Raw genomic sequence first — 72089 nt, forward strand, 5'->3', positions numbered from 1 at the left:
TAAATCTACTTAATATCACGTTTTACTTTTCTGCAGGGTCATTGCTCATATAATATATAACACAATTTCACACTCACAACACAAGGTACTGAGGTTGCTTTTCTTCTTAATACAATGTGGCACCACAAGGACTTGTTATAAATCTTTTGCTGTGGTTTTGCATCCAACATAGCTTTACATTCTGAACTGTTGTTTCAGACATTCAGAATTATTTGTCAGTGAAATTAAATCAGAGTGGATGATGTCTGTCTTTTGTAGTATTAAGTAATATGTACTGTTTTAATATGGCATAGATACCAATCAAATCCAAGCTGTGTCCACTTCAGAGGACTGGTCCTGAATCTGAAGGTCTTCTAATCAGAAATATCTCCATTACCATTGGCTTGAATGCAAATGACTCTTGCTGGTAGAAGAATATATTTTTACCTCCATCCAATATAAATATAAATAAATTAATTTCCCCTGTAACCTTCGATACGAATTGGGTAGTTGTGACCTGTAGCTTTCTTCTGCCATCTTCTTTATTATTTAAATTTATGTCTCACCTTACTACCAAAAGGCACTCAAAGGAGTAGAAAAGACCCATATATTTGGTTCAATGAAGGAGAAGGCCATTAAATTACAGACAACCTGAATACCATGTCCTGCTCGTCTTAATGCTTGGTTGGCTTCATCTCAATGTTGCCCATTCTTCTTGCTGGTCAAGTTCATTGGCTGAAACTCAGTGTCCCTTTGCAACAACCCAGCTGTACTATTGTATTATCCAAATTATGGATTTCATCAGGTTACTTCAGGAAGAGTTTTGGAATAGCAAGGCAGCTGTTCAGTGATCCATGCAGTAGTGACTGCTCCTCATAGGCTGAGGTGATCATCCATCCTACCTATCCAGAGAAATGGCATCAGTACAGTAATTTTAGGTTTACTTTGTAGGCATTTATATTTGTATAGCAGCTGAAATTTGGAAAACGAATTGCATGAAATAAATAAGCTGCATCTTTATTCAGAAGAAGTGGAAGTGGAGTTAGACTAAAAGGGGCTAGTCTGCTATGCCCCATTATTGCTTTATTCCTTCTGTTCTACCTTGCAAGTAAACTCCCCCCAACAAACACAACTTTATCTATGGTGTTTTGCTGGGGGCAGTTGCTTGAATATGGACACTATCTTTAGGATTAGGAGGCCAATGGAGAAAGATGGAGAGTGCAAAACAAAAAGTTTCCGGCCTGGGAGACTATTCATCTGCCAGGCCAACAAAGCAGCTAAGAACTGATAGTCTGTTAATCAAAGAACTATATCCAAGGAACCAGTAACTGTTCCTTGGATATAGCTGTCTATGTCTGATAAATTTGCTGCTTTGGCACAGCCCTGGGAAAATTTAGTCTCCTTGACAGAAGTCGAGGATAGTGATGAAGTTATTTGACAAGATGATGAAATATTAAATGGCACCTCCCTCACAGTTAAATTTCAGGGGATGAGCCAAGAAAGTAGTAATCTTATTGCAAAGTTTCTATCTAGGTGATTTTGGGGAAGCTAAACAGAGTCTCTTCAAAGTACAGAATCTATTTGCCTTCTTTCACCAACTAAATACTGTCAGGGATAGGGCTGATGAACTCAAAAATCTTTTCAATTTATTTACTCCCTGCCAAAAAACCCCAAATGACCATACTCTGATACACTCTCAGTGAGGTGTTCTCAAGACAGAAGAAGGTGTTGTGGAAAAACTTAAAATATTAGAGAATGGAGATGGAAGTGAAGAGCAAGCTAACACCAAATACGTTTCCCCTTCTTGTTAGGACTCCTTCTAAAGGAACCTTCTGATGGCTTCCAACGGAGGTATGGCAAACTGTAGATGGCTCTGTAAAAGCAGAGCCAATGACTACGGCAAAGACCAAGGAATCAACGAGTAGACTAGTTCCTTGGAACTTTCCAGATAAGGAGAGGACAGGAAATCACCTACATGTGCTCCAGATGTCTGCTTCTTGCAAGGAGACTGCAGGACAGCAGTTTTCCATGGGTTTGATTGCTGGGAGACAATGGGATTACCTATCTTGCTCGCAACCATGGTGGAGACTTCTAAAGGACACTAAGTTCAGAAACCTCACTTTCTAATCACTTTCAGAAATTGCTCATTAACTACTTCTAAGCTATTAGAGACCTTTGGAATGACAAGTTTGAAAACGCCGGGTGGGTCTGCCTTCAATCCTGAACAAAAGAAAATTTTAATTATAAGCTTAAGAATTTAAAGAATTTGAAATAAACAGCAAGAAGCTAAATAAGATTTTGATCTTAGAAAGTTATAAATGGACTAAGGGTCTGGGTAAAATTAGAATATTGAAACTTTTATAATAAGATTTTGGAATTAATTATAAAGTACAAACAGCTTCTCGTGGGAAATGGATCCTGCTTTGGTTTTACAAGACACAACATAGATAATTTCATGATTTCAAAAACTGGACACTAGAGGGGACTAAAGTTTTTAGGTGGAGGAAAGATATATAGGTCTGCAAGATGATAATGACAATAAAAATACTGAAGGAGGCTTTTGAAGAATGGAATCAAAAAATAGTAGCCACAATATCAACAATGTCAGTAATGATGTCTGCCTCTATGGATAGACTATGTCCAAAAGATAACAGTGAAGAAATGTCAGGTGTAGAACAAATTTTAACTGAAAAGGTAGAGATGATATTGAACATGGATTTACAACTGACAGGCCAAGAGTATGATTTAGAAAAGGGTGTTTCACTGGATCTACAGAAGAAACTGGCTGAGGTTTTAAAATTTAAATGGGAAATACAAATGACAACCAAGACAGTGACCTGGATAATTTTTTCTTATTGGATTTACAAAAGAGGCTTGTTAAAGCCTTGAAGAACTGTGTGTGAAGGGACAAAGAAGAAATGAAGAGAAATCAAATCGTATGACAATATTTGAATGAACTAAAGATTAAGATAGAAATAAAGGGAAGGAATATAAAGTTGATTTATTTGATCAAGGTTAAAATAAGGTATGTTGTTACTTCTGGCTACCCTTTGTGGACTTTCTGCTGACACCAGGACTGAAAATATGATGCTTTATGGATTTGTTTATAGATAAGACATGGGATACATAGTGAAGAGATAAATGTTTGTAACTTTCGAGAGGGTAAAGAATTGTAACACTTCTGGAGGAAGAAATGGCAGACTGAAGATGGCTCTGTGGAAAGCAGAGCTGACGACTGTGGTGAAGAACAGAGAGCCAGTGAGTAGACCAGGTCTTTGAACCTCTTAGGATAAAGAGAGAATAGGACATCACCCATAAGTGCTCCAGACAGTTGCTCCTCATGAGGAAACCACAAGACAGTGGTCTCTAGTGGTTTTTGAGCACTGGGAGATGAGGGAATAGCCATCTTGCTCAAACTGTGGTTGATGCCTTTGAAAGGACACTAAGTTTGCATACTTCCTTTTCTAATCACATTTGGACATTGCTTATTAATTACTTTACAGCTTTTAGAAACTTTTGGATCAACAAGTTTGAAAACACTGGGTGACTCTGCCTTCAATCCTTAATGAAAGAAAATTTTAACTACAAGCTTAAGAACTTAAAACGTTTGAAATAAACAGCAAAAAGCTAACGAAGACTTTGAATTTAGAAAGTTATAAATAGGTTAAGGGTCCAGATAAATTTGAAATAAGATTTTGGAATTAATTATAATGAATCTTTCCTGTTGGAAAGTAGACTTCTTTTAATTTTTTTCTAAGACTTAAAGAGATAAATAATTGCAAAAATTGGACACTATAGAGGGAACAAAAGATTTTAGTTAAAGGAGAAGAATACATAAACCTGATTAACAACTACACAATGGCACAAAATATTACAATATTGGAAATACTGAAGGATACTTTGTAAAATGGAATCAGAAGTTAATATCAACGATGTCAGTAATGATGTCTGCTTCTATGGATAGACTGTGTCCAAAAGTTGTTTTAGAAGAAATGGCAGAAGAGGAACAAATTTTATCTGACAAGACAGAAAGAGTTAACATTGAAAGTGAATCTACAAATGACAGGCTACAAGAATGACATGTTAAAAGATGTTTCATTGGACATACAAAAGGAATTGGTTAGTACTTTAAAAATCAAAAGGGAATTACAAATAATAAATCAAGAGAGTGTCCTGCATAATTCTCTTACATTGGATTTGAAAAAGAGGTTTGTTAAAGCTTGGATGAATCTTGTGAGAAGGGGTAATAAAGAAATAAAAGACATCACATTCTATGACATTACTTGAATGGACTAAAGATTAAGATTGTTAGAAATAAAAGGAAGATTGTAATTATAATCTTTAATAAAATTATTTAAGAGAGAGAGAGGGTGAAGAGTTGCTAAATTTGTTAATGCTTATGATGAAGGTTGGAAGTCACTTCTTATATTTCTTTTCTTCATTATTTTCTTACATTTCTCTTTCTTCTCTTTTTCTCTTTTTCTTTCTTTTTCCTTACACTTTTTCTTCCTCTCTATTTCCTCTTCTTTCTTTCCAACTGTAATAGTTTGTATTATATTTTACTATTATAATCAAAATATATTAAAAAGAAAAGGATGGGGCTTCAGCTGGGAGGCTGTTTGGTCTGGCGCTTGGGATACTTCTGTTTTTAATTTTTGTTTTTATGGTTTGTTGTGAGTCACCCAGAATTATGATATAAGATAGGTGGCCATAGAAATCCTGTAAATAAATAAATAAATAAAGTGACCTGCTGACAAGCAGAATCCTGCATATTGCTCTAAATAACAATAACAGGAGGAAACAGTGCTCTCATAGATTTATGCTGAATGTCTTGTCTCAATTATTAGGTAGTCAAATCCAATATATTTATTTAAGGAATTTTGACTATCTTCTTTCCTGCCCTGGAAATATAAGAACACTCTTAGTCTTTAGAACACCTTCCATCTTTTTGATGGGGGAGTTCCTTTGGAAACTCCAAATACTACCAAATAATACCAATTTCAGTATTTCGGGGATAGCCCCCCCCCCCACTTTTATTGTCATGATACATTGAAGAAACAGCATCTAGGATAATAATGCTACAGCGAATAATTGTTCAGTCACAGCTTCCCCCAAGGAAAATCACCATTAAAAACTTTGCAGTGGAAAGCAACTTAAGAAAAAAGAGAATTTAGCAACTCGTACAAAGCCAGCTTTAAGTAAAGATCCTTTAGAGTGGGTGGAGGATGAGTGGCAAGCTGTGAAGGATGATGACAAACGCTTTATTAACTCCTCTGTGGCTCTTCCTCTGTTGGAACACACTGAGATTATTCACAAACTGGAAAAATTTAAAGGCTCATTAGCAGTGGTTTCTGTTTTCACAAAATCCCTTTTAGAATTGGTGCAGCTGACAGAACCTGTATTAGATGCAGCAGACAGAGATCTACCCCCCCCCCCCCATTTTAAATAAAGCTCCTGAGCACCTATATATGTGAAATTTCAATCCTCGTGCAGGAGATTACTCAAATTATAACAGACATGACAGCACAAAGTAACAAACAACCCTTAGTCCCTCCTGCAGCTGCTGAAGAGAAAAATCTCCCCAGGCTTCTGCCCTATGGCTCAGTGCCAGAAGCAGTTGACTATAATACTGAGGAGTTTCCTCCCAGCTCATTAACTCAGGAAGATATGTAAAGCAGTGATTTCTTCCCATAGTTTATGAGTATGAAGACATATATTATGACCTTCTGGAGAAGATTCATGGCCTTTTAAATGCTTGCCAAAAGGATGTCTGTATACAAGAGGAGGATCAGAGGATCAGTGGAGGACAGAATTCAAGCTAGTCTGATAGTTGCTTCTGTTCAGGAAAAGCTTCACAGTTATATTGTTATAACGGCATCAGAGAATGTGGTATGTTATGAGACAACTGTTCCTTTGCCCATGTTGGCCCTCTTTCTGGCACAGCAGTCACTGCCTGCTTGGCATATCATCCCAATAACTGGAGAGAGCAGCACACAAATTCGATAAGAAATATAAGATCCTTCTGTTAAAACAGCATGACATTCACTTAAGCACCTTTTATCTTGCCCTAATCTCCTCAGCCAGGCTGGAAGACAAAGCAGAAGAATGTTGATCTTACTAACTACTGATCAAAAATTGATCTAGTCTTGCTGTAGGAGTCTTGGATGACAGGGGAACTGATGCTAGAAGATTACCAATCTATCATGCTACACATAGCAGTTGTCAAGTCCCTTAGCAGTAGCTAAGAAAGCAAGTTTCTCGCGCAAAGTTTCATTGCCGGACTTAAGAATTAGAGGTTAGGTTACAGAAACAACATGTATGTATACTGAGGCACTGATAAATGAGCATGTTAAGGACAGTCCTTGCTGCTTTTGATCCTCTTTCTTGCTCTCTCTTGACTTGAGGAGTACCTGGCTACTACTTAGGAGATATAAGCAAAATGTCCACCTGTTCTGGTCCTGCATTGTTTTGCAAATGTTCCCTCTCATTCCTGGGCTCAGAGAATTCTATCAAATAGTAAAGTGCAGTAGAAGCAGATCAAATGTGTGTGCGTCTGTGTGTGTGTGTGTGTGTGTGTGACTTACAATGTGTTAATATTTATCACTTGAGGGCTACATTCATTTGCAATGCTCATTAAAATTGCAGCCTTTTAGTAATTCACTTATGATTTCTACTCATACATGTCCACTCTCAAATGAATCACCTGTGTAAGGATTTGTTAATCTACCATGGAAAAATCAGCAGCTTGCAACCCACAAGCTCCTGTGAAATGTGGAGATTCCAATGTGAAATTGGGCCCATATGATACTGCTCTGTCTCTAACATTCCAGAAATACATGCATGAATGCATGCATGCATGCATGCATACATACATACATACATACTTAACCTACAGATAATACTGAAATCAAAACTTGGCAATCCAATGATGAATACAGCTGTTTTCTGGACTTTACCTGTCATGGATGATCTATAAACTAGATCTTTTCATTTGCAAGAGTGCCATTAGTGAGGTGATTTGGGAAAATGTATATTTTAGACTCTACAGTACGAAACTATATAGTATTTTTCCAGAACCTTCTACATTTTATGCACTAATGGCCATCCAGACAGCAATTCCTTACTCCTAATTTTGAACTCATTGCCTTGCACTTATACATTGGTCAGTAAGAGTAAATACAGTACATATCTTCCTAGTTTCAACAATTTCCTTCACTCTTACGTATGAATCAGTTAAATGAAATGCTATCATGAGCTATGAGAATTTACTCTCCACGTGTGCCAGTAATTAATGGTCACCCATAGCAAAACCCTTCCCCACATCTGATCTAAACAACAATATGACTGGGGGTGCATGTACTATACATATGGTCTATACACTGACAATTTTTATTGGCAATCCCTAGTAGCAGGGGTGGGGAAAAAAAAGCAGAAATTCTGCCTGAGAAGCTTGGCAGCAACTTCAAAATAGCAACAGGTGCAAACAACTCAATGACTTTGCTGACTTCTGGACACTGGTGACAGCAGCTATTAACAATGAGCTGCTTTGTAGTGGATGCCATATCTCAGTGGGCTCTCAGGATCTTTTGTGGTGAAAATCTTTGTTTAGTTTGTGTGGTATTGCTGATCTTCTACCCTTTAGAATGATCTCTCCCCAATATATGGTTGGTCCCTTCTGTTTGCCTTTAGAAAGGCAAAACCTGTCTCTTTCTTCAGGTGTTGGGACCAGAATTATTGGAGTTCCTACCTTGAGGAGTTTAGTAGATACAGTGGGTCCCTGGCCACCTATTAACGGCTGTTCTTGTGAATGGTTAATTTTTGTTTATTTCTCTTGTTTTTGGTTTATTGTACACTGCCAGAGTCACACACTTTAAGTATCATGAATGAATGAATGAATACATCTGTCCATCTGTATACAGTAGTTTTCACAAGAAGCCAGGTTAATCAGTCAGCTGAAGCTGGGAAAACCCTAGGAGATCAAAAACCATTCTACCTGGTGGATTGTGGTGGTGGCTTCAATTTTGGTTTGATATTATTATTCCAGTCTTCAAGAAAGGTCTATCATCACACTCTTGTCCCATAAGCCTCTTAAACAAAACCAACAATATCTCACTTTAATTAAAAGTTGCAAGAGTGACTATGGCTGAGAATATTTTAATAAATAGCCTGGCTTGAGTTCATAGGATGCAGAGCCTGGTTTTACAGTACCTACTGGAAAAATATACCCCATCTCCAAAAATGTCATTATTTGCCATTATTTGCAGTTTCTGTAGACTAGGGGAGTTCTATGGCAGAAGTTAAAGCCTTCCTTAATTTATTAGCACCTGCTCATTCTCATTCATAATCTTTATGTAAATATTGCTCGGAGGGTATGATGTAGGCCAATAGGAATACTATCAGAAGTGACTCCCAGCAATAGGGGAGAACATCCTTGCTCTTCTCTTGTTTAACTTCAGTATGAATCATAAATAGATTATATAAATAATCATTTCATGAATTATGGAAATCAACCAGAATATTTAAACAAATATTTAATTATAATAAATTATTTAATTCAAGAATACAATCATGTTGCAATATGCTAATGAAGCATTGATTTTATCACAGACCCTAGCAGTATTAAAAAGAGAGCTGAAAGCAGTGACATTCTTTTGTAAAGCGCACATGCCGAAAATTATGTAAATCATGAATTTTGGAAAACAAAGTAAAAAATCTGAAGTTCTAAAGAGATAAGATCAAGCAGTTCACATGTTTTAAATACATATTTAGAGGTGATTTTTCAGGTTACTGGAAGGTACAAGAACCATATTCACCTATTTCTCTCATAATATCTAGTTGAGTTATGAATATTAGAGTTGTTGGATATATTCCAGCCTTGCTAAAATTATTTTAGGACAAGATGCTAATGCAAGTCTCTATAGGGCCCTATTACAAACCCATACCATCATTTTGCTCCTCTTGAAGCCATCCAATCTAGACTTGTAAGGGAGTTTTTTCCAGGTAGCCTGAAGTAGAATAAAGCTCAATGTAGAAACTAGGGCTTGGATTATTATCTTGAAGTACTGTCTTAAAATAAACTCTACTCACAACATTTGGCCACTCAGACTTTCTTGAACAATTATCTCTCTATGTATAGAGCATGGAAACCAATTCTGTTGCATTATAGCTTTGGGCTATAATAAAGGTAGGATGGAGGTTAGATCAAGGATTTCAAATGTGGACAATCAGATAGAACACAGTAAAATCTCAACCAGCTAATACATTTAACAAAGGCTTTAAAACCAGACAATACTTAGACCAAATAGTAATCTCTAAATATCATAGATCATTTACATTTTGATGTTCTTTCCATGGCTGTATTAGAAGGCAGAAGAAGGTCCCTTATGATTGAAGAAACTTCTCTGTGGAATTGGAGGAGTAGAATTGTTGATCCATGACCCTGCTTTTTTTTTTTTTTTAAAGAGACACCTTAGATAAGCTAATTGTGTCCCATATTCAAAGGTTTCCTGTCCGACCTGGTGAATTCTACATATGTTCAACATTTTTCACCTGAGTCACATTCACGAATAACTGTAAATATAGCCAAGTTTACTAAATATTACACCAGTCTGCAGAATACACCATTTAACAACAGACTAGCACTGGAATTGTTTACAATAAGGCTTCCCTTAACGTCCTTCCATTTACTGCCTGTGCCCTTATATCTCTGTTGTTTGAACAATGTTAATCTAATGTACTTGAACACTTTATTAATGTGTTCAAGTACTTTAGATAATAATGTATTATCTATAATGTATTATATTAATAATAATAATGTATTATTATTGAGGTCTGGGACTATGATAATAAAGAGTGCTTATTCAGAAGTCAGTTCTATCGAATTCTATAATGAAACTATGGAAATGTGCACAGGAGTGCAGTATCTCTCCATCTTGTTCCTTTTTTTAAAAAAAAAGTTTGCAATATATACAAATATTGCTGTCCTTCATTACTGTCGCAAACACTTTTCCTGTTTGACAGTAACTAGGTATCATCTGTTAATCTGTCATATTCATTGATTTTGTGGGGAACAGAAACCCATTCCTATAAATTTTCCGTCTGAGCTCTTCCTAACAATAACTGGCAAAAATCTACACAAAGCGTGGCTTTCATCCACCTGGCCCTAATAGCTAGAAATATTCCACAATCAATGCATTCTATTATATACATTTCTTGCTGATGTATTCCAAAATTGCAGTTACTCATGGACAATTTTATTAAATCTTTGAAAGGGCTAAAGTACACAGAAACCAATTCTTTGATAAAGAAAACTTTGCAGAGTGACCATGAAGGTTTACATGAGCATTTCATTTTCTCTCTCTCCCCCATCCTCAACATGAACACATGAAAAAAAGAATGAGTTTTGAGGTCTCAAATGCTCCAATATATAAAAGTAAATAATTGGCCTCTGCCCCAAGACACATTTGTGGAATGATTGAAAATCTGAATGGGATTTTCTACTACACTGTAAAAAAATTCTGTGTTTTACTTGCATTAATACTACACTGGATCTTTTTTTGGGGGGGGGGGGAGCTCAGCAGTAAATATATGTAGTTCATTCAGAAGGACCCTTTTCCAGTAAATGACATATCTACTAGCAGAGCTGGAAAGAGCTCTTGCTACTGAATCTGGACCATTGCAGTCAAGGTACGTTTTGGAAGGGGTGAGAAGATTGATAAAAGGATGCTATTAGAGCCCATCGCTATTGACACATAGACCCTTCCCCAAAATAAAACCCAGAGAGAAGAAAAGTCATTTGAATACTATGTATGCTTCATTACAAAGCCAAAATACTGTATGTGTGGTGTAGTGGAGGTGAAGAGCTGGAAGGACAATGAGAGATAGGCTGTGTGGCAATGGGTCAGCCCTCTAAGGTAGACCAAACTTGAAAGCCAAAGACACATAAGCTAACACTACTTTTATTATAAGATTATAGTAACAGAATCTTGCACATCTGAATGTGTTTACCTCCTCCCTCCCTTTTTCTTCAAGAGAACTAGGGAGAGTCATGTCTGCAATGCTTTCTCAAATTACATTTCTACCAGGACTCAGATTTCTTTTAGCTGACTGTTGTCTTGGTTGCGGCTGTTCTTCTGGCTATTCCTTATGCCTATTATACAAACCTCTAATTCAAGTTCAATTATTTTACTTTCTAGATAACCTCCCACCTCCCACCTCCCAGGCTGGCCAAATCAGGAAACAGACTACCCTGGAAGGATAGGACTTAAGAAAGACAGGATATAATAACAGAATCTTGCAAGCCTGATGGTGTGCTTTAACCCTCTTCCCTCTATACCCCACGGAACTAGGGAGAAGCCTGCCTGAGTTACTTCTGAATACTGTCTTGTCTCCCAGGACTTAAGGAATATTTTAGCCTCTTTGCTTATATAATGGTTCTTGCCTAATTCTCTCAAGGTCATCTCCCTGATTCTCTATACAAAGCCAAATTGCATTCCTCGAAGATCTCCCCCTCATCTTATACACACAGGTAGCTTAACACAGCAGATTTCTTCTTCATGGGGACTTAGCTCTCTTTGCCTCGTAGTTGGTACACCAAAGGCTCTTCTCTGCAAGGAATGGGAGGTTGTATGGGTGGCTGAGGTCATGTATTAGGATTTTTAGGAGCTCAAACTTAGAAAAGCAGTGAGGGTTTTTACTTTGCTGGGTGGGGAGGTTTTTTTGTTTTTTTAAACAAATCTATTCTCTTTTAACACATTTTCCATCTTAAAATGTTGGGAAATGGTGTCATTGACCTCCTACCAGTAGTAGTCATAGGGAAGTCCTGGAGTCACAAAGGGGGGGGGTGTCTCTGGAGGAACTCTTGAAATAGCATTCAGGACTCAAGGAACCTCTGCACAGAAATGGCAAAAAATATAGGAACTTCACAATGCAGTTTCCTTCTAACCTACACAATCCATGTTTTCCAACATTTACAATGTGTTTGCAAAGCGGCAGGCTGGCAGCTGAATCGTGGCACATAAAAATTCCCTGTATGGTGAGCACTAGCAATGCATGGCATGCAAAGTTCAAAAAACAATGTTTAATGTTTTTCAGTCATGCTATCTCAGTTGAGAAAGGCTGCTCTACTCTGTCTCCTTACTCCAGTGTTGTCCAAACTTGGCCACTTTAAGATGAGTGGACTTCAACTCCCAGAATTGCCCAGCCAGCCATGCTGGCTGGGGAATTCTGGGAGTTGAAGTCCACTCATCTTAAAGTGGCCAAGTTTGGACAACACTACCTTAGTCCTATCATCATGGGAATTTTCCAGTCCCAAAGCCAGATAATTTCCCACTACCTTCTAAAAATGAGCTCCTTATTCCCAAGTACTTTTTCCTTCTTTCAGCCTTTCTTTCTTTCAGCCTTTTAGGCTACTGCTCCATTTTATTAATTCTTCCTCCAAACCAACTCTTGGCTGATGGGTAGTCAGTTGTTCAATTAGTATTTTACTTGGCATTTTATTGACCTTGAACCCCACTAAAAGAACAGTGACTTGCTGTCAGATACATTTTCCCACCAGCTGAAAATGAAGCTCAGTAAAAACACAAACTGTTAGGCACATGCAGTCATAAGAAATCAAAAATAATACAGGGAGTCGTTGCTTACCGACCACCTGTTCAGTGACCATTCAAAGTTACAATGGTGCTGAATAATGACACTTATGACTGGTCCTTAAAGTTGTAACTGTCACATCATCCCCATGCTCATGTGAACACCATTTACGACCTTCACTTTCAGCTTCCAACAAGCAAAGTCAATGGGGAAGCCAGCAGGAAGTCACAAGTTGTGGACATGTGACGTTGCACTTAATGACCCACTGTGATTTGATTAATGACTGCAGCCAGAACTGACAAACTGCCTTCCTATGTAGGGTGAGGTCACATAATTTTATTTATGCCACTTAGCGATGGAGTTGCCGGTCCCAGTTGCAGTTGGTAAGTGAGGACTACCTGTACCATGATTATGATTGTGTATAGCTCAGCTACTTCATCTGTGAAAACTATGCTACTGTATTATATCACAAAGATTCAAGGTCTCTCTTAGCAGACCCAAGTTACTTTCTGATATCTTGCTAGAGGATACTTTGGGAGAACTGCTAAAATTTCTGGGATGCAAAATGGAATATTATCTCTTCTTTACATAACTCATAAGCAGTTGGCAACACATGGTATTAAAATCACTAATCTTTAATGAAATTTGATTGGGGGGCTGGTTTATAAGGAACACCAGCAGCAAAAAAAAAAAAAAAAAAAAAGTCCAGGCTTGACAAAATATATTGTAATTGAATTGGTAGGGAAATAGTTTCTAAAAGTTTCAATTTATTTAGGTATGGTCCCAGAGCAATAAGACACAAATACAGAATGTAAAAAACAGAAATACCCATAAAATATGCCCACAGATATAAAATTTAAAATTCAGGAGAAAAACACACCTGAAACAATGAATGAGAAGAGGATATCACCCAGGTTCTGCAACCCATAGCTATTGCTGGAAACCTGGCAACCTTTGCAGTGGCTGTACAAGTTAGGCCTTGCAGAAGGAAGATTGCAATTTCTTGATCAGAAGGACAACTAAGATTTCTGATAACTGAGTTTATGAGTGCCAAACACCATGGGTGGTACAATAGAAAGTATAACAATAGCTGGATTACTGACCCTACGTCTGTATCTGAGCAGAAACATATATGATGATGTACGGGAGACCAATATACGGTATAGTCCAAAGAGTGTACAATCTTCAAAATAGGTATTATTATCTGAAGAAGAGAGGCAGGCACCAGAAGATTGTAGTAATTAAGGGCAAAACACATGGATTAGAAAAAGTCACAGCCTAATTTGTCTATTAACCTAATACACTCAATAATAAATAGCAAAAGGCACATGCAACAGCAAAATTAACAATGACTCGGCATCTTAAAACTACTTCTTCCTATATGTTTTATTCTTTCACATAGTGCTGGCAGGAAAACTCTACCAAATCCTCATCCAATTTGTTGAAAGAGAATTTATTTTAGAAACCCTTTCAAAGAAAAGAATTTTGGAGATATTCTCATCGATGGAATACTCTTGCAATTATCTGGTGACAAATCATCTTATCATTCAATTCATAAAGGCAACCAGAAGCATTAGCTGGCTTTGAAACTGTCAGCTGCTGTTGCTCTCCGTGGTCCTGAAATAAGCAAATTCATGGAAAGGGAGCAGGTGGGGACAAGACTGAGTACCACCATCACCAGGAGCATAGAGGACAAGGTGGTACTAGTTTATCTAAATAAAAAGATTGCTACATTCAATACCTCATTATTTGCTTTTTTCAATATTCTCAAAGTGGCATTTTTATTTCTTAGTATACCTTTCTGAGGGAGCTGTGCTAAGAGGGCATATTTAATATATGGGACGGTGCGCATATTTCAATGGTATCCAAAAAAGGTTGGCTAATTTTAGAAAAGAAGGGGGGGGGGAATTAATATATCCTTGGCTTCAGGCAACAGAAAATCAAAAGCCTGAGTCTTGCGATATGATGAAGGCCGATACCTTCCTTCTCCTCTTTTACATCTATCTTTGAAGATAATCTCTCCAGCATGGTTATCTCTTCTTCCAGATTCCTGTCTATGTGGAGAGACTTCATCTGTTTCTTTTGAACAACACAATGAAATGAAGAGGACCAGAAGCTTGGGAATGTAATCAGTAACAGTAACAGGGGAGAGCAGGGGAAATCCATGTTTGCATTTCAACTGGCTTTGCTTTAAAGAAAATCACAGAGAGTTGTGCAATATGTCATGTTTTGGGAAAAGGCAGGGAAGAGATTGGAACGTTTGAGGGAGGACATGTGTAAACATGTGGCTCATATCATGACATGCAATGACCCCATTTGCTAGAATGAGAGGCTGACTGAAGGCCTATTTGGAAATAACTACAAATACATGTAAGAGGCAGCTACATGTAAAAATGCATATTCAGTGATAATTAACAGATATTCATGATGACATGAATACAGAAATGATTGCTGTTGCTTTTTCCCTGTGGAAATGGCTTCCCACCTTTGAATATATCAGTTGTATTTTATTTCAATGATTTTATTTTGGGATATGTGCATGGGGGTATGTATTTATGTGTATGTGACATTTCAACAGTGTAGCCTTCCCAACTGTGTAAACCATGGAAATTAATATAGGAGCTTCATCACTGTATTCTAACTCTATATTCTCCTGCTATCCCTGTTCCACGCTGGACTTTCTTACACTTGGTACTACCTTTCCTATTGTATCTGCTTATCACATCCCTTCACAAAACGTTCCTTTTTTCTTCAACTTTGGCTTTTCGTCCCTTTGACGACTTAGCTGGACTTGTATGTTTTTGACCCTTCTGTCTGCACACCAGTTCTGTTGGATGCTATGCACATTACTGAATCTGCTGCTTCAAGAATTTACATCTGGTGCCATTTCTGTAATAAACCTTCCACAGATCAGTGTGACAGGAACATGCCGATCAACAGCATTTTCTTATAATAAGCACATAAACGCTGGCAGTTGGATTTCATGCTGGGCAATGAAACAACCTTTAGCCCCATTCTTTTGATACAGGTCTTTGTTTAAAGATTTAATTTGGCAAGGGTTAAATGATGGTGACTAACGTTCTGTAAGCAAAACTACCGAGATACCAATTAACATTTCATTGCTAAGAGATACGTGTTTGGGTTTCTTTTTTCTTTTTCCTTTTTCTTTTTTTTGTGGCTGGGGTCAGATTTGGATGTTTGAACTTTACAGGCATTATTTGCATGGTCTGAAGCACACCAGAAAAAAAAGACTAAATCTTTTCTAAATTACATGGCTAGAAACTGCAGGAGTACTCCTCAACAAATTTAAAGATTGTTCACCAAGGCTGGGCTGCTGTCTTTAAATATGGGTTCTACTAATTTCCGGGAAATTAAATTTCATGATGTTTCTAAGGGATTAAAAGATTGTAAAATGGATACTTAAACAAATAAGAAGTTTTATGGAAAATGTCCTTTCAGAATAAAAACAGAAATAGTTTGGCTTCCGATACGTTCTTTTCAATTGGTGAGTTCTGTTGGCTGTTTATTTCTTACACAGCGACAAAATGTAAACAATGCACCATTTTTCTTATCCAAATTCACAGCTCTTACTGAAAGCTAATGAGAAGCACGTAGCAAATAAGCAGAAAAAGGAGGGGAGGCTGTATATGAATTTTATTTATAAGTGGTTAGGATCTGCATTCTAATTTGTTTTTTTCCTTTTATGCCTACCCTCTGTTTGTCTCTAAAAAAAAAAGTAGAGCGGATTACATTTGTCCTGTCCTTTTTCCCCACTGGCCTTTTCTAGGCTAACTCCATCATCAGCTGTTCCACCAAGGTTGGCAACCTGCGGTCCACAGTTGGTCCACAGATCTGTTCTGGAGCCTCTGGTGTTCCCCCACATTGTGCTACTGATCTAAGTGAATTTAAGATGTGAACCAGTATGCACTCAGTGTTTCCTTTTTAAAAATGAGGATTGGCCAGTAATGTTTATTTCTGCTTTGCTTGTTTCTTCCGGTAACATATCAGGGATGTAGATGCAATTATGAAGCTGGCAGCAATCACTGCCAGCAACTGTGATCACAGCAACCAATTTGGAGAGGTTTCAGCAAGGACTGGGCAGGTTCATGGAGAAGCAGGCTATCAGTGGCTGCTAATATTGATGTCTGTTTAAGACCTCTTGAAACATAGGCATCAGGCCAGCAATACTTGTTGCTAGGAAGCAAAAGTGGAAGAAAGCTATTGTAACCTTCCCCAAAGCATCCAGACACAGAATGTCAGACTAGATAGGCCTTACCTTGCACGGGCTTTCTGATCTATTAAAGCATGGAATGTGAAGGGGAGAGAAATTGTAATGATATACTTCACACCCATGGCGATCTACGTCTCACCCATCTCCAGATCCCCCAACCCCAAAGTCCATTGAATTCGGGGTCTGCGTTTTTCTGCGCAATCAAAGCTTATGCTGCAATCAGTCTGTCACTGTCTCTTGGGACAGGCAGTGCTGGGGATTCTCTGTTGAGTTTGAAGTTTTTGGCCTAAGAAAACAGGCTCTCTGTTTCTCTAAGGACCTATGGGGTATTCATCTTCAGATTGGATCTTGGACTGGCTTGAGAACTACAAAATCTGTCTGGCATCTGCTCATCATTTCTCACTGAAACATCAGAAGACTGAGACAAATAGGTTGTTCCATGATGATCAAACACTTTGCTGGAAGAAATTCATGGATCCCTTCTCTGTGCCTCCCTCATGGTGTATGAAGTATGTATTTTGGACTTTACCTTAGCACCCTGCTGTGTAGTGCTCATGACCTATTTTTGTCTTTAAAGATTATTATTTTATCTACTGTTTTAATCAGATTGCGATGTAAGTTTAAAAAATAATTAAGAAATGTAGTATATATAGGGGTCGCTCTTTAATCTTGGCCTGATATCTTCTTCATTGGCTACTGATAGAAAGCTGTCAAAGTCCTTCTAGTTGTTTGCTGATGTTTCCTTGGAAATGTGTCGTACATACCCGGAAGCAGTGAGAAACATATAACCGAGGGTTAAATAATGCATAGCCCTCCAGATGTTCTTGAATTTCAATTCCCATTAGTCTTCACAATTAGCCATGAGGTAGTAATGATGGAACTTAGAATCCATCAACTTCTAGAAGGCTATCCTTCATTGTCTATGCTTGGGTTAGCTCTTTAGCACCATTTTCTGCAGATACTACTGTTTTAGATAGCTCTATTGTAAAAGTGAGATTTTTCTTCCCTCAGATTTAGTTCAAGGTGTTGATATATTAGGATATAATGAAATTGATCTCATGGTAATTGTTGTACTGGTCAGATTTATTGAGTCATAGTACTATGCAGTTCAAGTAAAATAGAAGGAAGCTTTGTTGCTTTATATATTACATTGCTATTTAATATCTGATACTCTGAATTTCTATGGTATTTTACTGCAGTAGTACTGTGGAATTGTGTTAGATTCTAAATGCCACTTGAAGACATGTGATGGAGGTTGGAATACTGTAATTGGGGAGGCAGGAGATCAGGGGACACTGACCTTAGTCATCATGGAGAAGGAAAAGCATAATGGGAGCAGTCAGTTATGTCAGATTAAATGAAAAATATTCTTGGATCTCTTCAGAATTTTCTGTCACATTGATTGACTGATTATGTGCCATCAAGTTGGTGTGAAGTCTTACTGACCATATAGATAGACCTTCTGCAGGATGATCTGTCCTCAATTTGGCCCTTCAGGTCTCTCAACAGTGCACCTTATCACTTGCAATTGAGTCCATTCACCTTGTTGCTGGTTGTCCTCTTCTTCTTTCTTCCTCCTTTCCCAGCATGATGGACTTTTCAAAGGAGCTCAGTCTTTGCACAATGTGCCCAAAATATGATCACTTGAATATGGTTATTTGTGTCTTGAATGAGAATTCTGGATTGCTATGATCCATTGGTTTGTTTACTTTGGTATCCATTACCAAACAAATTGCATAACTTTGAGAATTTATAAAAGCACCTTCTCTGTGGTGGCATTCCAGCTAGGAAATACTTTCCCAATGTTATCTTTCAGCAGATTATTATTTAACATTAAAAGCTATATATTTTTGATTTCTATCAGGACTGCTGACTAACAGTTGTGCCTATCTGTGAAAACATGAGATGACTATTGAAAGAAATGAAGGCTGAATATGAAATGAAGCAGTTGTGTTGTATTTTTATTAAGTTTTACAAAGATGCTATTTTGTGTATATTGACAGCTGTAGGATAGTATTTCTAATAAAATTGATATATTGAAAACGATATCAGTAAAGATCAAAATGAGTCATTTTTAACAGTAAATGACAGTAAATGACTGATCGTTAGCCCTGCTCAATACCTCAATGAGTGTGCAAAATAATAACAATAATTCATTATAATTTACTAAAATTAGTTTGTTTTTATTACATAAATTGAATGCATAATAGTTTCTTGTTCTGAGGGCTATTTTCTGTGCCTGAGAATAGCAACTCTATGTGGCTTAATATAAATGGTGAAAAAAAATATATATGTGGACACTTATAATGCTTTCTCAACATCAGTCATAAAAAGGGGGAAGGGCAGCATTTATAAATTAATGAAGGATTCTAATTCTTAACCTTGCTTATCAGAAAGTTCCACACCTGCTTGTTCTGTTTGCAGACCTCTGACACCACAGGTTGGATTTTAAATGACACAGGAGCTTCTGACATGATTCTTCTCAGTGGGGTAGACGATGCCCTGCTTGAAAAAGAGAGCAAAAAGACTGTATCAAAAGCAGGAAGAGGAAGATGGCACCAGAGCTTGTCAACCCCTCAGGCAAGTAATATATTCTTTTTTTTTATTAATGGATGCCATGAATATGCTTCAAAGCATTGTCAGTCCATGGATTAGAATACTTAAGAATACTAACATGTCCAAGTTATCTTTTTATACAGAAATGGTCTGTGTAACTTAAAGGCAATCTTCCCAATTTTTTTCTTGTCTTGTACATTGTGGAGTTTTGATAATATATTGTGCACTGCTTTGATACCTATATAACAGAATCCAGTGTGGTATAATGATGGAAGTGGAGAGACCAAGGTTCTAATTCCCCTCTTAATCATGGAAGCTCAACAGATGACTTTGGGCCAGTCACTCCCTCTGTCACTAGGTGCAATACTTTGAGGACTTAGAAAGAATTTGACAGCCTAAATTTGGAATACCTAATGACAGCTCAACTACAAACAACAGGACTGTTGGGCACCTCATAAAGAATTAGATCTTGCCTTTATAATTCCCAAGGTGTTAGGTAGGGCTCGAATCGTGAAGAAGAAAACCAGCCAACATTGCCTGCAACATGTGAATGATAAATATATTCTGACTTTGGTCTTGGCCTCATTCATTTATCCAGAACATATAAGATTACAGCACTTGAAGTGCTGTCATTGAACCCAGTGATTTTGTCTTTCTGGATCCTTGTTTCTTCTTCAGAAGGCCCACGTTATGAGAGGTACAACACAGAAACACATTGCACACTAAGTGTGGGAAAGCCAGGTCTTTCATTGTGATGAATAATGGGACTGGCAGTCATTTAGTTATGTTACATAAAGAAAAAAATCATCCTTGGCAACAGTTGTGAAGTTGAATAGTTCTGATACCTGGAGTGGGCTTCAGACAAAGCTCTATTCTCCAGCTTTGACCCAAAGGTGATCCTATTTAGTCCTTTGTGGGTTACTCAATTACAGACATTTGGCACAAGTCACCATGATGTTGTATGTGTCATGATTTCACTGCACAGATATGCCAATTATACATGGCAATACTTATTTAGTAGTTACCTTAATGAACGCTATAAAACTCTAATCTTATATACTATCTTGACAGGCCATGGTCTTGAAAGGCAACTAAGAAATATATTAAACAAGCAAGTAATTAAGCAAATAAATATTTTACTACATCTTTTTCTGTTCAAGAACCACATAATAATTTATTATCTCCTTGTGCAACCTGGCTCACTATCAATTTCCCTTAAAAATAAGCTAAATAGATGAATTTTTTTTAAAAGAAACTTCTTTACATTGGCTATGTTCACAGGACAAAATATCAGGGTTTTTAAACTATGATTTGTTGAAAAGCCACCATTGCCTAGTTTGTACATTACACTAAACCAACAATGCACAAATCACATTATGCCCAGTGATATGTGTGAACCAGGACATGATTCTGGTTTTGTTGTTGTGTTCTACCTTATTACACAATGGTACTGAAATACAAGGGAGCATCAAGGTTTTTTCTTGTTTTCTTATTTGGATTGTTTTCACACGTTGTGCAAACAGTAGCTTACAAACTGCTGCATTAGCAACAAGTGCTCCAGACCTATCAACTCAGTGCATATTAATAGTGCACAAGAGTGCGTCTCTTGGGGAAGAGGTGCAGAACAATTGCATTATACAAAAAAAATGATTATCAGGAAAAAGAATATACCCCAAAAGTGGGAAAACTGAATTCACCAATGCATTTCTTGAGAGGAATAAACATGAAATTGGACCAAGATGTTAATGCAGATTTTGAGGAGGGAGAAAATGTTTACCCTGTTGCAGGTAAGAATAGAAAGATGACAAACAGAGCAAAGCATTTTTGACTGATTTGCCTAGTCCTTGATAATATCATCCTAGCAGTCAAGGAACTAAATGTAATGATTTTTCCAAGTGAATAAAGAAACAAATTATTTCAGTACTTGTTGCTATTTTAAGTCCATTCTATTATGCCTGTGTATTACTTTGTATTCTCCAGTCTTCTGGAAGTAACATAGCAATCTCTAAAACTAGAATCTATGTCCATTTTCCTCTTACCACTGTTACCAGTTCATGTGGTTTGCAGAAACACAGACACAAGTTGCTACACAATTCTACACTTATCTAAAAGTATCCATTTGGTACCCCTGGCCCACCAAGAGCAGTTCAAATAGAAAAGCAGCAGATAATTAAGTGCGGGGAAATTGCAATCCTTTTACTTGAAGAAAGGTTGTAAAAGGATATAATTATGTGAAACAGGTTATAAAGGGCTATAATTACAGTTATATAAAATATAATGGAGAAAGTATTCTCAGAACTACATGGATTGCCTTTTTCACATGAAAACTATCAGCCTACTCAAAATCCCATAGTCTCTAATTGTTGTATATTGTATTCTAGCAAAATATTGATCAGCATTCCACTTATACAAAAAAAACTTTTTTTTCATGTAAAGAATGCTGTCCTACTCTGTTTCTAATGATACAACTGTTTGGGGAGGCAATTGGGATGTTCTCCTTTTTCGCCACTCTGAACCCATCGGCTGAGTTAGGAGAAGAAAGAGCTGATGATTAACTTCTCTTTCCCCTAGAGATGGTGTTAAATATTTCTGCTTGTCTGCTGGTGGTAGCAGTGATGAAGCAATTATTTGGAGCAAGATCACTGGAGGCAAGAGAAAGTTTTCCCCTTCTCTAGGGAGTTGGTGTGTGTGTGTAAATACATGTGAATATTTGATGCTGGATGTATTAGGGAATATGAAGTAGTTGCCTTTTAATAAAACCTGTTAGTCTGAAAATATGCTACTAGACTCCTTTGGGTTTCTGCTTCTAGTAACAGATGATGAAACATCTACCACTTTATGTGCATTGAACTTTCTCTTCCTATTCCTAAATATGTGTGCATGTTGAGTGAGACACTGAAGGAAAACACTTTTTCTTCCTGAAAAGTATCTCACAGATCTGCACCCCCTTCTGCCAAAGTTCATATAACCTTCCATCTTTGCCGTCTTTTATTATACCTTTCCTTCCCTCACTGCTGAAGCAATGTAAGAAAAATTTGGATGGATAGGCTCAATGTGGACTTCTAAACATTTCATAAAATATGACACTATGGGGAGGAAATGCTCATCTGGATTAGGTCACTGTCAGAAGGAGGATGCCTGAATAAGATGGAATATTGGCAATTAGCTCCCAATGAAATGCTTTAACTTGTCAACACATGACTGATCGTCTTTGAATACATTTCAAGAGTATGCAAGTTTTCAAGCTGGCATTTGCTGCAGAGTCCCCAAGGTGAAAGTTCAGTGAACTGAAGACATGACTAGTGTCAGGAAAAATTCCTTAGGTAATAGTCTGATATTCAAAGGAGATATCTAGAGAATGTGGGCATTCCTCTCTGATATGGATCCCACACACTTTTCCTCAATCCTCAGTTACCTCTAAGTTGTTGCTAACAGACTCCCCAAACATTTGATTTGTTTTTATGAGAAATACTGAGATCCTAGCAGATATGGGCCACTTGTTTTTGTCCTTGTGAGTCTTTTCATATTTGCCTTCTCATGCAATAGCATATAGTCAGAACTATTTTTGAAAAACCTTTTCTATGTGGAACCCCCTGAAATAAATAGGATCAATACAAAATTGCCTCCCTATTCTTCCATGAATCCCATTAATTTAAGTGGGATAGTTTCATGATAAATTCATAAAGGTTGGAGTTTTTGTTGAATTGCGTTTTGCTTTGCGGTTTGCTTTATCTCCTATACTGCTCAGGTAGCATGGTTTAAAATTTCTGCAAATGTCTCCAAGTACCAACATACCAAAGTTTTCTTCTCCCTACACCTCAATATTAACCATGGGAGGTTGAAGTTCCCCCAGAAATTAAAAGAACAGCCAAATTATTTGGCCTGACCCACTTAGACAGGGAGACAAGCCTCTCCCCACTCTGCCTCCCAAGTGATTCTGTTAGGAACACTCTTGCTCTAGAGATATTACTTCAAAATGTATCTATTCATGAAGGCAGCCTGTACAGTTTCAACTATGATTTTCCAGCAGGTTATATCAACTGAACTTGTCTTCCCTCTGCATGTCAAGAGCCAGGGAGATGATCTTGGAGAAGGAATCCAGAGGCTATCAAGGAAACACCAGGGGCAGAAGAAATAATGCTTTAAGTCCAGAGATGTGACAGAATGTTATGAAGAGACTTAGACTAGTCCCTGAGTCCCCAACTCCCTGGGGTATAAAAGGAAGGGAGATTCTGTGATTAAAGCTATCTCCATAAAGTATAATTCTAGTCTTCCTGTAAAAACTTTTTCCTGATCTGGTCTACCTTGAAGGGTTAACTCTGTAGACATTCTGTGCTCAGCATAAACAGACATATTGACTTGATGAAGTGAACTGGATCTAAATAAAGGCAGCAACAGGATCATCATCATAGTTGTTGTTATCATCTCCTCTGCATTGTATCTGTTATACATGTGTTTGTGTTTCTGTGTTTTGTGTTACCAGACATAGTCAGGAGTTTAATTCAAACTCGAAACCACATTTTGATCCTTATGCACTAACCAGCTTACACTAGTACTTGGCTATGCAACCAAATCTATGGACTTCAGTTGCCAAAATTCTCAGTGATGGTCATCCTGGTGGATGACTTCTAAGAGTTAAAATCCAGACATGTAGAGGGTGCCCAGGTTGTGAATGCATTAAAGGAATGTTTGGATGTTGTCAATAGTGCATGTTCATCAATTTATTTAGTAATCATGCATATTAGGCCTTGCTTAATACCATCAGTGGTTGGAGTGAGGAGTATTGGAGAAGCTTCAGTTTAGGCCAACTGAAATATTAAGGTACTTGGAGATGAGAAAGAGAGAGGAGGAAAAAGGATATTAGAAACTAGGAGAAATTTTGAACACCTCTGTGTTTGCTTTGCTTTGTCTCCTCTTGGTAGTAGCATTTTGGCCTAGAAAAACACAGGGCACAGTTGCAAGCAGGTGGAGAGAGAAAACCAGGGTGAAAGAATGAAGGAGGGCTTTGGCTACCTTGACAAGCTAAGCTTCTGCTTGTAATAGCTGAGAAAAGAAATGTTCAAAAGATGCTATTCTAAGCTTCCTTCATGGACCAGTTAAAAAACTGTTCTAGAACATCTGCCCAGGGACATACTTTGGGCTGATTCAAGGAGTCAACAGATTCAGTAAAAGAAACAGTGCAAAGGGAGCTCTGCCTATTTTTCCTTGCCATTAGATTCCCATTAATAGCTGGACCACTCTTATTCAAAGGTAGATAGCCAGCCAGCCAGCCAGCCAGATGGATACTCACACCCTCAGAAGAAGGGATCAAAAATGGAAACACGAGGAAGCTGAAATATAAAAAAATGGTATTCCTCCCCAAAATAGTAAAGAGATGGAAAGTTTATTTTGTCTCCTACTTTTAGAAAGTAGTTATGTATGTACAAAATAAATACCCTGTTCTAAAAGATCTTAGGAGGACACCACGCAGCCAGGGGATGATGGTGATAGTGGCGTTGAGCAAAAACGTCTAGATGGTGGTTCTGAACGTGTGATTGATTGATTGATTTAGAACATTCATATGGCTTCCCATCTTAAGCCAAACTCTGGATTGCTTATAGGATAAAAACAATATATACGAACCATAAAACCAAACCCAGAAAAAACTGGTGCCACAGCTATACTAAACTTTCCGATGCAGCCCCCAACATATTCATCCCATGCCAATCTATCCATCCCAGCATTTGGGATCAAAGTCCTACTTTTTTTTTAACACGAAGTGCATGAACGTTGAAGTAAAGGCTGAAGATCTAAGGATTTGTATTAAATAGTCTATAGAAGTTACAAGATGATCTGCAATTAGCACATTTGACTACCAGGTAAATGAAGCTTGAGTTACTGATACTTTTATCTGCACCAACGTGAACAGGCAATAATGATTTAATTAAAAGTGGGTAAAAGCACAACATCAAAAGTACACAACAAAACATTACATTAACATAATACCTGATGTGGACATTCTAAAAATAAAAGGAATAATCAAGCGGATTTGAAGAGCAGTAAGCAAGTACCCCGTGACCAGCAAACGACTATCTCCATGGGTGGAAAAGGAGAAAGTTTCTATTTCTTCTTTCGTCTGCTACTATGTTGCTGTGAAAAAGTATTCACCTCCCTTTGCATCAACTGAATTTTTGCATGTCTGCCACTAAATGAATCTGAGCGCATAAACAATCAGCAGTGTCCATTGAAGGGGGGTCAAAAAGGTCAAGAGGGCAGCTGCAACCATAAAGTTAAAATCCTACCTCCTTTTTAGACTCATTACACGGTTTCAATATTGTGGCTGTCATATTGACTTTTGGGAAAACCCTGTACACAACTTTAATTTTTGCTGCTAGTTTCCTTTCTATTATTCCTATTCTTCCTAGAATTGGGACCAATTATTCACTGAGAGTGAAATGCACAGCAAATCTGTAGAAAACCCAAGGAATTTCAACAGACAGAATGGAATGAGGCAGCTGCAAATCCTATAAAATGTCAATATTCAGGCAAAAATATTTCCTCCATGGAACCAGGGTTTGCCTTCCTACTAAGTACAAACTTTGCTCCATCTAAAAGAAGCACTTTAGTCAAGCAATTGCTACAATGTTACCTCCACATCTAATTCATTTATTTCACTTATAGAGATCTTGATGAGGCACAAGTGACTTTGGCCTCCCTTACGTTCTACTTGACCCAGAGACAAGATAGGGGCAGCTAAGGTCTTGTGGCACATAGCCTTGGTTGTTGGGGAGGAAGAAGTATTTATTAGAGGAGGCACTCACACACTTTCAATGGAGATACAGCAGTTCCAGGTCTAATGCTAAAGGAATGTTCACGGGAGCAGGGTAGACAGAAAGGCCCTGTTAACATTATTTTTTGCCTTCAAATCAGTGTTGACTCCTGGTGACTGCCTGGACAAGTCCCTGCAGTTTTCTTGGCAAGGTTGTTCAGAAGGGGCTTGCTGTTGCCGCCACCTTCCTAGGGCTGAGAGAAAGGAACTGGCCAAGGTCCCTCAGCTGGCTTTGTGCATAAGGTAGGACTAGAACTCTCAGTCTCCTGGTTTCTACCATGGTCCCTTAACCACAACATCAAACTGGCTCCTCTGTTAACCTACAGAAGCTTTATTAATTACAATTGCCTAAGCATTACCTGAGAGCCAGCTTGGTGTAGAGGTTAAGGAAACAGACTAGAAACTAAAAGACCATGAGTACTAGTCCCGCCTTAGGCACAAAGCCAGCTGGGGGACCTTGGGCCAGCCCCTCTATTTCAGCCCTGAGAAAGAGGCAATGGCAAACCACTTTTGAAAAACCTTGCCAAGAAAACGGCAGGGACTAGTCCAGGCAGTCACCAGGCGTCAACACTGACTCAAAGGTACACACGCAAACACTAAACCGTTACCCAGACAGACACTCACTTGCTCTGCTACAAAACTGGAGAGGTGGGAATGGTCAGAAGATGTTGATGGAAGTGTGCTCAAATGAAGGTATTTTGACAGAATCCTGTATAGCTTTCCCTTACGTCCTCCCATGTCACCTCAGTTGTCCTTCTCTTGACTATTAGACTGCTGGGTCAGATATGACTTGCTGCATGGTAGTTACTTTTCTTCTTTCTGGTTTGCTGTCATCTGACTCTTGTCTGATATCACAGTTGCCCTCCTTATCTCTTTAGCTTGCTTGGCCTCTTCTCCATGGTCCAATTTTGGTCATTAAACTCCATCTGTTTCTTCCAACATTGCACTTCTTATAACACAATTAGTGAGTTGCACCCTTTACATTTTTAATTCAATTCCAGACTTAAATCCAATTGTGGCCACAATAAAGAACTTTAGATTTTTTCCTGCGTATTTCCTAGTATTTGAGAGCTGTTGTTTTTGTTGTCGTTTGACAGCTGTGGATTATATTATTGTATAGTTCACATTCCTCTGAATTAGTTCAGTAACAGCTATACCATGTTAAGCATTCTGTGATACAATTAACTCTGAAAAGGTACACATTCAGATTAGAAATATTATTCCCAATATAAGAAAAGATACTGTTTGTACCATGGATACAGATTCCATATTTGTTGGCTAGTGATGATTTTGGCTGCAGTTGATCTGACTTTCTTCAGATTCAACAAGAATTTTAAAATTGTCTATCTTGATATAATCTGCCTAGGAAGGCAGAGTGTGATTAAAATAATTATTTTTGTTAGGAACCAAATTGTTTGTGTAAAGTTAAAGGATAGGCGATGCAATTTGTTGAAAGGAATAGCTAAGAATTCCCACGAGGATGTACTTATATTAGAACAAATATATTTTCAAATTGTATATTGATGTTCTGTAACTTAAAAATGTGTGGGTTTTATTTTTGTATGCTAATGTGTGACTTGATTAATGGAGAACAACTGATTTAAAAAGCAGATTAGCTCTTCAAATTTACCTGATTTTATAGAAAGAGAGAGAGAAAAAACCTAATACTGTAATACTATATCAAGGTATATATACACAGACAGACACTGCACTTTGAGAGGAAATGATTAAAAAAACCAGAATAATAAAAAAGAGAAGATGGCTCTCCCCATTCATCCCAAATGTCTCAGCTCAAGTTGATATAAATTAAACTTTGCTCTACCAACATCAAAAGAGTAGCATAATATACAAGGAAGTATCTATTTCAGTGATTGAGACTTTGGGACTTCACATTTTTCATACTTACGGTTGTCAGAATCCTTGCAATCAATTAGCCAGCTTGCTTGCCTCAGTTCTGCCATTAGAAGAAGTTGGGTGGGGTGGGGGTGGGGGAATGGGAAGACGTTAGAAGCAGATGGGTTGTTATCAGAGTGCAGGAACACTCAAGATCATGCTAACAGGCAAATGTGAGAATGTCTGGAAGGCAAGGGGGGGGAGTATGGGAACTAAAGGCGGTGAAAGTAGTTTTTTGGCATGCGCGGGCTCAGTCTTAGCAATGATTTGGACCTGTACACTATTTCTCAATAAATGAACTTTTCTTTGAATGCTTATCAATTGCACAGAGAGTTACTGACATTGGGAATTAAAAGTGGCAGATCGTTACAACAATGTTGGGTCAGAAGAACATCATCCTATCTCTAGATATTTTTATTGAAGATGGGCATGGGCTCTGGTCAGCTTCCATAGATGATTGGAAGCCTTGGAAAAGGCCCTGGAAATACACTTCTGAATTCCCAAAGGAAATATTTAGTTTTGGTGTGATTATTCAGCAAGATAATCTGGCAAAAGCAAAAACAAAGGAAACACGCTCTCTGTTTTGGAAGAAATTGCTATTTGCACGGTTACTAAATAAATGCTCAACATGCACTGCTGACAACATTGAAATATTCACTTCCACTTTGCGACCATCTTTGTGGTGCCATTTAAAAAGTGCTGCAAATAAGCGTCCATCAGATTTATCATGAATATGAGGGTTAAGGTGCATTGTGTGATTAGCAAAATAAGGCTACCAGATCTGGGCTGCAAGAACCTGGTTGGCTAGTAGATGGCAGCAGAAAGCTAGAGTTTATATATTCCTTTGCTGCCTATATTTTTTTTCAGTAGCTCTAGCCTTGCATCAAATCTGGAACAGTATGAGGAGGAATAGAATCCTTAGGAAGTAATTACATTGTATAAAGTGTTTGGTGCTTTGTCACAGTGCAAAAGTCCAGATGCAATGTCTCTAACAATGGTGACTTCCATTTCTCCATAAAACGCCAGGATGAAAAGAGAGGAACAAAGTAAAATGACAAAGTGGTCAACTTTCAAATCACAGGATTTCTTTCATATGGGGCTTTTCATTGGCAGTGTTTGGGAAGAATGGTTTGCGTACCATAAGGGTACTAGATGAAAAAGGACATTTGGTGTCCCTTCAAAATAATAATTAAAAAAAATTCTAAAGAAAACTATTAGAGGACCATTCTTGAAGGAAAACAGTTGCCGTAGATAGGGTGAAATGTTTTATGGTCTTAGGAATTTTCATCAGTGAAAACCCTTGCTGAAATTTTGTTGAATGCCCTTAATGCTGTTAAAACTCCAAAACCTGTTGACCTGATGTGATTTCTTGAAAGCAGATGAGAAACTGTAATCCACTTCATTTCCAGTAATTCACTGGCTTTGTCTACAGTACTAGGAAAGAATAATAAGTACATTTTAACCACTCTTCCATTCCAGAAAAAGAAAGAAAGAAAGAAAGAAAGAAAGAAAGAAAAACCCTGTCTGAACTTTGGTAGGATTTATCCCCTATAGAGAGGCAAACACACCTGCAAATGTCACATAATTATGTCAAAAAGCAGGAAAGTCACGAGCACTTTCCTTGTTGAGAAAGTTCAAATTTAAAAAGCCCTGCTTCCTAACTTTTTCTCTGCTTATTTCCCCCCCCCCTCAGCTATGATTATTATGCCTGCAAATTTAATCCCATGCTATTTAAAAACCAACCAACCAACCAGCAAAAAAAAAAAAAAAAAAAGTCACAATTAGTGAGCAGAAGACTTATATTTAATCTTTGGTGAGGCCTTGAGTACCACCAGAAGCAAGTTCGCCTGTGGAGGCAAGTTCTTTAAAAAAACATAGATTTGGTTGAATTGTGAAGATCTGGTGGAGGTCCTTAGGTCTTATACTTGCAGATCTGGTTGGTTAGCATTTACCGTAACTCTTAATTACTTTGCAAAAAGAAAATGTTTTTTGGGTTTTCTGCATCTCTATTTTGCCATACGGTGACTCTCTAGAACTTTGCAGCTCAGATTAGATATCTAAAACATATTACACAGAAGAAGACAAAGACTTTTCTGTTTAGAATGTGAAATAATGGATTTAAGTTACAGGAAGGCACATTCTGATTGAATGTTAGAAGCAGGATGCAGATAGAATATGGAGAGCAGTATTCTCAGCCATCTGTGGTGACACCAAAAGATGATGAGTGCAGTGACATCTTCATGCAAATGCTGTGATTATGTACTTGCTTCCCATTGTCTGACACAAGTATGTGTCACAGAATTTTGTCATTCCCTCTGTCCACATGGTATGTACATACAGGGCCAATGGGATGTACATATGGTGTACACATCCTTCAGTTCCTTCTCTCACTTGTGTGGCTTCTCAATAGAAATTAAGATGTATTCTTTCAGGAAATGCTTCACTCTACATTTGCAAGCTACGCTCACCTCCCCCCTTCCAATTTCCCACATTTCTTTTCAATAGTTTACTTGAAAATTACTTTCTAAGTATCTCTACATACTTTTCTTTTTAATGGCTGCTAGTTTTCTATTGTTAGTTGAAGGCGTTGTTTTACATGAAGGACCATTCAGCGTCATGCCCTCTTCAGTGGAGAGGTAGGATTTTACCCAGCTTCCATGAAAACTAGAGATGTATAAAATACTTGAAACTTGAAGTGTTGTTCTGTTCCATATCAGCATGGTCCACTGCTATTCTGATCATCCTGCAAATGTTTCAATCTCCAAACCTTTCCACAATGTTGAGAAAAGAGTCAGGATACACCTAAGGAGAATATATTCCCATTTCAAAAAGAACCATTGTTGTTTTCTGTGAAGAGCCAGAGGGTAGAATAATAGAAGGACATGTAGTTATGGGAAAGGGCAGGGCTACTCAGGAGTAGCCTCTTTCTGGAAATCTGGTAGGACTAGTACTAGCTGCACTCAGGAAAAATCTGGGGGTGTCCTATGGTTAAAGCCCCGCAAGGTGGAACTATTATCCATTGCTCTTGTTTGTGTTAGATAGTTTCCCAAGTTCTGAAGCCCTTTTGGGAACTTTAATCTTTTCCTTTGTCCATGAACCTTGGTTGCCAGTCAGAACTCTGTCTTTTTACATTCAACCTATAACTGAGCAAGTTCCACAGCAAGCTCTGAGGATGCCAAAATGACAGCCCAGATGTGGTGGTCTGACCATCCAACAAATACCACAATTAGCTTCTTGGCTCCTGACACCTGACACAGGTTTGGAAGTTGTGGCCTTTGTATAATGTTGCATTTATTTATTTATTGGATTTTTAAGGATGCCTGACTCTGAAAAGACTCTGGGTGGTTTACGGTATTTCAAATGCAAAATTTAAAAACACAGTTAAAAACATAACTGCCTGGACAAAACAACAATAAAGTTCAAAAACAGGGGCTCCAAAAACACCCTAACCTCAGGCCTGGGAACAGAGCCAGGTCTTAAGGGACTTCTGAAACACTTGGGAAGTGAGAATCATGTGTATCTTCTTGTAATGGTTAGCTCCCTGTCTGATCAAAATTCAGGAGACCTTTGCATAAACAGCCAGCTTCAAGTTCCTCTGTGGCCAGTGAAAAGGCCTGTCAGTTTACTGGTCCACAGGAAGGAAGTAAAAAGAAAATATCTCCACCATAATGTACTTTGGAATGTGTTGGTTTTTAGAAGGGACGTAGTTCAGTGGCTGGAATTCTTATAATCCCTCCCTTTCTTCTCAATAAATCTTGACAGGAGACTTGGTGAGAAAGATGCTTTGAAAGGAAGCAACTCCACAATGAAATCATTATGCCTTTATTTTGTCATTTAGTCACTCCCCCTTCTTTGATCCCCCAAAGATGCCCATCCTGTTATACCACTATACTTTTTTTTTAGTTAGCTTCTGCCTGAGAAACCAGGAAACTTACAATATAAAGCAAGAGATTGTGCATGCTTCACAAATGGTTGGAAAGAGTTGCTTTTGACCTCCGTGTGAATGAAGCACGTCTCTGCCATTCATAATAGCAGCCTGGCTTTTTTCAGGCTTCTGGGTGAGCCTGAAGGAAAAAAAATATGCTGCTTTAAAGAATCCACTTATTAAAGACAAGGCCACTTTTAAAGCAGCAGCACCTTTTTTTCAATCTTGCAAGGAGGAGTTCTCCATGCTTCCACATCTTCCCCATAGGTTTTGGAGTGTGTGTGCAACCTTATTGGATCGATATTGATCTTTTCTCAAAAACACAGTGAAATTTTACTATTCTCTACCATTTTTCTGTTGTCTCCAAGTCGGGATCTCAGTTGACTCCAGCAGCTTTGAAGATCAGGTTAGGTCAGCCAATTATAATCTCTCTGAGTTCAGCACGAGAAAGGTCTTAGGAGTGGGTGAACTCCTAATTGAAACTATAAAGCTGAGTAAAGCAAAGTGCCCCTTGTAGATGACTGTATTGAATCTGTGCAGTTAAACTCTGCAGTGTTGGCCTTTTCCTCATTATATTCTTCATAGGCCCACAACAGAATTATTTTAACTTTTTATAGGTTGTTTCACAGAAGCAAAGGCTTTTCCTTCCCTTCCCTTCCCTTCCCTTCCTTTTGAGTATTTGGAGGCTATTTTGAACATGCTAAAAGCAGCCCTTCTGATTCAGTTTCAGAAAATTTAGAAGGAACTAATGCTAGACGTCAGTGGGTGCTACAATCAGTCAATGGGTGCTACAGCTCAGCTTTCTTCAAGTAATGGACTCCAGACATGTTGGATAAGAATTTTGTGACTTGAAATCCCAATACACGAGGAAGGTGCTGTAGTTAAATGTACCCCTCTCCTCCCCACCCCCCTCAACTCCCTGTCCAGTTCATGTGCAGGAAATCTTTCTGTCTCTTCCTCACTAATTGAATACCAGCTTTACAATATTTAGGCTGAATATAGAGGAGAGGACCTCTGATCTTCAGATAGCAAAGCATGCCCACAGAAATGCCTTTCAATGGAGACTGGACTTACTGAGGAAGTTCCAAGGCAACATTATGACACTTTAAAAGTTTTAGCTGTGTAGCTTTTCCATGCAGGCTTGACTGAAAGTGATCTTTTGATGATCCCAAAGTCTGTACTTAAGTTCAGTTTGCTGAATCTCAACTATATACCAGAGCACTTAGTATGAGCTTTAAGTACCCGGTTGTTGTGATCTCGATTCCAACTCTTGATGCAGCTTGAGAATGGGAATCCTTGGAAACTAGCATTCCTGCATTATTTTGCATGCCGTTTTGTATATATTCTCATCCACTATGAGTTTACAGTAATGAAGTATCAGCCCTGCTGAAGTCAGCAGAACATATCAACAACTGTTCTTTGATTTTAACTGTGTTGGTTTTATATCTTACTTTATGTTATTGTTGTAAACCACCATCAGTGGTTATACAGTATAACCAGAAATGTAGGATATCAAAATAGTAGGGAAAAGGAGAAGGAGGGAGGAAAAGAAGAAGTTATTTCTGAATTAGGTTATTTCTCTACATATTATTCAACTGCCAAGGAGTCACTGGATAATCTTGAAGCTTCCTTGAGCGTCAAAGGTTGAGCGTCAAACCTTCAACTTAAGGAGTTGAAGACATTTGGAAGTGTTAAGGAAGACGTGTCATCTAAGGTTAGTTCTGGAGGGAGACCTAAAAAGTAAGCAGTTACAATACATGCTTAAGAGCCACGGACTGTTCAAATAAAAGCTCCAAACAGAGGATTCTCCCTTCAGTCTATAGAAAATAAAAACCAATGGCACTGGACATTCAAGGAAGAGGAAAATCCCACATATGGCTGGATGAAGAAGTTGCAGAGAACCAGGAAAAAAAAGTATCATAACCACAGCCCATATTACAGATGTTTCAGAAGAACCCATCCCTGAACAGTCAAGACAGATTGTCCACTGGGGTTAAATACTAAATTCTATTGGTTTAAATCTATATGAAACAGGGGATGCACAAGGACATCTCTAGGTAGCATGTCAGTGTCAAATCACTTGAATTCTTATTTTTTCTCCTTTAAATAAACCATTCAATTGATCATTACCTAGAAAACAGGAAACACATTCTTTTTCTACCATATTCTTCAAAGTCATCGTCACAGTGGGGATATTCTGAAAATTAAGGAATGACTGAGAGGAAAAAGGAAGAAGCACAGAGACACCTTGAGACACCAGTGTAGTTAGTTTACAGCTTTTTTTTAAATCCTGGAAACTTTTGTGACTTCTTTAAAAAATACATACTTTGCTGTATTAGAGCACTGCAATCCACCTGGAGAAACATTTTCACTTAGTGATTATTAGAATATTCTGTTGCTCCCTACAACTAAAGAGCTGTAATCTTCCATTCTTTCTCCAAGACTAGTCCCATCTGCACAATCTTCTGATTGCCCATCCTTTCTTACCACCATGCAACTTCCAAACTGATTCAACATTACTGCCACAGACTTTAAATAACTAACTATGGAAATAAAACAAAACATCATTACATATTGGGCAAAATGTACACCCCACTAAAGCCAAAGGTCCAATTTTAGATGAATTTTAAGGGCTGGGCTTGATCTATTGTTTCCCCCTTCATTTGTTCATTCTATATATTATGCAAATTTACACTGGTGGCTTTGTACTGAATAAGTGGTTAGATCTAATAGTATATCTGCCTTTAAAAAGTTTTACATGCCAACATATAAGACCAATATTTGCCTTTATGGTTTTATTTTGTTTATGCTTGATAGCTGGAAATTTTGGGAACTGCAGTGACAAAGAATATGGTATATACTGTAAGCATAGAAATGAACAACTTAGAAATAACAAAATACATACAATTAAAGGAAGCACCTAAATTTGTTGATCTCTGATTCTAGCCATAAGCACATAGAGGAAAGGGTTTTATCTGTTTTAAAGGGTTTGATCTGTTATAAACAGGTCTCTGTTTTATCACATCTGGATTTCCTCCCTGCAAGTGGGGAGGAAACACTGAGTTTAAAATATCCTATACCAATGAAATTCAAAGGTGGGAAGATTCATGGGCAAATAAAACTGCCATAAAATCATTAAAAATGAAAATACTAGAAATAAAACAAAATGAAATGTTAAGCTAAGTGGCTGATAAACCAACTAAAATAAAATGCTTAGGCATTTTTCTTTGATTTGACAACTTGATTTAACTCTAAAGAGTTTCTGGGCTTTTTAAAGACCCAGAGCAGAAAAGCTGGGGAGAAGTGACTGGTTCTCTCAACAGAAATTGGTAGGGAAGAACATAGGTAGATTCTTCAAGGTAATTTCAGTGATGCTCATTTCTCACAGTTACTGCTTCTCTAATATGAAATCTTCATTTTGCCTATATAAAAGAGCCTTGATTCTCATCACCAGTGTGAGATAATTTGGATATAATAGAGACAAGATATCATCATGAAATGGGTACTCTTAATATTGCATGATTTTTCTTCAGTTGGCTTTTCCTAAAAAAAACTATTTCCATTTGAAGTGTGAATGGCTCTGATTGTTCATTGTGTGAAGACCTACTGACCACAAAGGATTAACCGGCAGTAGTCAGAGTTAAGGTCTTCCTCTGTGGTCTTTTTTGTCTATCACTTTGCTTGCTCTCCACTAAGAGGTTACTACTGTGACATTGCTTGCTTCTGCTTTTCTTCCCAGGAACAGATGCACAGAGCACATGTGCTCTTCTCCTTGGTAGAATGTAGTTAGTGGGTGCTGGGTTTTGCCTATCCCTAGCATATATTTCCTATAAATTAATCTTATTTCTGTTACAGTTACAAAACCTCCTTCACTTATCATTCCTCAAGTCAAATTCCTGCTCTCAGGAATGCTTACAGAGAACCACCCTTTTTGAAAGTGCACACGACACATGTATAGACAAGGTGAGGCTTGCATAGCAGTGCTCCATCTTCCATCTGGCCTACAGAGGCAGCTGCACAGAACCCATCAACTTCCAAACAGTTTACCACTGAGAATTAATTACCAGCTTTGCCTTTTGTTTTGTGTGAGAACCCTCCCTACATTTCAGATAAATGCAGTGGGTATGTGTTGTGGAAAGGGAATGATGTTTGGAAAAAAGTCACTCCTTCCCAAGTTCATTGCAGTTGATGGGGACTGTGTCCAAAGTGTAAACAGTTAATTTATCCTAGGCCCTAATTATTTCCCCATGACAAGACTTCAGTGTACTACAGCCCATAAAACCTTGTTACAGTCTCTGTTCAGGACTAGACAGTAGTTACAAAGAGGTAGAACAAATCTTAAATGAAGAATCTTCCTCAACCTCAAGGATCTTTCCATTCTTCTCCATAAGCCAATGTGATTGGATGATCAATGGGAACTGATCATAAGGATTTGAGGGCAGGTCTGTTGATTCCTGAATCCTGTGCTCAGGCCATCCTCCTTTATGGAGTTCTTGGCTTGGGAGAAGTTTCTGCAGCAGCCATCTTTGCAATGTATCAGAGCTCTGGAGGAGAACTTTGGGAATTTTGCTTTCTGGAGAATTTGAACACAGTCAGTTTAGGCCTGTTCAGTATAACTCAAAATATGTGATAAATGCTCTCATCCAGCCTCACAATCCAGTCTTTAGATAAATCTGATGGAATTCCATATTAGCTTGCCACATGGAATCGTCCTCCATTTTCTCTTGTTTGTGTATTGTAGGAAATCTGGACAACATTTTGCTTGCAGGAAATCTTCCCCTTCTTTCCTTTTCTTCATGTTCTCTAGATATATGTTTTTCTTGACTCCCCTTTGAACCCTAACACTGATTTATGTATTCATTATTATTCATATTATTACTGCCGCATCAGATTGGCCTTTTGTTCAGGGAAAGTAAGCTATACATGATCTGCCCCAATGCAATGCACTTATTCTGGTGCATATTGAAAGCTGTAACATTTCATTTTTAAAATTCATCTTACTTTTGATTAATCTGAGAATTTCCCCCCCTGAAGATATATTTCATTGCAATTGGGTTTTGTATACAATATTTTGTTTCCAAGTGAGTGTCATATTTCAAATTCATATGACTAGTCAAGAACCATATATTCTCCAATGAACATTCCTGCATCAAACAAAGTGGGGGTGGGGGGGTGAACTTTCTGAGGAACTGAAATGTCACCTCCCCTAAACTTAATAGTATGCCTATTTCTTCCAGCATTATTTTTAAAATATCAGATGCACGAAAGACTTAGTTGGGGTGTTAAGTCTCAGCCATATTAACCTTTTGTTGACACATGGGATTTAATGCCTCAAGCACTGAAGAAAGAAAGACTTTCACAATTTCTTATTCCAGATCTCGTTCCTCCATAATGACATGTAGATCATCACTCTAGACGTGATATTTCACTCCACTGTCTTAAGTAGCAAGGAATAATGTTTTGCTTTTGCAGAAGTTGTTATAGATTCCACCCCTGTGGGAATAATTAGGATGACTGAAGAACAGTTCACTTAGTTGCTAGCTATCAACATGACTTCACCAGTTGCTATTTAAAGAGGCTAGTTACTTGCCAATTCTACAGCTGCATCATTCAGAATCTGCCTTTTTTCATGTAAGAAATTATCACAAAGAGGGTATACATACATACATTCCTACATACCCATCACACTATTCCTTTTTTGGATAAGCTACATGATGGACTAAAGAGGAAAATGTAGGAAAGCAAACAAATTCAAGGCATGAAAGAAGAAGAAGGAAAAAAAGAAACATAGGTAAACCCAGTTTACGCCAATGCAATTCCATATATCTTTTCATCCCTGTCTATCTCTGCAAGCCATCCTTTTTTGTAGCATATACAGACACCTCTCCAAATACTGCCTTTTCTTCTTTAATGGACACTGAATGGATTTATCAACAAGTGCAACAAAATTATGAGAAAGGAAATAAGTTCTTAAAGGCAAGACACTTGTGGTCTCCTATGTACACTACTCTATTGTACAGTTATTGGCATAACTGGTAGAGTTCATGGATTTATTTAGTATAACTTCTTGCCACTTCAATCAAACTGTCTCTGAAGGCTTTATCTATTAAAGCTATCCTTAAAATGTTTTGCAATAATGGAAGAACTTATGTTTGGACTTCAATTTTTATGTGACAATTTCAAACTCAGATAATTTTCAGTTAGAATGGCATTTCTTTCTATACGTATGTGAATGTAAAAGCCTTACTAGAATTATTATGATCTATGGGAAAGTTAATTTAGGAGGGAACTTTGGATATTCATTGTATCATTCTACTCCTTTCTTTTTTATTGGTTTAGTGAATGAAATTTAGATAGCTTTCAGAATTGGATCACAACTGGACACCGGTTAAATGTTAATAATATCTACCGAGTGATGAAGCAGAAGCTGTTTTTGCTAGGGTGGTTTTGTTAATCTTTCTGTACTCTTTTCTGTTTTTTTCTGTAGTTCTTTTGGTTAACGAAAATATAAATCACACAGCCCTGAATAAATGTAAATACAGAGTGAGCTTGCTCGATATATCACCTAGAACAACTCATAATCAACATGGACTGACATGGCAATGAAGGATGTCATTTATAGAACTGACCAGGATTATAAAATTACAGCAAGAAATTGCTTTATGAAACCATCAGTCCATCTTACTTTTGTAGTTTTACACAACAGATAAGTATTTGAGACAGGTTATATTATGTCTACAAGGCCTGCAATATTTGGTGTTCCTGTTCTCGTTGGTAATACAGTTAACCCTCAGTTTAACATGGTGTCCGTTAAAGGAGATTGTCAATTAAATCTGAAATGGGTGCTACACATGGATATTTTACACACTTTGTTAATGCTTAAGAGGAAAAGGGAATTTCTTCCACGCCCTAGAGTATATAGTTTTAACCTATTGCATTTTAAGTCCAGTAAACCAAGGTATATTAAATTGAGGACTTATTGTATGTAAGCCATGTGCAGTGATGACGTTACACATTTGTTAATGGAAACCATATTGCTTATGTTTAAAAATTATGTATCAATAAGACACCCATATACTGTAAATCTTTGCAGTTAACATTGTGGTATACTATTACACATGTACTTATTCCACTATTTGTAGGAGGAGAGTCATGTGAGTCTATGGTGGTCAAAAATCAGAAGAAGTCTGGTAGGACTTTTTCAGCCTAACACATTTTATTAAAAAACATAAGCTTTCGTGAACTATAGCTCACTTCATCACTCACTGTTGTGACTTCAGCAGTCTTTCACTCAAGGACAAAGTAATAGCAGAGCGTTGCAACCTCCCAGGACACTCCATTACAGGTCTCAAAGTAGCTATTCTGGAACACAGAAGCTTCACCAGCACAGCTGAGCGAGGGACTGCTGAACTCACTTACAGTATATCAAAAGGTCTTAACAAACACAGTAGGTTTTTACACATTACAATTGTTAATTGATAGGGTACTTTAATCACATCTACATAGCCACCCTGCCTTTCCCCTTCTCTCCCATCCCAATTTAAATCCTACATCAGTTTAGCCATTCCATGCATCTGATGAAGTGAGTTATCATTCATGAATATCTCACTTCATTTTATTATATCTTTTAATAAATTTGTTAGTCTGAAAGGTGCTACTAGCCTCTTTCTGATTTTTATCCCTGTTACGTGCAATTATATTATTGTTCATATCTGGGAATTAACAATAATAATTGCTAATTCCACTGGGCTTAATTCCACTGGGCTTATTCAGGTCAGACTGGGATGGGAAATAGGGATATGATTCTTCAATGCATTGCACATAGCACATTTCTCTCAAGCTCTAAAGGATAAATCCAACAGTGCAAGAATTAGTAACTGGGGCTGAAGCAATGTTCGCCATGGTGGGAACAGTTGTTCCTTGAGCACAGACCAGGAAATGTTTCCAATAAAGAGTGAGAATGAACTGCTTATAATTGACTAAAACTGTAATTCATCACAAATAGCAGACTATGGTATAGTACAACATTTTAAGGAGGGCTTTTTTTTTTTTTGTACTGCTGTGCTTGCTATTAAATTTGAGTGGATTGGAACAGGATTTTAAATGGTTTTTGCTTTCCTTTGCTTGATGGAATACGGTGGTGCTTAAAAGTTTGTCAACCCTTTTGAATGTTCAATATTTCTGTATAAATATGACCTGAAACATGATCTGTTCTCCACACAAGTTGATGTGCAGGACGGATCAACAATGATTGGAAATGCTGAGTTGCAGTTCTTGCTGGCCAAGGGGGCCACACCAGTTCCTGAAAGCGAAGGTTCACATACTTTTGCCAGATGGAAATATGTAGTTTGGATCATTTTCCTCAATAAATACATGAACAAGTATCATGTTTTTAACTCATTTGTTTAATTGGGTTCTCTTTATCTAGGTTTAGGACTGGTGTGGAGAGCAGATCAGGTCATATTTTAGGTTATATTTGTGCAGAAATATTGAACATTCAAAAGGGTTCATAAACATTGTGCATTCCCACAATAGGATATTGGATATTCCCATAATAGGATATTGCAATGTCAAGGGAATAGGTTTCATACAATGCTTGTGATTCCCTTTCTGGTTAGTTTCATCACCCCACTGCCACTGCTGCAGGACATGAGTTTCACAAGGTTCTTGTCTGGGTCCTGTTTAGGCAAAGTGCAACAACTTGCTTTCAGAAATAAAACCTTGGTTGTGTATCGTAAAATCCTTAGACTGAAAGTAATGAGCAATATTTGAGGGGAGAAATGTTCTGCATCAGAAAAACCCTAGTCTAGATCATTAGTGTTTGCAAAGAAAAGAAGCCACTCCTTCTCCTTCTCCTTCTCCTTCTCCTTCTCCTTCTCCTTCTCCTTCTCCTTCTCCTTCTCCTTCTCCTTCTCCTTCTCCTTCTCCTTCTCCTTCTCCTGAATTCAAAAAAGGAATGAAAACAAAGTAAACAATATACAGTGTTACGAAGAAAAAAAGCTAAAAAAGAAATGGAAACTTGCATACACATATGTAAAAGTTCTACATAAGCACTTCAATGAATGATAGCCATATTTCTTTATATCAAAGTAGATTGGCTATGGATGATTACAATGAAAAAAAGGCTCACCTTCACTTGTCTGCACAACCACTTCACTGAACCCCCAGTCTGGACTACACTGTACCTTCTGGTGTTCACTTCTGCTGTAGATCCTGCTTCCCACTCACTTGTCCCCCTTCTCTGTGATTATGTTGACTTTTACTTTCAGGCATTGGCAGAAGAAAAAGAAATGATATCCCCGCTCAGTGGAAACTGTTCCTTCTTCTGTCTTGATACACTGGATTTTACTGGAGAACACACACACACACACACACACACACACACACACACACTTGGCATAACTTAAACCAGGACATTTAGTAGATACTGTATATAGGCAAAGTACCTAAATGAACATGTTTGTAGGTGAGGGAGCAGTGTGCTAAAGATGGAGAAGACTTTTCTTCCAGAATCCATTTACTGAAATGGTCCTGAAAGTTTGCTAAACCTCCCCTTCCATTCTCCAGCCAAAATGGTTCTTGGTGCAACCCTATTGCATTTCAAATACTCATCTCAGGACATTTCCTGTATTTTATGTGTAGTTCTTTTGTGTTCTCTTCAGTGTATTTAATATTAACAAGTTATTGCAGCTCATGGATTTTCACAAGCAAAATAACTGCATTAATATTACTGTCAGAAAGCTCATCAACAATCAGCTAGTTTCAATTAATTTTTCATGATTTTTAATTACTCTGAACAATCTGGAAGTCATGCAGAGGGTGGAAAAAATGACAATAACTATGCATTATCTCTGATTCTAATTTTGCTAGCCCGAAAGAAAATGAAATTGTACAAAACAGAGCGTGATGTGCTCTTATTCATATGACTCAAAGTCACTGAAGGCATTTTCAAACTTCTAAATGAAAGGTACTGATTGAGGATATATACATTTGGACAATAGTCCAGAAACTCAGGGCTGGTTCATCTTGTGGATTAAGTATCCTCTTCCATGTTGGAAGGACATGTTTTTCTCCTTTAAAAATGTACTTTGTGATGTTGGATACTTGATGGAAGGGATGGAGACTTCCTTCTTGTTTAGCCTGCAATCTGAACCCTGCCTTATAAACATATGAAAAGGGCAGAAACACAAACATATACCTGTACATATATAAAAGAGGCCACATAATGAGAGAGGAAAAAATAGAGTAATACAACCCAAAACATATTATTTTTTTTAAGCACAATCTCTGCTGTTCCAGGAAGCTAGGTGCAACACATTTTTTAAAGTGATCTTGGAATGTTCTGGGTGTAAGAGCTTCATGATATAGAGAGTAAAGGGGGAAAAGTCTGCAAGTCTTCTAAATAAATGTGTGCCTTATATAAAGAAGTAACTTCCAACCTTCATCACAAGTATAAACAATTTTTGTAACTCTTCACCCCCTCTTAGTTTACAATCAATGATCTCTTCATCCCAAATCCCATCTCTTATCTATAGACAAATCCATAAAGCTTAATCTTTGCTGTCCTAGTGTCAGCAGAAAGTTCATTAAGGGTTATCAGAGATAACAATGTATCTTATTTTAACCTTGATCAAATAAACAAACTTTACATTCCTTCCTTTTACTTCCAACAATCCTAATCTTTAGTCCATTCAAATAATGTCATAGAATTTGATTTCATTTCTTATTTGTCCCTTCTCAGAAGATTCTTCAAAGCCTTAACTAGCTCTTTTGTAAATCCAATACATAAAACAATTATCCAGGTCACTCTTTTGGTTTATTATTTGTATTTCCCTTTTAATTTTTAAAACATCGACCAGTTTCTTTTGTAAGCCCAGTGAGACATCCCCTTCCATGTCGTAGCTTGTAGATCCACTTTCAATGACATCTCTGTCTTGTCAAATAACACTTGTACTTCATCTGCCATTTCTTCCATAACATCTTTTGGACACAGTCTATCCAGAGAAGCAGACATCATTACTGACATAGTTGATATTGTGGCTACTATTTTCTGATTCTATTCTTCAAAAGTCTCCTTCAGTATTTTCAACGATGTTTTGTGTCATTTTATAAATGCCAGTTAATTGGGTGTTAATCAGGCTTGTGTATTTTTCTCCTTTAACCAAAATCTTTAGTTTCCTCTAGTATCTAATTTTTAAAATTACTTATCTTTATTTTGTCTTGCAAAAGTCCAAACAAATCTATTTCCCATGGGAAGGATTCTTTATAATTAATTCCAAAATCTTATTCCAAATTTATCTGGATCTTTAATCTATTTAGGACTTTCTAAGATCAAAGTGTTGTTTAGCTTTTTGCTGCTTATTTCAATTTTTAAAAATTCTTAAGCTTATGATTAAAAGATTCTTTCACTGGATTGAAGGCAAACTCACCCAGCATTTTCATACTTGTCACTCTGAAGGTCTCTAATAGGTTAAAAGTAACAAGCAATTTCTGAAAAGGAAGTTTGTGAACTTACAGTAGAGTCCTTTAAAGGTGCTGACCGTAGTTTGAGCAAGATGGTTATTCCTGTCACTTCCCAGTGGTCCAAACCTGCTGGGGGCTGCTGTCTTGCAGTCTCCTTGCAGGGAGCAAGGAGTGATCTCCTGTTCTCTCCTTCTCTGGAGAGGTTCCAAAGAACCAGTCTACTTACTGGGTCTTCTTTTTTCTCCACAGTCGTCGGCTCCACTTTTTGCGGAGCCATCTTCAGTATACCATTTCTTCCTCTGGAAGTCCCATTTCACCCATATCCATGTTGTTTCCTGTGTACCCGTTGAATGAGAATTAGCAACCAATATCATCCTTCCTTTCCTGCATCTACACATTCTGTTTTACAGCTAGCCTAAGACAGGTTGCCACCTTTGGCTGAAGGGCTAAAATCTAAGTTACATGAGAAGCATCCTTGTATTTTGGAACTAGCAACTAACCAACAGAAATGTAGCCACAAAAATCAAGAACAGCAAAGGGTGACATTTTTAAACTTGTCAGCCATGTAAAACAAACATCTGTAGATATTCTCAAATGATCAGTCGTTTAAAATGTGGTGGTGGTATGATGATGATGATGATGATGATGATGATGATGATGATGATGATGATGATGATGATTTACTGTATCTTCCTTACTATCTCTCTGACTCTGAGCCAAAGAAACCAAACAAAATAATCCCCTTTAAAATATGATTGATTGATGATTATGTGCCATCAAGTCATTGTTGACTCTTAGTGACCACATAGGTAGATTTTCTCCATGATGATCTGTCCCTAACCTGGCCTTTCAGCTCTTCCAACAGTGCACTCATCACTACTGTAAATGAGTCCATCCATCTTGCTGCTAGTCGTCCTTTTCTTTAAAGTACGTTGACTAGTAAATGGGAACAACACTGACTGTTGTTGCTTTGGTGTGAGAAAATGCTGGTGGGAAACTGATGGGAGGCCTCGTTGTGAAAGAACTGAAGCACTCTTCTTTCCTTTTTCCATCAAACATCATGGTGCTTCGTCTAGGCCACGAGCTATGAGGCCTCATACATCCCAAAACGTAAGCGTTCAGTGCGACAACTGCATGAGTTGAGGCTAAAGCTGAGCATGTAAGGGAAAAAAATTTTTTTGCTTCAGGCGGAAGACTAATTAGGAAGTCACTATGAGCTATTCCTTCTGATCAGAACACAAAATTAAATACAAGTTACATGGTACATTAGTGTGACTATCAAAGGCAGTGGCTTCAGCTGGGCATTTTTTTTAAAGGCAAAGTATTTAAAATGAATCTTTAAATAGGTTCCTTCTGTCATTAAGCAAAATGTTCACATCCATATTTTGTAAATGCAAAATGTATGCTCTCAAAAGTCTCCTTCTCTGCTGTTGTTTTTATTGATGACCTGTCTAAGCTTCATTTCCGAATGCTCTGTGGTTGGGTAGTTATTAATCCAGTAATTGCTCATGGCATGCTAGGAATAATTTTGCTAATTATTGCAATATGTCTTACTTTGCACTGGCTGTACATGTCAATATGCCCTTTCCATGTATGGTGGGGCAAGATTGAAATTCTTCATTTGAATTGAAGATAGGGGAACTGATTGTTAAACTGCAAAGCTATACAAAGTGACGAATATATTTGTCTTCCATTCTGAGTAGTAGAGCAAGGTATTTCTTTCATAAATTTATGACTGACAAATAATATGTTCCTGACTTTAAGGGATTCATTATCACTGCCCTGGTGCAAAGTCTTCCTCTAAGTAAACATTAGTTTCAATTATAGGAAACCACTCTGGGTCATAATACCGCCGAAGTTCATTTTTCCCAGTTCAGCACAGGTGAAGTGAATTGCTATCTCTGCTGCTGAAAAAGGTTAAGGGATTACATTGACACATTTAGGGTGATAAATGAAGAAATTAAAAAAAAAAATCAGAAAGAGGGCAAGAAGAACAGGGAGGGAGGGAGAAAGTATTCTTCCTGCAGAATCAACAATATTATTTCTCCATTGCAAATATTTTTGGATGTGGGCAATATTCTCATGAAATGACACTCCAGGGATGAGATATATATTCAGTCTGGGGTTAAGCCAAGATTTGTTATTAAAATGCATTTGGTCACTGGGATGGAAAACCTTTGGGAGAGAGCAGAAAGCCCGCTGATTTTTCTTGAGGTTTTGGAGAATTTTGATGTAAATATATAGGCGGATACCCTAAGATGGTGTTCTAGTTGGAGGTACTTATAGGGTACGTATAGGAAGATGTGGCTTCTTTACTGCAATAGCTTCACAGCCTTTTATTTTATTTTTTTTCTAGTTATGATATTTATAGCCTTCTACAACTTGAGGCCGAACAATTGGAAATACCACATTTACCCATAAGAGAATCTGATGCAGTTTAAGCACTTTGGAAAGCCTATAAAGTCACAATCCATTGGAGAAATGTGTGATGGGCATGGAAAGAGTAGGTTTACATTCTTAGTAGGTTTACCTTACTTAGTAGGTATTATCATTCTACTGGTAGGCTTTTTGCTATGAAAGCTAGCTTGACCGCAGAAGACTTCAACTGAGTATTTTTAATAGACAATTAAATTGTGTTTAATCATGTCTAATTATGAATCTCTTTTTACATTTTCATTATTTTGATGCAAAGACATGGCATAAATTAATGGATAATTAACTCTCTATTTTATCACCAATGTTCTTCAGCACTATAAAATGGAGGTCATATCTCAGTAGGATCATCTGAGGTTTTAGAGTGAAGTTTGCTAAGTGTCCCAATGTCAGTTGAGTCGGATGATACTGGAGAAGTAATGTATTGCTCTCTGGGCTTCCTAATATTTTCAAAGCTGATGAACCGGTTGCTGAATCCCCCAAGTTGGGGGTAGGTGACTCCAGGGCCCAGACAATGAATTATGAGTCCTAGATGAGTTTCCACTCTGGAAGCTAATATTGTTGCTACATATCCAGATGGTTATCATAGCCTAAGGTATCTTTTATCTACTCAACCTTTTCTGGACTAGGATAGTTTGGCAATGCAATCCATTTTCCGATAGCCCTCAGATTAGATTACTATAATGTGTTAAAAGTGCATACCGCCAACGGAGACCCGGGAAGTGTCAGCTTTACATCCAAGGTTCTGAGAGATTTTACTCAATGGCATCATAATATTCCAATTCTGGCTGCACGTTTGCATCTAAACCCTTCTCAGCATATGGTGGCATTTACCTTTAAAACTTTCAGCGGAGCACATTCTCCCAAACCAACCAGCCAGTGCAAAGAAAGACACTTAACAATAAAATACCCAATAAAGTACTTTTCAGAATTCCCTATCATTTAACAAACTCACCATAACTGGAGAGTGACAGGTTGGGGAAAGCCAACTGAGATATTTCAGTGTCTCTTCACATTCACAGCTGTGAAATTGCATGGCAGTTCAATTCCTTACCCCCACTTTTTGATTTTATACGATTTGTGTGTTACCTGAAAATTCATTTCCTTTCAGATTTGCAGAAGCTCTTGTCCTGTCTCCTAGCTCCATGAACATGAGACCTTTTGAGTACCTTTTCTTCTTGAAGCAGCCCTAATTTTATAAACCTTATCATGCTTTCCCTTTCCAAATAATTAAAAATAGCAGCTATTACATAGTTTAGCCTTTTCTCATAGAGATGATACTCTGGCATTTTGATGTTGTTGTTGCTTCTGCATCTTTTCTGATGTTTTGATTTCAGTCTTCAGTTGGATGGGAGCCACCCTTATCACTATGAATGCCTTGTTTTTGTCCTGATAAATTAAGGATGTGAAAGTTAAACTTGGTTCACCTTTTCCTTGTAATAGTAAAAGTTTAATCGGGAAGAGAAATCAAGCCATCTAAGTTTCAGTCCTTGCCTCAGTCAGTTTTTCTCTTTATGTAGCTGATCGTGATTATGAGTTCCAATAAAGCAGGATCCATGGCTACATGAAAACTTCTATTTGTGCTCAACTCAATATTCAATGAAGCAAGTTAGTTAGGGATGAAACAGAGGAGATATAGGAAACTACCCTAGAATATACAGCTGAATCTCACTCTTCATCTTATTAGCCCTGGTGTGCATGAAAAAGGCTGATATTTAACTTCTTTAGGTCCACCCTAAACATGTTTATTGTGAATAAACTGGGGTTCTCCTAAGCAGCAGTTTCCAGAAATGCAGTCTTTATGATAATATAACCAGCACATTCATCCTGTTGCCTGCTACCAATGACTCAGTTGACTGAACATCTGTAGGGGAGGAGTATAGGCTGAAGAACAGAATAGAGTTTATCTGCGTAGGTAAATCTGCCACATACACTTCTTGTATTCAGAAAGAAGGAAATTCCGCAGGGTTTCATGAATCTTTTCCCATAAATGTATGTGTCTGCATGCTTTATCAAAGGCATAGCTCTTGAAATTATGCAGCCAGATCACAGAGATACTGAACTGTACTCTCTCTCTGCTTTTCTCTGTAAGTTCCTCTCAAGTTTCTTCTTAAATGGGATGGGAGGAATAATGTGACTGAAATAAAATCATTATTTGCTTTTGGTAGTAATTTGTTTGGCAAAAATCAAGAGGTATTTATTATTAAAAATGCTATCACTGATCTGTCAGACATCTTCATCTAACAGAATTGACTTTGAGATATATTGCAGAAACGACTACATCTAACTTTGTAATAAATATGCTAAGAATTCAGGTGCTAAAGGATTTAGTCTATATGGACTTCCTGGGCTCCTGAGTGTGTTAAATCAAAAAGTAAAAAATAGCTATATATATAACTCAAGCTAGCTCCTTACTACTGTGTCCAGTCCCTGTGGTCTCATCCTGTCATTGCAGCTGCTCCGTTTGCTCCTGCTTTTTATTTTATATTGTTTTGTCCTTGGCCATAGAAAGATTCAGATCCATTTTATTATTTTATGACCACTTAATGAAGCTTGTAAATGACAATGGGATTTATATCCAATGGCTGTTCATTCACTCCTTCCAATGGGCATTCGACATCATTAATGTCCATATGTAACAAATTCTTATAAAATATTTTTTATATAGCACTGGGGTGAGTCTCAGAAAAAGTAGGCTAGTGTCTAAGAACCAAGGAGATATATGGATGCGTAGGATCTAAATCGTAGGCTAGCATGCTATAAAAGTACCGTGCCAACCTTGGCTGATCTTTGAAAGCCAAGTAGGATTGGATTGCTTAGCGCCTGGAAGGAAAACCTTCAGCAAATCCCACGGCTGGAGGTTAGACAAGATAGTTAAAACAAAAAAACAAAACAAAGCAAAAAAGAACATCAGCTCCAAAGGAATCTGTGCCAAACTACTTTCATCTACTTGCCAAGAAAACTACATGTCCATGAAGTCATCTAGAGTTGTGTGTTCCATTAGGAGACTTTTTCTCTACATGATGAAATACTCTTTTCTTCTTATCTGATACACAGATCAAAACCTTTATCCCATTTTTTAAAATGTGCCTCATGTGTATGCATGTGTCTTTTCAGATGAAACTTGCCTCTTGTGGATCGTAGGAACTCCCCAATCCCCATTTTAAGGCCCCAGGCAATCCCAAATTGTAGTATTGAAATTTGGTACCAAACCTACACATTTTCAGCTCGATAACTCTCCCTTCCTCTCCCCAAAGGAATGAAATAGGAGTGTGGAGTCTCAAAGAAGATTTTATTGCATCTATGATGTACTTTTAACTCTTCTAAAACATGGAGCAGAGTGCTGGAAATTTTCAATACCGTACCCTGGTGATATCAATCAGATGCTCCCTACAGCTCTCCAAAACTGGAAAATAAAATGAAGTCCAGCCACCAGTGAAAAAAAGCTGCTATCTCTAAGGATGTACTTTATTTTTTTGAAGCTCTCTCTCTCTCTCTCTTCTATCTATCTATCTATCTATCTATCTATCTATCTATCTATCTATCTATCATCATTCCTTTAGAATTCAGTCTTTTGGCAATTCATACCTGAATATATCTAAGAGGCAGGCTTTGACAACTGCTTTAAATCTTCCTTCAGTCCTCTCTGTCTTCTACTGAAACCTCAGTGCCAACCAATGATTAGGAGAGAGGGGATAGATTTTTCCAGAAGTGTCCTGCAAAATGCCTGGAATGGCTGCTTCGTTGAACAACAGGGATGCCTGCTAGATCAGCTAGCTTTTTCAAAGTTTTTGACATTCAACTGTCCTTGCTCCATGAAAGGGCCTGTTCCCAGAAGGTTGTGATCCTCCATGTCAAGGACATGATTTATTGTTTTTATGCAGGTGCTTTGTATGTGATTAGGGCAAGGATAAGACATGATTTGTACAATTCTTTAGGATAGAATTAGTGTTAGGCCATGATTTGTACAATGGTCCTTCACCTTTTTGAGCCACTGCAAGCGTACAACTTAGAAAGGCTAAAGAAACAGTCTACTGCATAGGGGAGCCATTTCATGCTCCTGCCTAGCTATACTATACCCTGCCTTTATGGTGCGGCAATGATGGTGGGGGATGTTGGCATAAACATGTCCTGGGGTTCCAACTCTCTTGACATGGCCAAAACCTCTGTGGTGCTTGGTTTGTACCCTTAGGTATTCCTAAGGAACTAGTTCATAGATTATAGCTAGTGTGACCTGAAATGCCCTTCCAAAATCAGGCTATGTTCTCTAACTTTTCTTAGAGGGAAAATATGCCCCTTCAAAGAGACTCATTTTGCCTCTGAAACTCCCCCAAACTCACCCCCCCCCAATCTCATGGAAAGTTAGCCAGGGCTAATTGCAGGTACAGTAAATCTAGACTGGCAAAATTTTCACTGTTGTCACTTAACTGCAGTGCCTTTGCATTTCCTAAGAGCTCTGAACTTTTATTTGTTATTTGTATTGAGGACTGCATACAATAAGACAAAGTTTCTTTTCTAACAGATGTTTGTGTTTGCCAGAACAGATTGTTAAAGACATAAAGGTAAATAGAGATTGTTCAATCCCATCTTGAAGGCAGGGTGCTAAGAAATTAGGTCCATTTATGTCATTTTTCTTGGAGATTCTTCTCAACTGTCACAACATAGCAGCTATGAAAAATGGAACTATAAATTCAATTTAGAGGGCAATTTACAGTTAATCTTTGGAGCAATTCCAGTGTGAATAATGCAGCAATTTGGATGCATGGCCAGTCAATTCAGTCCCTGATTTATTAGGATTTAAGGAAATTTTCTTTCATTAATGATAATTGCCCAACATGAGAAATAATTTCTCATAGAACCATCTACCTTCAAATCTATGGCATTAATTTTTGGAAAGGCTGCTGCACTAGTTAAATTTATTATTTTAGGAGAGAAGCTTTTCCCCCCTTTTTTAAAAACAAAAGATATATGAAGCATTTAAATTCTGGTCTGTATCTTCTTAGTGCACAAGTGTGAAATGATTGGTGTTGCTTTTTATACAACCCTGGTTAGAAATTACATTTTGAATATCTCAGCATAAAGATGGTGGGATTCACAATTGATTTTCCACACTTGATTATTGAATTAAATCTGACAACAGGAAGAAGAACATTATTTATTCTTTCCTAAAAGTCAAGTCTGTTGGCTGAAGCCTTTCCATAATTTTCACATTTGACCAATAGTTCAATGTATCCACTTATTTTATTGCATTTTTCAAATGATTCTGTATCCATTGTTCCCCATCTGTGGTCTGCAGAACTTCTGGTGATCCACAAAGATACCGCAGGTGATTTCTATGAAAGATTGAAAAATAAAGATAATTGTTTAACAATTTCAGGGTTTTGCAAGATTTTCATATTTTCACTTGAGTATTAATGAACAGAACCTGTCTTTATTCACTCAATGACCAGCAAATTTAAGAGAACAATGACGAAGTAAAACAAATTGATAGAATAACTAAAAGACAGATCACGTAATAATATTACATTCACTCCTCTATAACCATATTAATACATTAATTACTCAAGTAATAATAAGTTTAAAAACTAAAAATGATGATTTTGAGTAAATATCCCCTAGCAACTTATTAGTTAAGAAATATCGATCCAAAAGTAATACTAAAAGTAAAAATAAAAATAAAAATGATCTTCTTAAACCGATTACTTCTTCAGCTGTTTTTGCCGTATATTCACTTTGACATTCTGATCTTGAATCTTATATGATTTCAGGTGGGAACACCAATATAACATGATATTTGATGATTTTTAAAAAATGTATTATTAAATTTATATGCCGCCCATCTCCCTCAGAAGGTGACTCTGAGGTTTCTGACACTTTATTTTAAAAATAAAATAATTTTACAGTACCAAGGGCCCAAACTTGTCATGATTCTACTAGTTCTTCATCGTTGTCTGCAGGCTTGAGTAATAGTCCTTCAAAATATTTCAGCCATTGGACAATGGCTGGATAAAGGAATGAATACAATAAAATTTTGGAAATTATGTCTAGTTTCTATGTAACAGTGATAACAGGTTGGGAAAATACTTTAGTTAATCCCATAGATCTGGTAGATGAATCAACAGACATCTTGCAGTGGGTATTGGGAAGAACATTCCTTCCACTAGGGAAGGAAAGATAAAGATGGAGTTATGGAAGTTGTAACAGAAACCATGAAGCTTTCCAGGAATTACAGAAAAAGAAGCTGAGAATTTGCAACAGTGAATCTCCAGAATAAGGAGTCACATGGTGAAATGAGAAGTATAGTTTACAATCTATATAATAAATCTACCAGAACTATTCTTTGCTCTCTGTACCCCTGGAGTGGCATAGGAATAATGAGAACATCAGAAGAGGGTTAAGCAGAAGCAGTGGGAACTACGGGGTAAAAGTGTAGGGCTGGGGGATGTAGGCTGCAAACATTTGCATGGCCAGTAGATGGCAGCAATGTTATACTTCTGCTGCCATCTAGGGTCTGGATTTTTGCAGCCCAGACAGAGTAGCTGTACAAAAGTGGCCCTCTGAAGTTGCATGCCTACGTTTATAGTTCATTATGGCCAGAAGCCAGAAACAAAAATATTACAAAAAACAATAAAGCAAAGAAAAATTTGAATTACAAAAAAGGTGTCAAAAAGAAAATGGAATTACAACTATGGGAGACCTTGCATCAGTCGGTGCTTCATTTTCATGTGGCTGCAGAATATTTGCTACAATCCAAGCTGTAGAGAGAGTATGAAATCTGAAAAAAGGTAAAATAATACAAAATTTGTCCAGGGTACTGATGAAGCAGGAGTAAGATATATGATGCATTAATGAATCTCCCTATAGTTACGACAGTTAAAAAACACATTGGGCTGTTTTTGTATCCCCAGTTCTATGTGGGCAAACCCTTTTATTGCTTGGGATTTTGAATATCTTCCTTGTATTAATGCTGAGGGCAAGATATTATACCTAATATGGGGGGGGGAACCCCCTTTCTTAACTTGGGAAGTGTAAGTAGGGAGAGATAGCTGACCTCTGCCAAAGATCCTTTGCCACCCAGGTTCAGTTTGTCTTGTGCCAAGCTTTGTACTTCTGTCTGGACCTCAGGATCATTTAATCTTTGCAGAAGCATACATTTAGCATGAACTTACCCCAATGATTGTATTAACATAGCTGACAACCCACGTATCACTAGCTTCTGCTCTACAGCTGTTCCAACCTCATGGAAAACCATCAGCCATTATTAGCAGATGGACTGGAACTTTAACCAGTAGTTTGACAGTGGTTTCCATGCCCTAACTTCAATCTTAGGCATTCCTGCTTCTAATCTGAGAAGGGCATTAGCTGCCCCTCTGGCTATGGCAAGTTTGGATATCAGAAATGAGTTTGAAGCACCTGTTTCCAACATAGAGACCCACCTGGGCTCCACACAAGGTTTTAGCTTGGAAATGGTTAAAGGCAGCTGGTACTACTTTCACCTTTCATGAAAAAGGATTGCTTGATGGCTGTTGTAGATCTTGATGCCAACTGGGAGACATAATTATGGTGACCCTTTTAGATTCTCTTGGGATGGAAAACCACTCCTGCGTATTTAAAGGCATGGACCTGTTTGGTTAGGTTTGCCTCTTTCTTCCACCTTTACATTTTGGCCCTTTTGGCAAAAGGCCACGACTTTAAATTTTTGGAACTTCAATACTAACCTATTCTGTTTATATTACATTGGACTATGGAATTTAAAGTGTTTGAAGCCCTATAGGAGAATGAAATAAAGAACCACATCATCTGTATATAACAGCATTGGGATCTTGTGGCCTGTTAATTTGGGGGCATGCCAGTCTGAGTTATTCATTGATTCAATCATAGAATTAAAAAATGAAACAGGTTAGGGGGCAGAATACAGTCCTGCTGCATACCTCTCTCAATGTGTATCACATACGAAAGCAACCCTGGGTTGTTACAGCTTAGGAGAAATTAGCACACAAATTCTGGATCAACTTGAGAAGATGCCTATCCATAGTAGTATTTCTGAGCGTATCCCACAGAATCTTTCTAGATAGAAAGTCAAAGGCAAATTTAAACTCCAGTGATGCCACCTACTGTATAAAGGTGAATTTTAAATTGCGCACTACTTCTGAATAAGGTGGTGCAGTACTAGAATATGGCCTATGGTTGACAGATCTTCTCTGAAGCTGGGCTGTTCATCCCCTAAAATTTCTTTGGAAAATTTTAAGCAGCCAAAGAGGAGTCTTGTATCAGAAGTGTACAGGTTGCTGAAAAATGAAACTGGACCGCTTTAACCTCCATCAGCCCTGAAGACTCCTCATTTGAATCCGCCATATAGAGTTTGCATTCCCATGGTCTCCCATGATCTCTACTTAAAACAAGTCCTCACTGCTTCACATGCACTATTAGCATAGTGTTCCTCCAGATTTCAAACCACGAACAAATTTACACACAGCGGCAGAACAAAGGAAGCCAGTTGAAATAAGATGCCTAGGATGTGAAATCCTACATCAGTAAGTTCTTCTAATTCACCTGGCATCATGTTCAAAATCAGGCTGCAGATTAGCTTTGAAAATGACCAAAAGCTCCACACGGTAGTTTTAAATCTTCCTTCAACACCCCAAAACTCTGGGCAGTTTAAATGCTTATCTTTATTCCCCAAGAGCTTACTTTTCCATCCTTCCTTTGAAGGATTCTGTTCAGGGTTCCAGAAAACAGAGTCTGCAGACAGCAGTGTGTTCAGTTTTATTCTCTCATTGCCATTTTTCATTTGGACTCAGGAAAAGGTCATGTCTATTAACCATTTTTCCCCATGAAGCTGTCTGCTTTTCTCAAGTGGTACCATGTCATAAATCTCTCCAAGAAATGCAGCTTTTCTCTTTTCACAACTCTATTGTGAAAAGAATAGGAACTCTCCTGAGCCACTATATTTCACTTCATTTTTGATAAGACCCTGTTCAATTTTATCCTTGATTCTTTGAAATATATTCTTTAAAATATGTGTGGTGGGATTATGAGAATGGAATGGAAGATGACACAGGATTTCTTAAGAGAAGCTTTATTTAGCCTCTGCTTGTAGGTGAGCTGGTGGGCCTGCCTGCTCCATCCACTAATGTGAATGGGGGAGATTTTTTTCACAGGGGCCAGTTGCTTATACTGACCTTTACATTAATTGCACAAGAAGGTATTTCAGAATAGGGGCTCATAAAAAGAGAAGAATATAGCTTTTCAAGTTGAGACAAATTATGATAGGATGTCTAACAAACCCTGGGAAAGTGGAGGAGGAAACAGGACCTTTGCAAAAAAGACATTGCAGCCCAGGGGACTCAAAGCAACTCTGCCTTAATTACGCTAGGTATAAGTTGATCTGGAGAATGGCTTTGACCAGCTTTTAGCATTCTTCTACCTTACCTACTAACAAAAGATATCTTTCCAGAGATTCAGGTAGTTTTTGTTTCCTGAGTTTGCCAGCCTCTCAAAGGTTGACACAAATTCAGGAAAGAGAAACTAATATGACTCCATTTCAGAGTTTTGTTGCTCTCTGAAGATTTCATATTCCACATATTTATCACTAGCAGATATGCTGTCTAATCTCAGAATCTTAACACCTTAAAATCAGTTGGAATGAGCCATTGAGACAGGAATATGTCCCAGATAGCATTCTAAGAGCATCCCAGATACACAGTTGTCCAGCCTTTGTTTGAACACATCCAATGAAGACAAGTCCACCAACCTTTTGGGCAATTGGTTCCATTCTAGAACCATTCTTACTATTAGGACATTTTTCCTAGGCAGATTGTGTCTTTTTGTAGCTTAAGAACATTATTCCATATGCTGCAGTTTAGGATTTCAATTCAGGACATTTTTTGCATGGTATCCCTTCAGGAATTCAGAGAACATTATAGTAGCCTCTAGTCTGTTCTCTAGACTAAACATATGCAAATCCTTCAATCTCATCTTGTAAAATTTCATTTCCAGCCAATCTTCTGATCATCCTCATTGACCTTTGTTACTCTTCCAATTTATTATAAACCAGCCCTTCCCCCAGCACCAATTTTATCACATCCATAACAGTATACGGTATTAAACAGATTTATGTGTCCTAGAACTCCAAAAATGAAACTATACTTAACCAATTAGTTCATTTTATTAAATAATATTTGAGACTACTTGTATACAGGGCAGCGGAATAATAAGCAATCGATAATTTATGGGGAATTTAGGGTATAGAATGTTTGAGGCTAGCATACAAGCAATGAAATAGAGCAGAAGTAAATACTCTAGTGAATTTAAAACATGTTCAATGTAAAGAGTGAATTCTAAGAAAGATGAGGAAGCAGGGGATTTCAAAAGAGATGCACTTTCAGGACCATAGAAAGAGCTTGACCATAGCTAGGGAAAGCAGAAAAATAAATCTAAAAAAAAAAGGAATGTTCACATTTGTTTTTCTAGAAAAAAGGGAAGGTTTAAGGTGTAACATGCATACATATACTGTAGATGTTACAGGGGGGAATACTCTTGCACACTTTGCAAAACTCAGCTTAAGTTGGGAATTTAAAAAAAATGCCTTGATAAGAAAAGGGGAATGGGATTTTTGAATTAAGAGGGTGAAGATCAAATACAGAGAGGAAAAAAAATTCCTTTGTTGCACTGAGCTGATGTTGCTGGTTTGATCTGAAAGAAGATGGCTTAACTTCTTTTGGATGAAAAAAAAGGAAGTGAGAAAGTGAAAGTAAAAGAGAAAGAGAAAGAGTTGAGAGAAGAGTTGCTGAACTGTTGCTGAACTGAATAGGAATCCTTGTTCTTTTCTCCTCTTCTGATTTTGAATTATTTTGAGGGCCATTTTTATACATTTCTTGAAATTTAGTCCACTGAAAGGAATCAAAACCAAATTCTCATTTCTGGATTTGGAAAATGGTCCGTAAGATGTCAGATAGAAAGAATAAAAAGAAATTCTTTAGTGTAATGACTGATGATAGACAGGATACTGTTCATGATAATTCTAAACAGAATTTGCTCACCGAACTGATCATGACAAACTTAAACATTGGAATTATCAGTTGTATCACATCTCATTTTAACAGTGTCCCTTCCCTCTATTAAATGAGGGGGCTCCAAATCACTAAGGATCTTGGTAACTATTTCTATGACTCTTGCTGTTTCAGGAGTATGCAATTTTACCAGTGTTACACAGGAAGGGAAGCATTAAGAGAGCCCACAGAGGCTAGACGTAATTGCAGAAGCTCATATATGAAAGTGTCTTGCTTGAGTCATGGAAAGATTAAACTGACACATTTGCCAAGCTGGAATAGAGCCTCTCTTCAGCTGCAGGCTACCTTTACCCACAGTGTCTGAAAACTTCCTGGGAAATCCTCTTGTTGTTCCAGCAGACCTGAGGTCTTCCATTTCTTCCTTGAATCACTTTTATGGCCAAATATTACTACAGTGGGATAAATTGCAACAGAAAAGGTATGGTTGCAGCAAAGAAATATATTTCATCAAGAAGGATCAGAAGCCATTTCTACTTAAGCTGAAAAATGACTTGTTCTAATAGCGCTTCAACTTCTAATTCTTTACGTTTCTCTTGCTGTAAGGCAGGATGAAAAAGAAGATTTTTAAGTGTAGGTAGAGAATAAACCCCAAATACATCAGATAGGGAATACTGAAGGAATAAAGGAAGGATAGAGAAAGGCTATCTTTAAGACATATTCTACATGAAACTAAAATTATATATACAGTATATAAACAGTATTCATGATTAATGAAAGATGCAGGGATATAAGTAACAGATTTCATGTATGGTTTAGTTGTTCTATTCTTTTGGGAATGAACAGTGGATAGTTAGAGAACATTTCCTTATTTATTTAACTGCCAAAAGGATTTGCTAGACATACCTAATGTAAATCAGCCATACAAATGGGGAGGCTGACATAATATTTGAGCAGCTTTAGTTTGGAACAGGCATTGGGTCCTTTATAATAGTATTTTATTCATGGTTTGTCCAAAGACAGGCAATGAGCCCTACTGGGGTCCACTTTAAGAAGGGAATCAAATTAAGTAACCAGTTTGTCTGAATCCTGCTTAAAATGTGGGTCCTAGTCCTGGACACAATCTCTGAGGTATGATCTGACCAGTGCAGAGCCATTATCTTCCATAATTTGGAAATTATCCTTCTCTTAGGGCAACCTAAATTGCTTTTGCATGTTACTGTCACATAGTTCAGCTTGTGATCAACTTCAGATCCCAGATTCTCTTCCCATAACCGAAAAATCCTCCAACCTATGCCTGTGAGTTTTATTCCTTTTTGTAAGTGAAGAACTCTCTTTTGTCTCTGATAAATTTCATTTCTGCTGTTTTTCTAGCCACTTTAACTAGAAAACCACCTCTCAATATAATTTTAAAAGTTAGTCCTGTCTTCTAGAGCAGCATTTCTCAACCACAGCAATGTTGAGATATATGGACTTCAACTCCCAGAATTCCCTCACCAACATGGATGGCTGGGGAATTCTGGGAGTTGAAGTCTACACATCTTAAAGTTGCTGAAGTTGAGAAACACTATTCTAGAGGATTGGCTATCCCATCTGATTTTGTATCACCTGCAAATTGATACATCCTTCATCAAAATCATTAATAAAACTGTTAAAAGAGTGTAAGACTTAAGGTCAAACCCTATAACATGCTCCGGTTTCATGAGGACCTTTAATGAGTGCCCAAGTCTTGTTCTGCATGTTTTGCTAATCAGAATATGATGGGGGGTACTTTAGTATGAGCTAGACAAAGTTATTCTATGCAATGAATTCTTGACACAACCAAAATATGGCTGATTTGGAACAATTTCAGTTTTCTGATATAGGGGCTATTTGTTAATTCCTGGAGTACATTTCCAAATCATTAAAGCAATCAGCCTCAGCCTTTGTTAAAACGCACATTATTAAATATGATATTACTGAATCAATTTCATTTACTTAGGATTCCAATTGTTCAGGGGAACATTTCAAGCTGGTCACAAGAAGCTTATGAACATCTCTGTATTTTGTTCAGACAGTATTTTGTTAAAAAAAAAAAGAGGCAAGCAATAAAAAATAACAAAAATCATTTCAACTTCCTTTTCTTCATGAATCATAGCTGCCAAATGTGACAACTTTTGAGATTAAACTGCTGGATTTCTATCATCAGGTGCCACCAAGTGCAGTGCCTTCTGAATATATCCTGCCTTGGAATGAAGAGTTATTGATAGACAGAAGTTGACAAGTGCTTTAGTTTGGAATCACATAATTATGCTGTTTCTATGCTGAAGAATCCAACTAAATGCCATTCACTTTGTGGAAACAGAATGAAGGAAAGGGGTTATTCTGTTATTATTTTTTAAGCTGGCCTTTCTTCTACTTATAAATCACATACTACTAATGAGGCAGTAGAGTCTTTGTGGTATTAGACAACAGCTGGATTGTGCTACCTGTAGAGGTCATCTTCTCCTTCAAGCAGGACAGTGGATGAGTGAGTAGAGACCTGGAGTTAGGGTGTGGTGCATCTTAAATGAATAGTCTGAACACATGTGCAGGGCAAACCAAGCACTAAATATATACACTAGAAAGGGAAAGAGTGCAAGAGAATGCAAATGAATGGTGGTGATTGATAAGGGTACCTTGGTAAGGTTGGAAAGGACAAAATAGTTGACTAGTCACCTGATAATTAAAACTCTTCCACAGGCATAAAACTTATATTTGTAATTTTGCAGCAAAGTTGGGACAAGGAATGAGACAAACAGGGCAAAATAATCATTACGGCCAAAGTATGGCAAGAAAAGCAATGGAAAACTGTCTCAGAAGGTGCATGAAAGAGTGACAAATCAACAACAAATAGAACATTCTCACCCAAAAACAGAGTGAGATTAGAGGGAGCATATTCAACATACAAGGCGTATTGAAATAAATACCATTTCTAGCACAATTATTCCTGGAAGCTACAGTAAATCCTAGAAATTACTGACAGGTTCATGGACAGGAGAAGGAATTAATCAGCAAAGGACCTGCACAGAATAATATGTAGGAAAATGGGGACTTTACTGCAAGAAGATCAGAGGAGATGGTAAGAGAGAGAGAGGAGAAGGAAGGAGGTTCTATATGCAACTCTGGAAAGGCTTAAGCATAAGGTCATCTTCTCCATTAAATTTCCCATCATTTGGAGACAGATATCCAAAAGGATAGTAATATGAGAATGAATGAAGAATACATGACGAAACACAAATGAGAATTCAGAAATATTTAGTCTAGAAGAAAGTTTGGACATGGTTTACTTACGTTTCACATCTTCTATCTCACCTATGATTCCATCAATATTTTAAATATTTAATAACATAAGTTACGTTAAAGGGGAACAATTTCCCATCCCAATTACCTTGTGTTTGAATAGCTTTAAAATGCTTTAAGCCAACAGAACGTAGGCCTTTATTAAAATTTGAACAATTATGACTTCACTTACTGTTAAATGTAACACATAAGTTAGCAAATTAACATTTATTCTCTTGCAATATAATTCATTCTGCCCATTATTTTAACGATGGCTTGAAAAACGTTGCTCAGCCAATATTTGTTTACAACAATATATAATTTCCATAGAAGCACCATTGGTGTAAGATGGACTCATGGTGGGCATGAAATTGCATGCAGGATTCAGTAATGAGCAGTAATATGGTGTTGGGATTCTGTAGTGAGCATCTTTGTGGAAAGAATATTATGATTCATAGAACAGGCTTTTCAGAACTACAGGAAACAGTCAGATTTATCTTTCAGTAATGGAAAGGAATTCATAGCTAGTGAAATTCTATCAGTTTGCCTATCTATCTCCTCAGATGATAGAACAGACAGAATCAGTACTGCAGGCAAGATATGACATGACAACATAAATCTTGTGGTTAAAATCAGCAGTACATGAATTTGCACACACAAAAATAATGTTTATAACTAATTTTGAGTTTAAAAAAAAAACACTATGTGAACAGCCAGAAAACCTCTTTCCAACCTGGCTACCACAGAAGAAAAAAACTTGTACCACCTACAGTGACAGTTTGCAGCTGTTGTTTCTCAGCAACATTTGGTAGCCTTGAAAGCTATCACAATGTGGTTTAGCATATCTAGATTAACCTTTGTCCCAACAATTATTCTGGTGAGCCAAATCTATTTTTAGAAATAAAATAGTGTGGATATTCTGTCCCCGCTCTGCAATTTGATTCACTAGTTGCATTTTGTCTAATTCATGCATGGAGACCTTTGGTCTATGGGCTTAGGTGAACCCATGTCAACTCAGTTGAGACTGCTCCTCTTTTCTAAAGCTCTGAATAGAAAATGGGGACCCCTAAAGCCTTTGCAATGAGCATGAAACTGAGCAAACTCAGGGAGGCAGTGAAGGACAGGAAGGCCTGGCGTGATGTGGTTCATGGGGTCACGAAGAGTCGGACACGACTTAACGACTGAACAGCAACAACAACAAAGCCTTTGTGGAAATGTGGAAAGTAGCTTCCAGTGTCTTTGATACTCCTTTAGCTTTCCTGATAGGAAAACTGAGGGAATAGTGACTCTGTGGTTGCCACTTTATCAGTGCCTCCTTAACTCCAACATGTGTTGTCTTTGGCTTGTGCAGCTACCATGTGACATCAGGAAAAGGAGTGGCTTCTTTACAGAGCAGTCACATGGATCTGAATACTGCACATTTCTACTGCCAATTAAGTGAAGCCACGAATGACTCCTCTCCATTTAATTGTTCTGAGAGTGGGCTTTCTTCTTCTGTAGAAATTCAGTCAAGCTCTTTAGAACTTGCCCTCCAGAAAGCTGGAGCATTTGTATGAACTGCTTGTATTTCTTGACAAAACCTTTTGAAAAGGGGCTATGATGAAACTGACAACTTCCTATCTGTAAACTATGTTCTTTCAGGACTGTTGGCAGTCTTTGACACCAGTGCACGGTGACATAGAAAGCACTGAGTCATGATGATGTGTGGGCTTTCCTTCTTCACTAAACCGAAAAAAAAAAAAAAAAGTGAACAAGCATTTCAGATTCTGTATCTGTGCACCGAATACCAAGCTTGTTTCTTCTAATTGAAGTTTTGAATGGCAAAGAAGCTTCACCATTTCAAAAACATAAGTGGCATTTGTATTTTCCAAATGACGAACAGGCATTCATCGCTAATGTTGTCATCTTGAACAAAATGGATGGAAACAAGGAACTGGTTGCGCTGAAAGTTGCATGCGGAAAGGGAATGTTGTAGCAGCCACTTCTTCCATGACCTACTTCAAAACATTTTAAGGATGGTTGCAATTCTGAAGTGGGCAATGTCATTCAACAGAGGCACTGCTTAGACTTGTTCCTCAGTTGCAAGCCACAAACCAGCTCAACCATGTCCATGACATACGGTTTGATGAAGGCCTCTCTAGTCTTTCTGGCTTCTTTTGCTTGGCAGTGTGGTGAACAAAATGTTGATGAAATTCCAGATTTTTCAGAAGAATCAACCCTTCTTCTGAAAAAGAGACAGCAATGCATTCTCAGGATAGATGCAGGGTGCTCCTTTAGCTTCATGGGCTTCAAGCTTTTGTTTGCAGGAACCTTGCCACACAAGATGCACTGCAGATTTTGGGTCCAATTGTGTAGACCCCTCCAGGATTCAACATCTGTATCAGACAGTTGTCAGTCTCTGAGAGGTTGGGAGAGATGTTACAGAATTTATACCTAGTCATAATTCAATTCCTTCATGCACTTTTCCAGCACTGCTCCCTAGGAAGAGAAGCCTTGGGCTTCTTTTTCTCATTTATCCTTGTCCTGTCTTCTGGAAATGGTTTCATATTTACATTTTCTGCATTCCAACACTCATGCCTAGATGCTTCCTACAAAATAGCCTGAGATTTTCCTGCCACTTACAAAGCTTTGATAGTGTGTGTGTCTATGAGTCAGAAGCTAGATGCCCACAGGGCTTGTATGCCCATACTGGGACAGCCCTATTTCTAACCACAGATATCCAGCAGCTTCAGACCTGCTTGCTCAGTGGTACAATCCTTATTCCATTCATATATACTTCCCAAGATGTTGGCCAGAAGCACTTATCTAATCTTAGTGCCTGAGCTGGGAAGACACACTCCATCACTGGGCAGAGCACCATGGTGGGAACTTGTAAGATCTGACTTGATAGCGCAGTTCATGTTTTCCAGTGATTTTTCTCACCCCGAAGAAGGAGAGTTCCAGACTTCATGCCTGTACTAGGAGATTGATGAAACAATCCAGGGCTCACCTAAAATCTGAGAAGGATAAAGATCTTTCCCCTGGGGAGGGATAGGAGTCTGTTTATAGATCTAATTCTGAAGAGGAGGAACCAGGTTCTACACTGGGGTGTGAGTTGAAACAGCCCTAACTCTGTCTGACAGTGGGGGGGGGGTGTTTCACAAAGTACTTGAGGAACATAATAAATCACAGAGAGTACAAATATGCTTTGGGAAAAACTATGTTTCAGAGAGCTGAATTAAAGCTGAAGCAATGCGAAAGGCATCTAGAATGATTAGAGGAATGGAGAATTTATCTTAGGAACAGAGATTAAAAAAAGAGTGGACATTTTATTATAGATAAAATGCTGAGAGATATGATGGCACTTGAAAACACAGAAGCAGGACTCAAAAGCCTTTTCATTCTTTTTTCTTTTAAGAGGAACTATTTGAGCAAGGGAAATTTCATCAGTCTTCTCTTCTTGATAAAGTGAAAAGCCTGTCCAATTGTCCTCATTTACATGATTTGATGATTCAAATGTTTAACATGGCTGCAAAAAACTTGGCTTATATAAACATGACTTTTAAGAGGTGGATAGTCTGACATACCCAGACACTCTTCAAAGACTCACCAGTTTCTTTTATGAAAGAGTACATCAGACTAGGGATAATGCAGATTTTTGTATCCGTCAGTGCCTCGTATTCCCAGTTACTAAATACTTGCCTAACCATGTTAAATTGCTTGGAGGGGAGGGGTTCCCAATTATTTGGCACACTGGTCTTCAGAGAGATGATAATTTCCCCTGTTACTGTACTTTGCATGAAAAACAGGGAACTCTAAGTAGCACTGATGCCAAACATAATACGGACTTTACAGTAATTTTGGAAATGATCATTTTTCCTCTTTAAGATCCCCGAGAGTAATTCTTTAAGATGATTCAGCATCATTTCTAGAGGAGTTCTGCATATGTGTGTGTGTGTGTGTGTACGCACACGCATACACGCTCACATGTGTGTAGAGAGACAGAGACAGAGAGAGACAGAGAGAGGAAAAGGAGAGATTGGTAGCAGCTGAAGAAAACTTCCTTACTCAAAAGACAAAATTGAAAATAGCCAAAAGGTGAGAATCAGAAGCCATTTTCAGGGAATCTTTAATTTTCCTAGGCAATTGACCACATCTGAGGATTCTGCTATAAAATCTTTCAGCTCAGCTTTTGAAGAAAGTCTATTCGCATAAATAATCTTGATGTTTTTCAGAACTTTAGTTTCTGCGATACGTTTCATCATAAAGGGCAGCTACTTACACCCATGATTTCTAACGAAGGATAATTGGATTACCTACGTTCCTAGAAAAGGGCTTTTGTTAGCAAGAGCAAACATTTGGCACATTCTTTCTCATCTTTTGTGTCTATTTGTTGGTGACTCAGTTGGTCTTAAAACTTTGGTGCTGCTGTTGACACTAAGGAAATATTTCTCCTTGCAGTGTGACTTCACCATAATATTCTCAGGCAAACCCACCGGAATGTTTCAAGACTGTTACAAAAGAAGCTGAAAATTCTTATAAGATGTTGGTGCACAAATGAATAGCTACAAATTAAGAACAAATTTTGTTTGGATATGTGGAACATTTAAAAAACAACAGAATTAGGGGGTTAGAACAACATGGTTCATTAATATTTTAGAAGATGGTTAATTTTAATCTGAATGTAACTATTCTGTTATAAGAAAAGTCACCCAATAATTGCTTTTCAACATTATCCTCCCCTTAGTAATCTACTTTTTCCATTATTGCCATGAAAATAAACCATAAATAATAATAATAATAATAATAATAATAATAATAATAATAATAAGAAGAAGAAGAAGAAGAAGAAGAAGAAGAAGAAGAAGAAGAAGAAGAAAGCTGAAAGTGGTAATGAGCAGTGACTTTCCAAAAAGTGAGAAGGGCACAAAGGACTGAAGAAAGAGCAATGACAATTTTGTGAGTGAAGATCAGTTTTGTGGGCACTGTTGTGTGTCTAAAGTGGGATTAAATAATCTGAATATAACTTGAAGATTAAAGATAGATGAGAATGAACCTCTCAATTTTGTTTTGTTATCAGAAACCAAAAAGTGTTTCAAAGGAGAAAAGAGCAGTGACCTTCCTCTTCCTATTTTTTTGGGTGGGATATTATCTATATTTGATAATATATTTGATAACTTGAGCACAACTATATGTTACAGATAATGTATAGTTTCTGGCAATTCATACTGTATCTCTGTCTCTCCAATAACATCTAGTAAAGGTCCACATCATGCAGTTTGGAGGACACAGAATGATGGTTTAATTAAGCATCATTGTTTTATTCAGCATTGAGGAAATTGAAACTAAATGCAATATTTATTTAGCAACAGATTTAGGGTATTGCCTTTGGAATAGGGTGGCACTTCTTTTGTACATTTATCCCAATCTGGGCCAATTTCCTCAACTAGGAGCCCTCATTTAGTGGCACCCTTGGTTAAGGTTTGTGTGTGTGTGTGTGCGTGTGTGTGTGTGTGCCTTTGAGTCAGTGTTGACTCCTGATGACTATCTGGACAAGCCCTGCAGTTTTCTTGGCAAGATTTAAGAGGTGTTTTGCCATTGCCTTTTTCCTTCCTAGGGCTAAGAGAGAGCCCAAGATCACCCAGTGGGCTTCATGCTTAAGGTGGGACTAGAACTCATGGCCTCCCAGTTTCTTGCCTGGTGTCTTAATCACTACACCAAACTGGCTCTCAGGGTTATAATGGGGGAAAAATAAACTTGCACAGTAGCAACCTCATTTATGGCAATTACTTTCCTTTTGCAATTAACAAGCTATTTTTGCAGCATCCTGTGATGCTCTGCCTGCAAATGACTTGAATCTTACCATCACAAACTGGAAAGTAGAAGAGCGCATAAGATGGGGGTAGCTGGTTTCAGTTATATGTCTTATACTGCCAGTCCCATATATCCCAACCAAGAGGGTCAATTATCAGTTGTCCAAACGAACTGAAGGCAGTTGCCTTGACTGGCTCTGATTATCTTGGGCGGCTTCGTACCTCCCTTCTTCCTATTTGATGTTCTGTGCTCCACCATATAATTTGGTTGTTTGGTTAACTGAGGATATAAACTAACAGGGCCAACATGCAAGGAACCTATATTGTAGTTCCACAGTCCCAACCAGCTGAGCCACCTTTCTGACAAAGAATTAAGGTTGCTCTCTATGGTGACATCTAAATTCCAGCCGCATTTTATGGGGCTTCTGAAGACAGTAAATTTCGGGGAAGACATGTTGCTGCTATCAAGGTAGTTCCAAGGTGGCAAAAAAAGGAGGAAAGTCATTAGAAGTTGTCTGACTGAAATTCAGCTGGTTTCCCACCACCTGGAAATATATTACTGGCAAGGGAGAAAGTGAGAGTTTCTCTCTCCAGCTGACTGTCCCAGATTGCTCAAAGGAGTAAACTCTTGGATAGTTTAATTTTACAGACTTCTATTCCACCTTTCACACTTGCACAGTATAAATTAGTTGCAACTCCCCAGATAGACAGGAAGCTTAAAAAAGAATGCAGGGAACCGTATTTTAGGGAAGAAGGAAGAGGCAAAGCCGTGGGACAAATGTTTACATTCAGAGAAATGACTTCTTGTACAGAAGGGAATAGTAAAAGCACAGCATCTTCAGGGTCGAAGAATAACAGGTGCTACAGCAAGAACATGGTGTGACTTCCCTCTGCAAATTCTTTATGAGAATAACCTTTCTTTTTTCTTTTTTTACTCCTATTCCATTTTCCCCCTTTGCATTTGCAAGATGATGTCTCAGCCTGCCTGCAAGAACACCAGTAGACTTATCTGAATAAATCCTCCAAATTGTAATGCAGGGTTTTTGCCACTGGGACAATGCTTCAATCCATTTTTGGGATTACCAGTTCATGGTAATTTCTCATGAGAGACACTTAGATATTCACGTTTAATCTTATTGGTGTCCTTTTACATTTTACGCTAAAGTCTTGTTTATTGCTTTCACAAGAGCAAATGCTTGTTTCACATCCATCTGTCTGAAACTGCAGCCTTTACAGATATTTCTTTTATTTTGCCTTCTATTTTTAATAACATTTCTACAGCTAGAAAGAAGAAAGCACACTTCAGGTGAAGAAATGTTGTCATTAACTAAGGAAGATGTACTTAAGAAGATCTGCAAATAACTGCAGATTAAAAAAGGATAAGCAACAAAGATCCAGAAGATACTAAACATATTATAAAGAAAGTCCTTGCAGCTGATCAACACGAGTTCAAACACAAGATAAACTATAACAATTCTGGAGGTATTCTCGAGGGATCTCAATGTATTGCTTTAGACCTGGGATCAGATTTTCAGATTGGAGGAACTGTGTGAACACCTCCCATGATGGCTCAGCTGCTCTCCAAAGACCTGACAATGGAGGTTCTGAGCACCAGAAGCAAAACAAGCATATTTGAGGCCAAAATATGCAAAGAGAAACTGGGAGCAAACCCCACATTCACTCACACTGAAGATGTTACCTAGGGGTAATGAAATATCTGCAAGTCAACAACCAAGTTCAGAGAGCACCAAGGACTCCGCAGTTCAACCTGAGCTACAGATATCCTTGAGCATGAAACTGAGCAAACTCAGGGAGGCAGTGAAGGACAGGAAGGCCTGGCACGAAATGGTTCATGGGGTCACGAAGAGTCAGACACAACTTAACGACTGAACAACAACAACAACAGATATCCTCTTCTACTGGGACATTTATAAATATTCCACTTGCCAACTGCTATGCAGCAACCCTTCCAAGCCACTGCCCACCTCCCAAGGGGGGGGGGGGGATCAAGCTGTGCAGCCAAGGAAAGCAAAATGGCCACTTACAGATCAAAACAATACAAAACCTTCTCAACCAGCCAGCAGAGGCATTTCTCAGCCTTCCCAGTCTTACCAAAGTGAAACAGGCTCCTTTCTGTCTCCTCCTCTTTAAAGAAAGCAGTTCAACTGGACATACTGGGATTCAGTCCTGTCCCTGGGTGTTCAGCTTCGTTCTTCTAAAAATATGGGTTCCTTTTGCTCAGATGGCTTCTGTGGTGCTCACAAGGGAAGAAGCATCCATTTAACTCCATATGGAAACTCACTTTGGAACTCAATTTTATCAATGGGTTTGAACCACATCCAAAGTTTGGAGGTTTTTTTTCCTAATAAAAAAGCATATTATTTAACCTTCTGATGATCTGTTAAATTTGCCATTTTTTTTTTTTTTAGATTAGGTTAAAATTATTGCAAAATGTTTAATCTTGGTTTACAATTTATAATTTGAGCCATACTGGTTACCACTGTTAATTATTGTAAAAACCCAACTCTAATTCTGGCTTATTTTAGTTTGAAGTAAACTAAATATAAATATGCAGTTTTATATAATTATTTTGAAATTTGACTGCTAATTTTATAAGCTTGAAATTTTTTGGTTTGGTTTTTATGCTTGTTTTATACTTCCCTTTGCTTTTTTTTGATAGTACTTGTAAATAATTAAATTGTTGTTGTTGTTGTTCAGTCACTAAGTCGTGTCCGACTCTTCGTGACCCCATGAACCATATCGCGCCAGGCCTTCCTGTCCTTCACTGCCTCCCTGAGTTTGCTCAGTAAATAATTAAATTACAGTAAAAATAAAATTTTAACAAAGGAAAGAAGCGTTCTTGGATGGTTGGGAATTGGAGCTTGTCTGCAAAGGGAAAATAAAACAGAACAAATAAATAAAACAATATCTTTTAACATTAAAAAAATCAGGAAGAGACTTGCAGGGTATCAAGGGAGACATCTGAAGGTACCACTTATCATGATTTTATCTTTCAGTCTCAATTCTTCATTTGTGTTAACTGTCACTGTGAAGATTGGATACAAACCTGTTCACCCATTATTATCTTTTTCAATTCTTAGATGGCAATTTTGTTTTAATCTCTTCCATCACCATTCTTGTATCAGCTGGCTTCCTGTGTTGCAAAATTTCTAAAGTTCTAAAAAAAAATCTAAAAGATTTTTTTGAGGGCAGGGATGGAAGATAATTAATAATGAGGAGGGATGAGATAATGATGAGTAACTCCCACCCCAAAAGATTAAGATGCTATTCTTCCTTAGATTTCTGCATCCACACCTTGGTTATTTATAGAGTGTGTTTTAGAGAACAGTACAATAAGGATTTTGTTAACTGGCTGAACATGCAGAAAAGAATTCTAATGCCATTAACATTTTAAATTTAAAGGACTTAATTTCAAGTAGAGTCTATTGCTGGATGGGTGTGTGGAAGTTAATTTGTTCTGCATCAATTCTGGGGTTGTTCTAAGGATTTTTAAAATTAAAATTAACAAACATTAAAATAATTTAAAATGATTATTTTAAAAGGCAAGGAAGCAGCAATTGGAGTTATAAAGAGTTAACGTCTGTTAAAAGTCTAGTTTCATGCTGGAAGATTTTAAGGGGAAAATGCTGGGGAGATCACAATACTCTCTGTCACTTTGCATCACTAGAATTTATCTTCTTTTGAGTCTTTTAGAACTAAGTTTCTTAATGAATGAGAAGGTCAGCTCTGTAATGGAGAACTTCTCCTGTTTTGGCTCAGAAATAGGCTAAGATGGACTATTAATCTTCAAAGTAACCCAGTAACTATTTAAAACTTTAGAAGCTCATGTTATTAAAACTGATATTCTGTGAAGTTGCTCAGGAGTACCTGGAAAGTCAATTATTTTGGTTGCTTTCAAGCAACAGTTATTCTCATCATGGTGCTATTTCTTTGTAGAAACCTTTGCAGAAAGGCCATTAATCTAGTTAACAGCCCAAACCACAGCATTGTCACCAGGATAACAAAGAAGTTGAGCTTCATGTGTACAACTTTTTCTAAGCCACAAGCTCTTTTCTGTCTCTCATCCACTTCTGTAGTCATGTTTGCCAACATTTTAAAAATCAGGATAACTGCTCAATGCTCTGCTTCACTCCAGACATATTTCCATTACCTATCATGCTTTCACTTTTTTTTTTTTTTGGTTGTACATATGGAGTGTTTATTTAAAAATCTATAAGCATTTGGTTTTAGAAAGATTGCAGAAAATAGAATAGACAGTGAAAGAGTTCCTCTCCATCTCTTAATATGAATGTTTCCATTTCTTTTCTGTCTGAGGTATGCAAATGACATTGGAATATTCATTATTTTATAAAATCTGCGAGTATACAAATATTGCATGGGGACAGTGAAACAAAGTAACATGCATTAGTCGGCAATGCAGTAATCCGCGTTAGTTTCTAAGTTGGCGTACAGCTGACAGTAAATTAAAAATATTGGTGCAAAATGTTGTGGGGTGCCAAGCCTGTCACCAACTCCCAGCAATTACAGCAATGTATATCCCTACATGGAATATGGAAGTTTAATTAAATTAAATTAAATTAAATTAAATTAAATTAAATTAAATTTAATTGTTTAATTTATTAGCTTTGTTATGGCCATCCATTCTAGAAGACTCTGGGAGGCTTATGAAGTTCAGAAAAAACGTTCAGTACAGAAGAGTAAAACAGTTAAAAGAAACATAGACGGGAAGCCCAGAGTAAAACAACTAGAACAATAAACAGTATAAAAACATGTCAAGGCCACACCAGTATATAGCAACCATATTAACCCCAGGCTTGGAAACACAGCCAGGTCTTAGGAGACTTCTAGCACACTCGAAGAATACTTGTTTGTATCTCCAGGGCGATACTGTTCCAGAGGGCAGGGGCTGTGACAGAGAAGGCATGCTACCTGGGCCTGCAAGAGGACAACATTTAATTGAGCACACCCACTCTGCTGGATTGTACCGCGGGGCAGAAACACTTAGAGATAGGTAGTTCCTCCGATAACCAGGCTTTCTGCCAAAAAAGGTGATGACCAGCACCTTGAATTGCACCCAGAAGCCAATAGCAGCTTATGTTGGATGTAACATGAAGCACCCATTCTTTCTTGCACCTCTGCATTTTGTAAGAACTGTAGCTTCCTGGTGGTTTCAAGCCCCATGTAGAGTGCATTGCAATAGTCCAATTGTGATGTGACCAGGACATGAGTGACCATCTGAAGGAGCTCCCAGTCAACAAAAATGTGCAATGTTCAAGTCCTGGAGGACCCCCAGGTTGCACAGCAGTTTTGGAGTCTAGCCCCATCCAAGACCAACAGTGGAAAGGTCACTGGCCCAGGAGGACCAAACAGCCTCAATCTTGTCACGATGAGCTGAAGTCTATTCCTCCCCATCCAGAGGGAAACAACCTTCAGACACTAGGTCTGACAGTTTTCCTGTGCAGCCTGGGGCTGAGATACAAAACTGGGTATCATCAGCATACTGATGATAGCAAATCCTAAACCAATGGATAACCTCACCCAACTCCTTCATGTTGACCTTGGCTCCTGCTATTGTCATGGATACATCCATGCTGATTTCTTGCAAGCAACAAGGAAGTGGCTTGCCATTGCATTCTTCCAGAATGTTTTTCGATATTTCAGCTTAGCTTACAGTCTTGGAATTTCCTGGAATCTTCCATTCAATTCCTCAATAAGCCCAACCTTGCTGAGATGCTAATCCTAAATATTATACCCAACCCTCATTTAAACCCTAGCCCTAACCTAATTCTAGCCCTAATCTCTTCCAAGCTCGGACAAGCTCAGCCAGCTGCTGACACCTTTTGAGGCATAGCTTTTGTTTATAGCAATTCCATAATTTCTCTTATGGAAGAGAACACATTAAACTATTAGTAGGAGTATGCAAGCTAAGCCTGCTGCTGGACAACCTGTAATATCTCACATTCAGTGCTGGCTGAAGGGTATCTGGTGTCCTTAGGCCACATTGACTGATGGTACACCTCCCATTGATGCAAAGATTTGCATTTTTAGAATGATTCAGAAGGAGAGACAGTGTTGGCACCCCTTAACCTTT

Source organism: Python bivittatus, unplaced genomic scaffold (assembly GCF_059951505.1).
Source record: "Python bivittatus isolate LINGU-HERP-01145 unplaced genomic scaffold, Pbiv_v1 ctg000210_np1212, whole genome shotgun sequence".
Classification (NCBI taxonomy): domain Eukaryota; kingdom Metazoa; phylum Chordata; class Lepidosauria; order Squamata; family Pythonidae; genus Python; species Python bivittatus.